The 72,089-nt window shown below is 38.1% G+C and overlaps 1 protein-coding gene across 2 annotated transcripts; it reads right to left on the bottom strand.

Moving 5' to 3' along the window:
* Nucleotides 1-31,455: 31,455 nt before the first annotated feature.
* LOC113317351 (FBD-associated F-box protein At4g10400-like) lies at nt 31,456-33,822 on the bottom strand. 2 transcript variants are annotated; one of them, XM_026565477.1, is made up of 2 exons: nt 33,501-33,822; nt 31,456-33,335 (listed from the first exon to the last, which is right to left on the bottom strand). In XM_026565477.1, the coding sequence occupies exon 2, from the start codon at nt 33,320-33,322 to the stop codon at nt 31,925-31,927; it is 1,398 nt and encodes a 465-aa protein (XP_026421262.1). In that variant the 5' UTR covers nt 33,323-33,335; nt 33,501-33,822; the 3' UTR covers nt 31,456-31,924. The 2 variants fall into 2 exon arrangements, with proteins under 2 accessions (XP_026421262.1, XP_026421261.1); XM_026565476.1 differs by having other exon boundaries at nt 31,456-33,332; nt 33,501-33,821.
* Nucleotides 33,823-72,089: the final 38,267 nt, after the last annotated feature.

Genomic DNA, 72,089 nt, shown 5'->3' with positions numbered 1-72,089 from the left:
CTTAATGAGAAAGTCTTCCTTTTAAGGTTGGGAAGGAAGTGTTTGTGGGATAAAATCGAAACTTCGTCCTACTCAACATTGCTAATAGGTGTAACAAATTGTTTTAGGATGTACCCAAAATCCATGTAAGACAAAATATCTTTCACCTATGGAATATTACACCTCTTAACAAATTGGTAACCCTATTAGAAGCCATGCAAGTAAGTTCCTCGCCGAGATTAGGGTGGGGGAAAGATACTGTTGTTTAGTTTGGGAGACAAGTGACACACAAATGGACTTTTGGTTAATGGTTTATTATTTTTCCAACACGTTGGTTTACACTATTTCATATTCATTATGTGAATCATCATAACTTCATTTGACATACTATCATTATGATTACAAAGAAATTTTGCCGATCATCATATCCAGTTTTTACTTTTCAAGGCCTTTATGTAAGTAATAACCCCTACTAATTCCCAATTAATTTTCAGAAGAAAAAAAATTATCAAAACAACTTTGGTATTAGTCCAATGTAAAATCGAAATTTGTTTTGATTATTTACTTATTATTTGAAAGTGACTGAGATGTTGGAGAAAACTGAGCAACTAATAGTCCTAAAGGGGGCTCGTTTACTACTCAACAGGGCACCGAATAGACGGGTTTTAGATTAGTTCTTATGTAACCGTTGAAGATTAAGATGTATTCTCGTGGGAAAAAAAATATTCGAAACAAAGATATTTTAGTTTTTAGATCTGGCCGGAGTACAACATAGCCTGTAGGTTATAGTGAGTTATGCTACAATTTTTTTTGGCATTTTGATTGCTATGTCATGTTCAACTAATCTAGAGCATCAATGATATACAAGGATACACCAAAAACCAAAAGAAGAAAATTAAACTGTTTGAAGCAAAATATCCAGCCAAACCCCCACCCCACACACACAAACATTCGAAACTTACGGATGGCCAAAGTTGTCCCGCATTAGTTGCCAACCAAAACATATTTCTGAACCGCATTAGAAATTCGTCATGGTTTTTCGTTCTATAGAACATGCAAATGCAATACATGCGCGTTCGAAAAATGTTGCAAGGAATTCAAAAAAAAAATTATGGGTGTATATATTGGTCATTATCAATCCGCCTGATATATCATGAAAAGAAGAGAAATCACGGGGCCATCAAAAATCATAAGAACTAATCTAAAACCCGCCTGTTTCGAGTGATAGATGAGCACTGCACTACAGATGTATCTCAAGGATCGTAATAGTGCTACCATTTCGTTTGCTTCTTGTTCAGATTCACTTAGATGAGCACTGCACTACAAAGTTTGCGTTGCCAGAGTTCAAGAAATATGGTGTTATATTGGGCTATGTATGCTAGCAGGGTAACTGGATGCATATTCTATATCAGTTGAGAGACATAAATCTGAAGAAATCTCACTGTAGGTGTGAACCCAATGGATCCAAAGCATTGCACGAGAGTATTTGTCTCTGGTGCAACTGGCAACACCTACACAGTGACGTTATAATCCAAAACCTCGGTTTGCATAACAGGGTAGGCTGTAGTTTACATGCAAAGACATACCCTTTGGGTTCTTTCGTGCATTCGGGATCTCTCTAAACGATTGTTGTCTCTTTAGGAAACGACTTAAGCCTAGTTCAGCTTAGACTGGTGCTGATACATGAGACAAATTTCGACATACTCATATTTTTTGAGTATCTCTAAACGATTGTTGTCTCTCTGGGAAACCTGTTTTGAGGCATACTCATATTTTTTGAGGCATACTAAATGATGATACCATCTAGGGTATCTTTATAAGAGGTGTCTAAACCATTTCAAAATTACTAGGTTACCCTTTAATTAGATTAGATTACTTAAATATCCTTCCATTTAATTAAAAACTTAAACTAAAACTAATTAGATTACTTAAATACCCTTTGAATAAATTAAAACCTAAACTAAAACTAATAAAAAAAACTACAGTCAACATTCTTTCTTTTCTAATTCTTCTTCTTCCTTCTTCTCCTTTTGAGAAGTGCGAAATCCGAACGTCGACTGCAGTTAGATGTATATTAGAATGTATTTATAACAAATCCAACTTATTTGTCATAGATTCGAGTATGTTTAATCGATTGAATAGGATTTAGAAGATGAAATTAGGGTTACAGATGTAGGTTCGGGCCAAAATTATTGGACGAACCTAGGCTTTAGAAGATCAGTTCGTCTGATTTTGTAAATATAATTTTGGGCCGAGCATTACATCCATATTAGGTTCGGATGATTCGTCTTTGGTGGATTCGACCGAACACACGAGTTGAGTAGCCCCATAAATTTCATGATGTTCGGCCGATTTTAGTACTCCTATATTTTGAGCCGAACATGGCACTGTGTTAGGTTCGTCTGACTCGACTCTGGTGGATTTTTGGCCGAACTCATGAGCTCAAAGTAATCTTGTTTAGCCGAACATTGCTCTGGATGTTCACTAATGCTAATATCCATATTATAATCTGTGTTTGGAGTTGGATCGTCAAACTGTTTTCTTTGCTCATGCAGCCCCACTTTGAGTGCGATCTTTTGATGGGACTTCCGTCAATCCCATGGATTTTTTCTTTCAAACTTGCAACTGTTTCAGTTCTATCAACTTCAATTATATATTTTTTTCCATTTTGATATCATAAGAACAATTTGAATTCTATTAGGATCAATTTCGATAACAAGTTCTTTCTTAATGATGTTAAGATCAATTCTTGTTCCTGCGCCGATAATCGGATAATCTCCCATATCAAGTCCATCGATTAGTTCCAACCCGTATACTGTTAGAATTTGTGTAGATACTTCGATACCCAAGCCTTGCTCGATTCGCCGTTTTATTTCAAGAACAGACTCGCTGAAACCAATCTCCATCGTGAATTCGCTATTTCTTGTGATGATAATGACATTCATGGTGCTTCCCCAAGAAATAAAAACGTCAAATATCTCCAGTGAATTTTCAGTCTGTAACAAGAAACTTCAAAGATTAAATATTTTGCAGAATTACAATAACCAATTCTACGCCTTCTTGTACTTTTTTATTTGGTGAAGATTAGGAATTGTCTCCAAATAGAGATCTGCAAACTCTAGAATAGAACTTAGAATTGGAGACTGTCAAGAGTCGGACTTACAGTATAAGATCTGGTTTGGCTAGATCAAACTTTAGTCATAATTAGAATGCCAATCTGTAGTTGTCAGTTTAGAATCTGATTTGGCATTCTAAAATGCATTTACAGTCACATTATTACTAAATTCACACTATAATCTATCCAAATATGCACTAACATACTCCTGATCAGTACCAAGAAAACATGTAAGGCGAAAAAGAAATTCAAATGATCATGTCAGCCAACCTGCAGAACGTAGGGAGCTAACTTTGAACCATTTGCAGTTCTGCACAATATCCGTAAATCATTCTTACCCCTTGGAAGATACAGTTCTAATACAAGAACAACCAATTCTTTTGGATATTGAAGGAACTGAATTTATAGAATATTTATTAAAATACATAGTACAATTACAAAACCTTCATCAATTTTTGCAATATGAGAAGGTGAAAGTTCTCATCTATAGGAAGAACTACATTTCCTGTCAGCTCACGACTTACAAAATTCATGGTCGGTCTAGAATTTGGAGATATAGATGTCAGTACTGTTCTTTGCATCATTTCACATCCCTTTGTAGGTTTACATAATTCTAACATGCAAACAGAAGCAATCTATATGGTCAGAGTGGCAGTTCTCTAAACTTTCTTTATTATGGTTTGCTAAAAATGTGCCGACACATCAAAATTTACACCTCGAAAGACAATCCAAAGCCAAACCTTAAGCTTTCAGAAGTTCGGCTAATTCGATGGATGTACACTTAGAGCCGAACTTTGGATTTGGGTAGAAATTGAATTTGCACTGTAATGTTCGGCTGACATGATTTGAGCCGAACATTACACTGTAACGCGAAAAAAAAACAACGATAGGTTCGGCTATCAAATGAAAGAGATCGAACAAGGCGAACCGTTCTTCCCTGTTGCAAAGTTCGGCTCTTATATGTCAGCCGAACTCGACACTGAACTTCGAAAAAGTTTGTAAAAATTCAATTTTTTGGAGAATTGAAGCTAAAAAAGGGAGATTAGATGTCGTATACGAGTATACATATGTATTATTAGAAGAAGGTTCTTCATCAATGTATTCGTTCTCTGAATTTGGCTCATAAAAACCATCATCTTGAGTTTTAGGTTGAGGTTGAGTTAAAGTTTGAGCAAAATCATTCTCATAATCCAAAAAGTTGGCCAAATCCAGATCTTTGTTGTAGTTAATGTGTATTATATCGTCTTTACGAGATGAAGATTCTCCCAGATCATCCATTTTGAATCACAAAAATCTCCCAAATCTCAAAAACCCTAGTTTTTTTCCACTTCTTCCTCTCTCAAAAACCCCACTCTCACTCAAAAATTAGATTTTTTCAATTAATATAACACTCACAACTTAACTTAATCAATCATTAATATTATTAATTAATCATAATTATTAATACTAATTAAATATGGATAGTTATGCCATTATCAAAAAGAGTGGATAAGAGGTGATGGTGTTTTTTATTTAGTGACCTATCTTGGCATTACTCAGTATGCCCCAAAAAAATTCAGTATGCCTCAAAACAGGTTTCTTGGAAACGCGTAAATAATTTGTTTCAAGTTTCAACTTACAAAGGTCTATTTCCAACTACAGTAAGGATTATGGGTTTGGGCTTACCTCAAGGACGGCGGCACCCTATTGTCTGTTTGCGGCCCTCTGATTTTTAATTGTCCCACATCTTTTAAAAACTATATACGAGTCTCCTAATAATAATAATAATAACAAAAGTAAAACTAGTAAAGTGAGATTGGTGTAGCGGTTATTCTCATTTGACATCGGAGTGAGGTTTTAATAAAATATATTTAATTTTATAAATATAAAATTAATTGATTGAATCCTACGCTCTGATGCCAATTGATAATTATTGTTATATCAAATTTTTTTTTCCGAGCCAAATAAAAAATTCCGAACTAGTTATAAATAAGAATTTTGCTATCCTTAATGACCTTTTATTCAAGATTATGCCAATTGATAATTACTGTTATATTATATTAAAAAATAAATAGAACCAGTTATAAATAAGAATCTTGCTCCCCTCAATGACTTTTTCTTTCAGCTTATAATTAAAATAAATTTTTTTTATCTCATCATGAAGTTGTGACTGCCTCCCAGTAATGCAAACCAGTTTGAAGATGAACTTGTGGATCAGTTGAAAATAAGAATTTCGCTACCTTCAATTACCTTCTCTTTCAGCTTATAGTTCCCATCAAACAGCCTATTATTTCGTTTAATCCAGATTGCCGCCCCAAATTGTAAAGGGGATAATATCCCAAACGTTCCTCCTGACACTTCGATTAGAACCTTTCTTCCTTCTCAATTCCCAAATAGTTCTCCTTTACTACACCATTTTTTTGCTAGTAGTAACGATTTTTACACGGCGCGAAAAGGAATTGTAACGGCTGAACGCTGTAGCCAAAAGGGGTGTTACAAACTTTTTGTAATGGCCCACTAGCCGGTACGAATGTCAGTTTGCAACGGTCGATGTATCGGCGCTCATTCGTTACTACGTGGCAATTCATAACATGTGTAGAATAAATATCTTTTTTCGTGAGCATGAAGTCAGGAGCAGTTATGTAATGACACTCAAGCTCGTCAACGCTATTAGACTAGTCAAGAGACGTTTAGACGCTAATAATTCGATTAGTTTATATAGATTTCAATTATTAGAAATTAATCTAACAATAATTTAGAAACAAAATTAGTATCGTCAGATAGAGCTCGATAAGTTAGTCGATATGGACTGCTAGAACATGTCATTCAGATACCGGATGAAGAAGATTTATCAATTTGTTTGCGGAGGATAAATCATAATTTCTGACCTTATCCTTGTGTTTGCCCTTATCCGGAGCACTGGGTGTCTCAGTGATTTTTGGTCGACCTTATCCCCAGTGCTCCCGAGAAGAATTCATTTTTCTTCTTTTCTTCTCTTCCTTCTTTTTCTTTCTTCTTTCTCTCTGTTCTAAGCGGCTGGTGGAATCGAGAGTTTGGATAGTGATTTTGAGATCGAATTAGGTTTGAGTAGATCAAAGAATGGCTGGTAGTGGTGGTGTTAATTCATGCGGTTGATTCAGACTTCACAGAAAAGGTAAATCAGTGATTAAATTTAGGGTTTCGATTTGATTGAATTTGCTTTATGAAGTTGATGTAATTGGATAGATTATAGATGGGTTTTTGATTGAATTTGCTTTATGAAGTTGATGTAATTGGATAGATTATAGATGGGTTTGTGTTTGATTGAAGTCTAGATCGTTCTATAGGGTTTAATTTCAGTTTCTCAATTAATGGAATTACACTAGTGGAAAACAGCTGATTTAAAATAGTCACATAGTATCGTTTTAACGAGTTAACGGCACTTTCAGATTGTCGTTGAAAGTGCCGTAGATTTAGTGTCGTTTCTGGAACGACACTTTCGAATTGCCCCTAAATTACCATACTTTTGGAGTGCCGCTAAGCACGACACCTGGACTACGTCGTAGATCTAATTCATTTTAATAAGAAAAAAACAAATCAGATCTAGCTGACTGATTGCATCCATTCTGACTGGGCTGAAATAATTCTTATTCAGAACTCAAATTAAACTTGGATTTATAAACTCAAATTACCATTCCATTGAACATTCATTTGATTCATAAGTTCAGTTCAAAAATGATACAACAAGATTTTAATACTGAATTGACACCAATACAGGACCTAATAAGTTCAAGATTTTCCTTAAAGTTAAGTGCCACAAGTCCTAATAAGTAGAAGGTTTCTTAATGACAAGTGCAAACCAGCAAAACGATAAGATAAGCCCACACTTCCGAACAGCACACCTGCATCGAAAATAGTTTCAACATCAATTAACCAAAATGAACTCCCAAAAATTATGATGGCATGAATACTAGATAATTTCATGACAATCGAAAGCTCTCACCATCTCCTTATCTAATTTCAACATCACAAAAATTGAACCTAACTAGTAAAAAGATGGCCTAGGCTACTAGACAAATTCCAACTTAAGCATACATATAAAGTAACACATAGAACACTCTCACCAAGGATTGGAGAGTAAAGCGCGCTCAATTCATCAACTCTGTCTCCAACCCAAGAAAAGCAAAATTTCTGCAAGCACTGATTGTGAAGGCTGCAAGAAAAGGATAAACAAACAAAAAAAAAACATATCAAACAATTGAAATTATAAATTTCAAACATAAATATGCAGTTGGGACTCTTAGATGATCGAACTGTGTTTGCACCGAAACGCGGACATGAACTTGATACTCTTACATAACTTCGTGTTGGTTTACTAGTAAATTTTTGGCTAAAGTAGATGAGTTGTTAAATGAAAATTTATGAATTGGCTCAAAAGATACCTTAATAGGTTGTTCGATGGCTTGCTGATGGTGTCAGGAGTAACAACATTGCACCAATCATGTGCGCAAATTTCAACTAAAATGGTTGACATAAGGAATGGGGTGGATCAGAATGGTGAAGTACTCTATATATTATTGTCTAACTTCCACTATTTTTCTGTAACACTAACTGAACTCAACATTTGCAATTCGGGAATTACAATTCTTTCTGTTTGTCTTTCTTAAATACAAACAAAGATTACTTCAGTGTATGCATTATCAAAAAAATAATAATAATAATTGAAAAACAAGGATAAAGAAAGTTATAATCCAGTGGAGAACCATTTTAGTCTAAGTATGCATACACAAGAATTTGTATCAGGTTGAGAAAATTGATAACAAGCATGGTAAATGGAGTTAAAACTCAAGAAAGGAATCAATTTAAGCATCAGAGCAGAAATTCGCAAAGAGAAACTTACCAAAACAGCAGATCCATTAAAGATATCATTGCCACTTCCACTACCAAGTTCACAAGGAAAATCAGCATTTCGCAATACTGCCAGTAATAAAGGTACCATCAGAATATCCATCCCTGCCTTTACCACCATGACGACCACCACCACTAACTACGTTGCTCAAAACATTACCTTGACCCACACCTCCCGTGCAACCTGCATTACACATGAAACAAGTACTTATTAATTAGTTAATATTTTGCTGCTCATTTATTAGTTAGAGTTTGACAATACTGATATGAAAGGATAAAGGACAAAAATGGATGTATATTGACGACAAAGAGTATCGGGTGCATCTAAAAATATGACCAAACTGATCATAAAGTTACCCACAATGTTAAAATACATTCTTAAGATACATTCTTGTAAATCTGTAAGTGTTCAGGAGAAGGATAGAGCTTCCGAACCGCTATTTGCAGCGGCACTTGGCGCTGCACAACTACATCTGTCAAAGTCTTGCAGAAGCAGAAAAATACTCTTCCCTATAAAATAACAAAAAAACAAAAATCAATGTTATACCAACCAATAAACTGGATAACAATATAGGGAAATCAGCTTAATGACCTAGAAACCAATTAAATGTAAGCAAGTTAAAGGGGTTTCCATAAAATTAACTCATGGATACGACATGAAATTGTGTGGAATTGGTGGTACACCCTCCATGGGTTAATCTGGAAGAACACAACCAATATATATGTTGCCATATTTGGCATCGAGAATCCTCGCACTGCAAAAAAAAAAAAGACCAGTCACTAATGAGCAAAATAACAATTAACATAGCTTTCACATGGGAGGTTACTCTAGATGTAATACTGAATATACATGGATGAAGCATCCAGGTACTCTAAAGGAGGTACAACAACCTGGAATAGCTAAGTCATTGACACAGTTTGCAATGAGTTTCCACAAGAACACTGAACCTTCATATCTATATTACGAGAGTCAACAACTCATCCTTGAACTTTGCATTGTGAAATGATGAATCACTCTGTCCTTTAGAGGCTAAATCAGTAGAGCCCTGGAAGTCTGCATTTTTCTGCAAGGAGGAGAAAGATACTTAGTTAAGTCATGGAACAATGTGTTGGGAAAATGGATAACATAGTTAAGTCTTTACTGCAATTTTCTATATACAAAGAAATACACTTCTACAGTGCTTCAGATATCCAAATAGAAAGTAGCCTGCATACACAATCCGAGCAATAATAAGAGCTCTTACAACATCTGAAGGTGACGTAATTACCCATGCTTTTTTCCTTCAGCAGTCTGATGTAGTTATAAGCAAGTGGGAGCCGAGTCACAATGCCTGCACACATGTCGAACACATGGTTAGTATTTTAAATTTAAAATACAATATCAGACTTATTAAACACAACATAGAACAAATGAACAAAAAAAGTATGTCATGAGATACAGTTTCACAAACATCAGTTTCACAACCATTAATTGGGCAATCAGAATAGCTTCTATGTAGGCCCTGCTAAGCCTAAGACACCAGACTCATGATTATGTTGGATAGGAATTCCAAGTACCCTTTCTAAGGATACAGAGAGCTCGTAAACTACAATTCGTTTGCTATGTTCAGGTCACTAAGAGGATTCCACATCCTTAAAGACCAATGCACTAGTATTGCAAGAAGAAAAGTGTTTTCCATGCAGGGAGATACTTACCATCACCACCAGCACTCTCTCGAGCTATTCAGATTCCCTCTCCCAGTCACCACCACCAGTTCAGCCCATACAATCTCCACCACCAGCAGCGAGCTAGTTCCCATCGCCACCGTCGCTTTCTTCAAAACACTGATTTACCATCACCAGTGGTTTCTCATTTTCTTTCATCAAATACATCCTATGCACCATATATTATTTATACAAAACAAAACTTATCAAAACAAGACTAAAACTAACAAATCAAACCCAGTATCAGAATTATAACTACCACACAACTCATAGAATTTTGTTTGACAAGAATTACAAATCCAAAATCCAACATCAGAATCATTAAGAACACCCAATTTTGATTGACAAAAATTCTGGATGACTTCCAATTACTTCACTAACACAAGAGTAACACCAAATGACCTCAAATAAATTCATTAACATCAAATCAATTTGAAACAAGTAAAATAGAGGGAGGAGAAGTTATACCTGAAGGCTGAAAATCTTTAAAAAATGCAAGTGAAGATGTTCAATGTTCTTCTAACAATTTCTACAATAAAAAACGAGTGATAATTAAAACCCTGTCAACAAAATCAAACCTTAACTTAAATGACGAAAAGTAGGGAAAAAATAAATTGCAAGCCCTAACTTTTACCTGATAAAATTTGTCGAAATCAAACCCCTAACAGCAAGCACGAAAAGGAAATTGTGAAGAAAAAAGAAAATGGGTTTCTCTCGGACGTGAAATTGATTCAAGAACAATAAAAAAAAAGTTTATTTTGAAGGTAAGGGTTTCAAAGATTTGGTTTTAAAAGAAGAGATTTTAATGGTTGAGTTTTTCTTTCTGGTTTATAACGGCGGTGTTGGCGCAATGATGAAATGTGATGGGTTTATGGAAATGTATTTAGGAAGAGAGGTTGGTTAATTGAAAGGCGAAGCTTATATTAATATGAAAATGAAAATATTACAAGAGGCTTGTGTAGCAACTTTGGCTTACACTAGTTGTTTACAAAGAAGCACTTTGGCTCTTACTCTAAACTCTAGCTCTCACTCTTACTACTTACTCACTCACTTGAGTTGTGGATTTTTTGATGGATACAAAATGAAACCATGGAATGCCTATTTATAGGCCTGGTGAGTGACCGACCAACACAATTCTAGTTTACTCTAGAACTGTCAAAATACACGTGCTACTTTACTAAGTAAGAAAGAAATTACTAGAGAAAGAATTCTCTAGATATTGACTGACTAGTCTAGCTACTTCCTTGTACGGGCTAGCCTAGATAATTCTAGAACTTGTCTAACTGATCAAAAGCCTCACTAGACTGAAGCCTTACTAGATTTTTCTAGACTGGGCCTATACATGGAGACAAGCCCATTGGAGTTTATCATCGTCTCCTGATTGGGTAATCTAAGATTATCACAAATTACCCAGTATCTTTAACACCCCCTCTTAATTTGTGATGTTAAGCTTCTCTCTAAAGTGATTGAATTTTTCTACCGTGACTGCTTTCGTGAAAATATCAGCATTTTGTTCTTGTGTTGGACAGAATTGAAGCTCGATTTCCTTGTTTTCTACCAGCTCTCTGATGAAGTGGTGTCGTAGCTCTATGTGCTTCGTTCGTCCATGGAAGACTGGATTTTTTGTCATTGCGATTGTAGACATATTGTCACAGTAGATAGTTGTCGGCTGATGTTGCCTTTGTTGTAGGTCGGTCATTATTCTTCTCAACCATACTGCTTCACATGCTGCACTTGTTGATGCTATGTACTCTGCTTCGGCTGACGATAGTGCCACCGTACTTTGTTTTTTAGAACTCCAAGAGATAACTTTTGTTCCCATACAGAAAACATAGCCTGATGTGCTCTTTCGGTCTTCAATAGAACCTACCCAATCGCTATCTGTGAAGCCAATTAAATCATTATCTTTTTCTCTTGTATACTTGATGCCAAAATTCTTTGTTCCCTTGATATATCGGAGAATTCTCTTTGCGGCGGCATAGTGTAACTTGCTTGGTTCGCTCATAAACCGAGAAACAATGCTGGTTGCATTGACGATGTCTGGCCTTGTATTTGTTAAGCAGATCAGTGAGCCGACTAGACTTCTGAATAAGGTCGGGTCGACTTTAGTCGCTCCATCATTTTTGGCCAATTTCTCATTGGTACCCATTGGAGTTGCAATTGGTTTGCAATCCATCATGTTGAACCTTTTCAGCAAGTCGTCTGCATATTTTTCTTGGGAAATGAATATTTCTCCTGGAGATTGTTTTACTTGAATCCCAAGAAAATATCGCATAAGTCCTAAGTCTGTCATCTCATATTCTTTCATCATCTCCTTCTTAAATTTTTCTGCCATTTCTTGTTTTGTGCTGGCGTAAATTAAATCATCAACGTAGAGACAGACGATTAGGAAATCCGTACCTTGTTTTCTTATGTAGAGGGATGGCTCACTTGGACTTTTCTCGAATCCATTATCTCGGAAGTACTTGTCGATTTTGTTGTTCCATGCACGCGGTGCTTGCTTCAGACCATAAAGTGCTTTGCGGAGACGATAAACCATTTTTTCGTTTCCTTTTCGGACATATCCTTGAGGTTGTTCGACATAAACCTCTTCTTCAAGTTCTCCTTTTAGGAACGCCGACTTTACGTCCAATTGGTAGACTTTCATTTTTAGTTGAGCTGCCAAAGCTAACACCATCCGGATTGTTTCCATGCGAGCGACTGGGGCGAATGTTTCGTTGTAGTCGATTCCTGGTTGCTGTGAATATCCTTTTGCAACTAGCCTTGCCTTGTGCTTCTGAATCGAACCATCTTTGTTGTATTTTGTCTTGTAGACCCATTTCAGACCAATTATTTCTTTGTCAATTGGCTGATTAACAAGCTCCCATGTCTTATTTTTATCGATTACTCGCATTTCTTCATCCATAGCATATCTCCATTTTTCTTCCTTCGTCGCTTCCTCATATTTTTGAGGCTCTAGTGCTATAAATGCACAATTAGATATATCATATATATCTCTTAGGGAACGCACCTTTCTTGGTGGGGCACTTGCACTTGATTCTGATGAACTTGGACTTTGTCGTGTTGGACTAGGAGATCTCGGGCTTGCTGGTGGAGTACTTTCTTCTCTGGCGTGGCTTATCTGGCATCTTCAATGAGTAGTGGTAACTCGTGGTTGTCTGGTTCATCATTCCAATCCCAAGCTTTGAATTCATCGAAGATAACATCTCTTGAAATCACCAGTTCCTTTGTTTCTGGCTTTAAAAGTCTATAGCTTTAGACTCTTCGCTGTATCCGATGAATATTAACTTTTCTCCTTTTTCATCGAATTTTTCTCTATGGGGATGGAATATGTGAGTATGCTACGCAACCAAAAATTCTGAAAGAAGTTACCTCGGGCTTTTTCTTATGCCAAGATCGTATGGAGTTTTGTGAAACCGCTTTTGTTGGATCGATTAAGGATGTAGACCGCCGTGTTGACTGCTTCCGCCCAGTAGGTGTTGGGTAGCTTCCTTGCTTTTAGCATACTGCGAGCCATTTCCACGATCGTACGATTTTTCCTTTCCGCGACGCCGTTTTGTTGTGGAGTGTATCGGAACGGAGCTCCTTTTAATTCCATTTTCTTTGCAGTAGTTGATAAACTCTTTTGAAGTAAATTCTCCACCACGGTCTGTACGGAAGACTTTCAATTGATGGCCACTTTGCTTCTCTGCCACGCCTTGAATTCTAGGAATTTAGTGAATGCCTCGGACTTTTGCTCGAGAATGTACACCCACATCATCCTGGTATAATCGTCCACGAATAAGAGAAAATATCTTCTGTTGTTGAGTGAAGTTGTTCTTGTCGGACCGCAGATATCAGCGTGCACCAATTCGAGGGGCCTTCTTGCTCTCCACGATGTCTTGGTAAATGGAAGTCTGTGAAACTTCCCAAGAATACAACCTTCACATACTTTATCTCCACCGTCGATATTGGGAAGACCAATTACCATGCTTTTGATTTCAAACCTTTAAGGATCTGTAGTTGAGATGCCCGTATCTCAAATGCCATAGCTTTCCTTCGTCAATATGGTTGGTACTCATTGCACAATTTTCAATTGATGGCATAGATAAGGGAAAGACAAAATTTCCTGACATTTTTACTTTTGCCACCAATTGCTTGTTAATTTTATCATAAATTGTGCATTCTCCGTCTTCGAAATGTAGTGAGTACCCCTTTCTTATAAGTTGTCCAACACTTAATAAATTTTGAGCTAGGCCAGGAACATAAAGAACATCAGATATGTATCGAGTTTTACCTGACCTTGTACGTACGGATATGACTCCTCTTCCTTCAACATTCTGGAACTTTCCATCTCCGAGCTTGACCGGTGGAATCTCTTGCTCCTCCAATTTTACGAAATATTCTTTGTTTCCTGTCATATGGCTGCTGCATCCGCTGTCGACATACCATATACCTTGCCTTCTTGTTGCGAGGTGAGGCAGGAATAAAAACTTGATTTTGAGAATCATTTTTCTCGGAATAGTTGGCTTCATTATTTTTAAGCCAACAATCTTTTTCCATGTGATTTAAGTTATCACATTTGGTGCACTTGTACTTGCAATTTTCAGTTGCATGGCCAAACTTTTTGCAAACACTGCATCGGAGATTTGAGGAGTAATTTTTTCCGTACCTTTGGTTGTTGTTTCTATAACCTCCTTTTCCTCTTCCACGTCCGCGGTAGAAATTTCTGGGTCCTTGAGTTGACGTCGACCCTTTCTCGTACTGCGAGTTGGATGACGATCCCCCTCTGGAGCTTTCTTTTCTGGCTTCTGTATTTTTCTTCTCACTGAAATTTATTTTTGATTGAAATGCCTGCTCCAATGGTTGCTCCGCGAACCTATTTATCCTTTTCTCGTGCGCCTCGAGTGAACCCATTAATTCGTGTACCGAGAGAGTCGATAAATTTTTGGACTCTTCAATGGCAGCGACGATGTGATCGAATTTGAACGGTAAGCTCCTTAAAATCTTTTCTACAACTCTTTTATTTTCTATGGTATCTCCATAACTACTAATTTGATTTACTATACCAGTAACTCTTGAAAAGAAATTTTGGATAGTTTCATTTTCTTTCATAAGTAGATTATCGAAGTCTCGCCATAAGTTTTGTAGTTTAATGGAGATTACCTTTTCTGATCCTTGGAATGCTACTTTGAGAATATTCCAGGCCTCCTTCGAAGTTTTCGCCACCGAAATTCGAGGAAAAATAGTTTTGCTTACCCCTTGTTGTAGAAATAGTAGTGCTTTAGCATCCTTCTTCTTGTTTTCTTTTTACTCCTTTTTCTCTGCATCCGTTCATGACGATAGAGCTTCTGCCGACTCGGGTACCTTATAACCATCTTCTACAAAATCCCATAAGTCTTGTGAAATGAATAATGTTTTCATTTGTAAACTCCAATAATCATAACTCTCACCATCAAAAATTGGAATTAGACTTTGGGCATAATTGAAACCTTGAATACTTTGGTTAATTGCCATGGGTAGAGTTTTAGGATTACTGGGTTAGGTTTGCTCTGATACCAAATTTGTTGGCGCAATGCGGAAATGTGATGGGTTTATGGAAATGTATTTAGGAAGAGAGGTTGGTTAATTGAAAGGTGAGGCTTATATTAATATGAAAAAGAAAATATTACAAGAGGCTTGTGTAGCAACTTTGGCTTACACTAGTTGTTTACAAAGAAGAACTTTGGCTCTTACTCTAAACTCTAGCTCTCACTCTTACTACTTACTCACTCACTTGAGTTGTGGATTTTTTGATGGATACAAAATGAAACCATGGAATGCCTATTTATAGGCCTAGTGAGTGACCGACCAACACAATTCTAGTTTACTCTAGAACTGTCAAAATACACGTGCTACTTTACTAAGTAAGAAAGAAATTACTAGAAAAAAATTCTCTAGATATTGACTGACTAGTCTAGCTACTTCCTTGTACGGGCTAGCCTAGATAATTCTAGAACTTGTCTGACTGATCAAAAGCCTCACTAGACTGAAGCCTTACTAGATTTTTCTAGACTGGGCCTATACATGGAGACAAGCCCATTGGAGTTTATCATCGTCTCCTGATTGGGTAATCTAAGATTATCACAAATTACCCAGTATCTTTAACAGTTTTTAGGTTCAAGGTCGATTCGTTTAGGTAATTAGCAAATGGATCTGGAGAACTGAAGAAGATTACAGGAAAGAAAATGGTTTATTTCTGGTTCTTAATAGAGAGAGAAAAGGAGATATGAAAAAGTTAGGTTCCATCTGGAAGGAGAACGAGAGAAGAAGAAAAAAGAAAATCAGCTACAACCTTCGAGATTTTGATACTGATTTAGCAGTCTAAGAATTAATAACATTATCTTCACTCTGTAAACAAGGTGAGGAAGAAGAAGAGAGACCAGGAGAGTAGTGAACTAGTGATAAAAGGCGAAGATAACCTGTTCTCTCTCTCTTCGATGGATAGATAAGGTTTTGGTTGGTTTTCTAAGAGCAAATCCTAACCATAAGATGGGAATATCTTACAACTGCAATTGTGAAGGTATGGGTAGAACTAAATTGAGTTGAACTAATATTGATGAGAAGAACGCTTGAGTATGAATTGAGCTGAACTGATGGGTATTTGGTTTTGAATTGAGATTAAGATGAGTATATAATGGAGTTGTGGAGTAGTTTAGATTAGTTTTGAATTACAGGGGGGTCACTAGTGAATGCAATGAAGAACTTGTGATGATGAATCGGTGAATGGAAGTAGTAATCAGTGGATAGAATGGGATCCAAAGTATCTCAGTTACAATCTAGTGGAGCTAGATGATTTCAGGGAAGTTATGGAGTTAAGTTCAGTTGGAGATGCATAGGATGAATGGTAGTTACAGGAATAGTATTGATGTCGCTGTTGTGGATGATAAAGAAGATTTCAGCTGTAATGAATTGCAATTGCAGGTGGCTGATAGGATCCGGAGATACCTATATAAATAACCGCAATCGCACGGCGTCCAACTAGTAGACAGCGGCAAGTACGGGTCGTTCCCATAGGGAGCGGTGGAATACTATAATCAATATCTCTAATAAAACTAACAGAAACAATATTTCTGGATTTTTTGAATTGAAAATGAAATAATAAAATTAAAGTAAAGTAATAAAGTGAACTCGCAGAGTGAGAGCAGGTAACCAGGGTTTATAATATCCACCACTATTTATATTCAATTACTGAAATGAAACATAACTCCTGAATATTTGTCTATTGTTTGTTCTATCGACATCACCTATTATAAGTATTAGAGTCGCAAATATCGCTAGGACACCCTAAGCATGGCATATCAAAATACTAAACCAAAGCATACACCATAAAATTGCATTAGCGAGAAAATTATACGAAACTAAATTTAGGTTCACAAATGATCCCTGACTATTCTAAACATACCCCATCAAAAGATTTTAACTCAAGTATGAAATATCAAATAAGTAGACGAACATATTTGTGTTCCTAACAATTATGCACAATGGTTATTGTATACAAAACCGGTGAAGCAACAACACATATCACCAATAAATCAATAAACAATATTCAAGAATTAATCTATTCAATTTATAATAGTCTTTTGCTCAATTTTTATTCAATTCAAAATAGCCTAAAACTCCAAATGGTTTCTACCATAAATCCTAGGTACAAAAATCTAGCAACACATGGCTTTCTCAAAAGCCCTAAATAAATCAAAGAGAATCACTAGCAATCGAAATGGAGTTGGGAAAACGAAAGAACGCAAACCCTTCTCCCTTCCCGGATCTGTGGCCGTCGTCTTCTTTCCCGTCTCTGTTCAGTTCTCCCAGTTTCGGCTCCAGAGGCCGACCTCCTCTTTTCTTTCTCGAATGAAAATATGTATAGTGATGTGAGAATCCAAACCTAGCAAATCTCTACAAGGCCCAGTCCACCAGCGGTCCATTACTAGCTCCAGCACGCAGCACCTACCCCCATCTTCTATCTGGTCACCGCGTATCTGCCTCCGGCTACAGCATCACATTCTCCACCGAGTGCACTCATCTCAGCCAACACCATTTTTAACTTCAGGCCATTACCAAACTTGTTTCTGAAATCAATTATTTTCCCAGCATGGCCGCAGCTCTATTTCTTCATAGTTACAGCTCTCACAAATTAGCTGCTCCAACGAATTCCAACCAATGCTATCCATCTCAACGTCTCAGCTTCCCATCTCTCGAAAACAAAGACCTGATTTTACTCGAAATGAGCCCAACTTCGGTCCATGCAAGAACCTCCAAATTCTGTTATTTCCAACCAACATCACCAGCAACGATTTCAACCAATAAAACCCTTGATATACCTCGCTTTGCCGCTGCAAATTACTTCCCATCGTCAACAGTTCATGCTACAAACCAACCATCCATATCCATCAACATAAACCAGTTCCGCAAGCATTCGTTTAAAAATCGTTGTTGACGTCGTCATTTCTCAGTTGATAAAAATCATTCGAATCCAATTAAGCTTCAGACGAAAACCCCCAAATTTAGTGTTGTTGTTGCCGGTGTAGAGACCCAGAACGACCAATATTATTGCCTGCAACTTCTTCTCTCTGTCCGTTTAAGTCTCAGTCACCAACTCTCATCGACTGCAACCATTTCATACAAAACTCGACGACAACCAACACCATCTTCTTTGCAGCTGCAGCCTTATTCAGTACACTGAACTCCAACAGCTCATCTTTCTCCCTGGCACCAGCAGTCATCCATATTCCACCATCTGCATCTCCCATTAAGTATCGGTTGCAACCATCTTTCATTCGTTTGCTTCTCTTCTCTTCTCGGCTAAGTCTCAGATCTCTTTTCTTTGGTAACAAAGTCACCTGGTAAAGAAGAAAGGTGATGTTTGATATTCATTACAGTTCACAAACCACTACAGAAATGTGGATGGAAAATGGGCACGTCCACACATCCATAGCCCACTAGTGCTGCTGACGTGCTTAAACAAAGAGAATCATTTCTTTGTTTCACTTGATCAATATTTCTGGCCGTGAGTTGGTTAAGAGGCCTGACAAAATGAAATAGGCAACCAAGTTTGCTGGCCATGATAAAATAAGCTTGGTCCCTGATGCCGTGAACAGTAGTGGGTGCTTTTGTGTGGCAAACACCATTATAGCTCTTGATTTAGCCGTGATTCTTTCCGGGTGATTGGATTCACTTGTACTTTCTACAAAAGCACTAAAATAATGTCGTTAGCCAAAATATCGAGTCCTAGCTAATATAATATGGGTGTTACCAAGAAATGATGTTGTGTACTTTCTACAAGTAGTGTTACCAATATGGGTGATTGTATCAAAGCTCCTCGCAGCTTCCCTCGTCTCAATTCAACTTACTTAAACTCGGATTGATTCCAAAGAGGTTTGCTCAGATTGTAACGAATTCCTTTTCGAAAGATTAGAAGCTGGTCTAGAAACAATCTAAGTGGAGCCATCATGCTTGTTGTTTGCTAGATTTTATAGGTTTGATTTGGTCGAGTCAGCCTTGTTTGTGATTGTGTAGAATTTCCTTGCGGTTAGGATGTCGAACTGGTATTATAATAGCCAATACAATGAGTATCCGACTGAGCAGCTTGGACATTATCCTTTTTATGACCATAGTGTGAATAGTGATTGGGAACGCGAAACTTTTGAAGGTTATGGTCCATACCATTGTGAGCCCAATTACTATCCATATACCCACAGGTCATACGAGCAAAACAATCCTTTAATTTCTCTAGAAGAGTCTCTCAAGAGTTTCAATGAGTCAACACGGAAGTTATTTATGAAAGAGACTTATAATATTCTTCTCCCAGAAGAGTCCGTAGAGCGGTCAACTAAGATATCTCTAGAAGAGACCCTCAAGCAATTTACTGAGAGTACAAATAGGATTGTGGAAAAACTTGCTTAGGATAGTCTTAATTTCCAGTGTAGTTTTCCCGATACCACCCTCGAAAATAAGGATAGTTTTTATTCACATAATCAAGATGACGAGGTTAGAATTGGTAACACTACTTGTTTTGATGAGGTTCGAACTTTTTCATGTTATTATAATGAGGACTGTGATGAGGATAGTATTGATGAAGAATCTGAAATATATAGGCATAGTGATGAGGAATCTGTTACTCCCAATGAGCTCTTTAATGATAATATTATTTCAAATAATTTTAATAATTATTCACCTATTCAAAAGGACGAGGATTTGACTAGAGATAACCCCATTTTAGACGATGTAGTATTTCCTGTTTACAAAGCCGATAATGATTTAGAGGAAAGAGTTTACCCTGAGAATACTGTTTTAGAATTTAGCGATTTAGAAACACTAGTCTTAGAAGAAGATAAACTCGTAGAGATGATTGAGGATGAACCAGACTTAGAAGAAGCAATTGACCATTTTCAGGAATCTGATGACCTAGAAATTAGGGAAGTTGTGACTAGTCTTTCTAGAGACACAGAAAACTCTAAGTTTGGGGGTGATTATCATTCTCCGTGTGCTTTAACTCTTAGAAAGTACCTTCCTGTAGGACTTGACATTTTTGCCTCAACCATCTTACAAGATTATCTTCATACACGTTTTCCCGAACCTAACGATGTCCAGAAAGAAGCTCAGTTGTTAGAAACCCATCCTCTGGTTGATGTGGTTAACCCAGGCTATGATACCAAGATTGACTTTGTTTTCCCACCAAAAAATTTTCTTCCAATTGTGGGAACTTTTGATTTTCAAATGTGTCGAATATTTAGTTGTGAGACTAAACCTAAATGCTTTAGGAAATTAGAATCAACAAATTTTCTTAAGAATTACTACTACCCTCACTGTGGTCAATTTTGTAAGTCAAACCTGATTGACTTAGAGGATCCTCAATTATTTAGGTTATTATTATGTGCTTCTAAATTTTTATTTGAGTTTTTAAAGACTCTAAGACCTAATAATTCGGATCTCACTTTTGAGGACTTGCAGCCTAAAGAAATATATTTAGACCCTTTTATAGAACCTGAACCTGAACCACAATTAGATGTAGTTGTCTTAATCAGGAAACTAGGTAAGGGCATGCTATTCTTGTTCATTTTCTTGGTTTAATATAATTTCCTTTGGTCAACTCTATTTTTTTTAAGACCCGCAGTTATTCCGGCTACTGTTATACGGTTCGAGTTGACTAATCCTTTCCTAAGTCTGGCTGAAGACTTCAAACTTAGCACTTCTTGGGAGGTAACCCATGCTCATGCAACATGGTAATATCTTTCCTTAACTCTTTTTCTTCAAGTGGTAACAGTTTCTCCTTGTTCATGCTTTTAATTTTATCTTTAGAACATCGAGGACAATGTTAGATTTAAGTTTGGGGGTGGGGAAGAACTTTTTAGTTGCACTTTTGAAACTTCTAGCGTCACATGGTACCCGGTTAGATTAGTTTACATACTGTTTCTCACCGAAAAGATAGAAATTGGAATGCTAGGGATAACAACCTTTTGAGACATTAGAGAAAAAGACATTGAGATCCTTGAAATTCAGGAGAGAACTTGTTCCTTTTAGAGGGTAACCGTGATGGACCTAACCATACATGATGGAAAGGAAAGTAGGTCAGGAAATGCCAGAAAGATAAAGCAACCTCACAATGTAATCATAGTTACTGGATTACGACTCTCTCTCAGTAGAAACTTATCATCATCAACAGACAGAGCGACATCAAAATTTATGAAGAAAGTTGAAGATGTTTAAGGTTTAGAAGCAACAATAGAAAAGAATAATTCAAAAATCAAAGTTGAAGACTTAGTTACAAGAAGTTGTAAGAGCAAATGATATAAGTTGTTAGAATTCATAACACCAAGACATCACAAGTTGCGAAGATCCAAGCTTTGAAAGTCCTTCTCTCATGGTCATGTAAATTGTTGTCTTGTAATTTTTGTTTCCAAAAAAAAAAAAAATGAAATAAATGAAAAATGAAAGAAAAAAAAAACAAATGAAAAAAATGGAAAATGAAAAAAATCATCGTTACGTTTTGTTCAATAAGGCCAAAGGGAAGTAGAAATTTTTAAGTCAAGGAAGAAATCGAAGAGAAGAGTTAATTGTCAAGGTTCTATGAGGTTCGATAGTTTATCATCAACAGTTGAAGACCGAAGAAGACGTTGTTTCTACTGAGCACTATGAGAGAGTTGAAGAAATATACATTTGATTGCTTTGTTAATCCGCTTTCAATCTAGCACAAGATCTTTCTAGCACTGGTTTAACTCATCACACGTAATTAGTCCAGCTGTGTAGCAGATGTGCCTCTCAAATTTATCTCTCTCCTAATCTTATCCAACTGTAAAGCAGCGGAAGCATCTTACAATGTTTATCTAGCTGCGCAACGGATATCTCTTTATCTAGCAGTGTTGCGGATGTGTCTCCCCTTTTCTTCAGTCAGCTTTAGAGCTGACACCTTTAATTTCTCTGGCATTCTAGTTACTTGGAGATAGGTTGAGAATATGTATGTCCTCATAGCTCTTTGGATACTTGTGTCCAATTAGAAGTAATGGTTTTGTGGGTACACTTCTGGTAAACCCTCCCGAGATTAACTCGATTTCATTTGTTATTAGTTTTGCTCGAGGACTAGCAAATAATAAGTTTGGGGGTATTTGATAGACACATTTTTGTGTCTAATTTGTCCTCAATGTTCTGTATTGTTAGACTCGATTAAATACTTATTGTGTTATTTAATGTTTTTGTAGATGTTTTTGGAAAAATAAGCTCTTGCGGCGAAATTGGCTCGAAAAGTGGTGTTTTACACCCTAGGATAGAGTACTAAAGACATCCCAGAAATGCACCAGAGGAACCCAGAAAAAGTGTTGGAAACACCCCAGAAAAATTACTAAAGGCACCCCAAGGGACATGTGTTATTCGGACTCCAGCAATGGATAAGGGGGCGACCACTGGATAATGGGTAACCTTCTTCACAAATTCAAAAAAATATTTTGGCGGGAAAATATTTGCTCTTCACTGGCAGATTTTCTCGATTGCATTTGGACGTGATTTTGTGCGATTCAATCGCTGAAACTTTGTGGAAAGATGTAATATATCATAACAGAGCTGGTAACACCCATATTATGATGATGAAACTTTGTGCGATTTTCACTACTTGTACTTTCTACAACATCATATTACAATCACCCATATCAGTGGTGGTCTCTGTTGTGTATGAGAACAAGAATATGTGGTGTTGCGGTACATTGCTGAGTTGTTGTTGAAGCTAACAGAACTGGTGTTGGTAAAAGTGTTGAACTTAGATGAATTGAGGCTGATGGGAAGATGACTGAAGTGTTATGAAGTAGTGGTGTTGCTGAGGAGAGTGTGGTTGAGATGTAGAGTTTATTTCTGAAAGTGAGGTGATAGGATTGATAATGTTAATCTGAGGTCAGTTGAAGTGGTCTATATCTTGGCCGCAACTGATGGATTATGTTTGTAGGAGGGGCATCTTGTGTAATGATTAAATGAATGGAATGAGGTCGATAGAGTTTATGTGTTTCCTTTTATGTTTTGATTGTGCCTTGTGTCTTGTGTTTGTCCATTAGTTTGAGGCATGAGCTTATGGCTCAGGCCTTGTGTGTTTTGCCTGTTAGTCATCCCAGTCAGTCTAGTTGACCAGACCTGACTCAGTGGATCTTAACCGAGTTAACCCTTTGATTTGACCTTTGACTCCTTTGACTGCTGACTCTGACCAGTTGACCTGACCTTGGACGTTGACTGTTAGTTGACCTGTTTGACTGTTAGTATCCGTTAGTTGACTCAGATGGACTGAACCTTAGCTTAACGGGTCGGGTTGTTGGGCTTGGACTTAGAACCAGTTTTCCATTGAACATGATTTTGACCCTTTATGGTCCGAGTTAACCTTTGGTTCCTTTTACAGAGTTGTAGATCTTCTTAAGACTTGTCTAATGGACTATAGAATCAATCTAATCAGATTAGTAAACTCTTAGTTATGCTAAGGATAGAGAATGAGTTATATTAAATGAGTTTAGAACCATTAGATAGACTTGTTATGAACCTTGTTTGAGCCTTTTGGCTAAACTCTTGGAGTGCTTGTGTGAATTACAGTTAGTCTTTATTAACAACGTTCGTGCAAAGGATGAACCAGTGGATTGAGGATCTCGAGGTAGGAATGGCTTATCATCAATTCAGGTGGGAACTCTGTAACCTTCTTATAATCATTGAGCTTTGTTTCTATCTGCGAGCATGATTTGATTTTAATATCAGTATGTACAATGTGTGCAGTGTATGTAAATATGTGCGTAATATGTGTTGTGTGAATCCCCCGCAAGTCGTGACCGTGTTTCCCCACGGCTTCTTGATATGTTCTATGTAGGCCGGGGAAAGCCGATTGAATATTACGCACTTTACTTTTATATATTAGTAGACCTGGGAAAGACGGTTAAATATTACGCACTTTACTTTTATATATTAGTTGACCGGGGAAAGACGGTTAAATATTACACACATTACTTTTATTATGATAGTAGGTCGGGGTAATCCGGTTGAATATTACATAGTAGGTCGGGTTAAGCCGGTTAAATATTATATATATCATTTTATTTCGGGGAAGTCACTCTTGTGCATATTATACTTGTCGAATGTTTATTCTCTTCTTGTTCCTTAATTGTTATTCTTTGGAACTGTGAGCCTGTTAATGATTACCTGAGAGTTATTTGTTTCCATTGGGCATCCCATTGGGATGATGTGCTCACTCGTTTCCACTTCAGTTTCAGTTTTCAGAAGAGATGGCGCGCATGAAGATATTCGTTTCGTTGTTCGAAACTTTAGCAGATTAAGAACGTTTATGTACGTATCTTTTATATATATGTATTCTTTGTTTATCTGTAAAACAACACATTAATATATTCATATCATTTGAGAGTTTTCATCTATTAAGTAACAGAGTGTTTGGGAATTAGTTTTGTTTTACTTTATGAGATTAGGTTCCTTAAGTTCGAAGATCTAGATTATGTTACCTCAGGTTTAGGTTATATTATTATTAGCTAAGCAGGTTTAGTATTTGGGTGTGACAAGTTACTAATTATTTATAATAGGGACGTCGTAACAGCCATGAGCACTTACGAACTTTTTTATAGCAACAAAAAAAATTACTGCCGATCAACATTGACCTGGTCCAAATTGGTCAACAATAAACAATTTAACTGGGTGTTGAATTTGTGTTTGAAAAGATTTATAGAAAATTGAATTTGTGTTGAAAAGATATAGAGAAGATTGAATTTGAGTTGAAATCATGTAGAGAAGAAAAGAAGTTGTTGTGAGTGGAGACTAGAGAAGATTGAAGTTGACTTGAACTTATGGGGTGTGCAAATGTTACCGTTGTTGATCCAGTTGGAGCCTAGTCTCGATGTAATTAGAGTTGAGTCTCGGTTCAGTTGAAGCCGAGGCCCGAGTCAGTTTTTTTTTTTGAACAAAGGGGATATTCATTGATGTAAGCTCCCTAGAGCAATCACAGACCCCAACTTCGACATACATGATAATGACACCGTACTAATGACCAACAAACCGACAAATCTTCAGTAAGTTACAATTGGAAATCCCCAGGGCATACCATATGAGGACAACTGAAACTCACATGGAAAATCCGGTACAAAGGACCAACCGATACATCAAACACCAGTAACAACAGAAAGTATCACATCTAAAGTCCAACTGTCACAAACACACGTACAAAGCCCAGGTCCAACACACTAAGAAACCCAGACCCGAAAAGACCCGACCCGATCCAGAAACCAACGAAACCCTGTATCATCTTCCTCACCTGAGAAAAGCAGCAACAAGGCAGCACCACCATCACCAAGCTTCAAGCAAGTTGCCATCAATAGATTCGTCACAACCTTAAGCAACTAGCAATTAAATCACTCATCCAAGGGAAAGGATAAATGTTCAACACAAGTTGCAAGGAAGCTGTACCACCAGTTCTACCACCACCATCATCACCACTGATATTATAGCCACCATCAAAAACCACTTTCAAACAAACCCAAAACGCAGCGTCGGCGCCAAAGGAGAATCACAACTATGAATCGATATTTCCTATTGAAACACAGAGAGGAAACACCCAAACCAACATCACCGTCGACCAATTCTGAAAATCAAACCTAAATTCAAACCAAAAACCATCAATCCTCCACAAACTAAACCACCATATCAACCACCAACCAATTTAGGAATAGAAATCTAAATCGGAAGAAATAGCAGATGTTGGAACTAAAACAAACAAACAAAGAAAATACAGAAAACAAATATCTACAGTATGAACATGATAATCCCTCACCTGATTTGAGCCAGAAAGACCCAAATCAAGCAAGGAATTACCAGATCTGGAAAAGAAAAGAGGCGGTAAGGATAAGAACGATTTTTCTTTTTTCGCAAGAGAGAGAAAAGAAACAGGCGACAGTTTGGTTATTTGACTCAGTCTGAATCAGTTTACACCATCCAACCCCAACTGTAACAGTCATATTTGTTTGTCTCGCGAAGGGGCCCCTCTCCACTGCACTGAAATTAACTTTGACCATCCACCTGATTTGGTATGTACCATTGGAATTGCTCTTAGAGTAGTGCTGTCCCGCGCAGCTTCGCGGAACTGCTTAATAAGCAAGCAGCTTATTAAGCGTTAGATCATTTCATCAACGGTGGGATTAATATGATTAAGTTATATCAGTATTATACACAGCTGGCCTACTTTTGTTATTAGGACTAGGTCCTTTTTAGTTTTTTTTTGCATTATACTAGTCCTTCTTCTTTATTAATCTTTTCTGTGTATCAAACTTTCAATCTCGATCTTTTCAATTCCATGGATTCCGATAGTCCGACACAAAATCCAAGTACCAAAGGAACTGACGGAGTTCGGAATAAGACCTCTAGTAGCGGTGAGGAATTAAATATAGTGATGACGTATTTAATTTGATGGATTTTGATTTAGATAATCTGATTTGGTTTCATTTGAGATTTTTTATATAAAAGTGAATAATGGGTAAAAAGGAATGTCGTTTCTTTTGTCAAAGAGATAGAAGATATCCATAGGTATGATAATAAACAAAGCAACGGTAGCTGGTTACCGGAAAGCAACATGAAAAGATCAGGGGATTTACAGAGGGAAAAGGGTGTCTTATCGGTACGAAGAAGACTCCAGTTTTCTATACATGTAGAGCACCTTCACCTAAAGGAGATAAAAGTAATTGGGTCATGCATGAATTCAGATTGGATGGAAAGTTATCTTACTACAATCTTCCTAAACCTGCAAAGGTACTTTTTATTTATCATTCTTCTTCTTCTTCTTTCAGTTATTTTATGTCTTGCTTGAGATTTTGTACTGGCCCTCCCTCTCTTCTTCCGATATCTGATCACTTGGAAAATTTGTACACTTGGTTTTGCAGGACGAATGAGAAATTAGAAAAACTTGGTGTTTTTGAACGAGGATTAGTGCGAAGCTCAACAGCAACACGGTTCGCAGTTGTTGAATTTGAACTCGGCTTTTCTTGAAAGAGAATTTTGGAAATTCCACAGCTACTGATTTAGTTGCAATCCACGAGTCATTTGAACTATCAGAGTTGAAATTTACATCCATTACACCATCAGGACTTCTTGGGACAGGCTCATACTTGTGTTTGCGATACACCACACTGTAATATAATGGTCATGGTATTCCTTCGCATTATAAGGTTCAATATGGATGGTTGATTACATGCAGCATTATTGCACCAGGTAATACCGATCGAAGATAACATACAAATCTTGAATTTGAAATTATGGAGAGGAGGAGAAGTTACATCTCTGCATAAATTCCTAACGGACAATACACTGCAAACCAAGCCTTCTCATAAATGATTAAAAGATGAAAGTGCAGTTACACGGTTCGTCTTCCAATCATTCATATATGCTACCATTTGATTCTTTTGTCGAGTTCGAACTTCAAAGAGACAAAGAAACTGAGAAAGGGACATAATATAAAATGAAAAAAAACTGAAAAGGACCTACTTCTAATAACAAAAGTATGCTAACTGTATTATACTGAGAAAACTTCATCATACTATTCCCACGGTTGCTGAAATGATCTAACGCTTAATAAGTTGCTTGCTTATTAAACAGTCCCGCACAGCTGCGGGAGACAGCACTGCTCTTGCTCTTACACTTAAGCCTATCTTGGTTTATGATTTCTATTCTTTGTGGGAGATATCAGGTGGATTTATAATGATACGGACCCCTCAGGTGGAGATAATTTTTAATTCACTTTTCGCATTCACCGGAAAGTTTTGACTTAGAACATGATATTTGGTAGAATAACTTCCACACTTAAGCAGTGGAGATTGATGATTTATTTATACTCAAAGATATTCAAAGATTGTTACAGATTTGTTTCAGAGTTTAACAAACTTAAAAGACTTATCATGCCGTAAACATAGGCTAGAAACTTTGGCTAATAACTAGGTCAGACGACTGACTCTGTTGAGAGTCTTTGGGACCGATATCTTTGGTATTCTTAACATTCCCCCTCAAGTTGTACTGGAGCTGGCGAATGTGCAACTTGCTTCTAATGTACTGGAAACGTGGTGAAGATAGCCCTTTTGTATGAGAAAATTGGTGTTCCTCTTCAAATTCATAGTGTGAGATAGTCAAAATACCTCTTCAAATGGTAGTGTGAGATAGTCGAAATACCTCTTCAATTGGTAGTATTGATCTTTGTTGGTTAACAGATATAATTGGTAATGGTAATGTTTTGTTTAGAACTGGAAGTTGAAAGATATTGAAATTTGTTTAGAACTGGTTCTTATGAATGTTTTTAGTACCAGATCTAAAGTGTTGATACATCAAACAAAAGACTCTGTCCAGTTGCCTTGCTAGTAGCAGAGACATTCAAACAAGCTTTCTTAGCAGCAAATGATGTTAATGGTGGTGGTGAATGGTTATGATCTGGTGATAGAAATTTGTGTTGTAGGTAAAATGGATGGATGATGTGAGTAAAGTAGGGGATGGAACTGGAGATATGGGTGAAAACAAACACCTATATTTGTTAACACAGCGGAAGAGTGAGGGATTGAACCCTCCTGATACCAACTTAGAACATGATATTTGGTAGAATAACTTCCACACTTAAGCAGTGGAGATTGATGATTTATTTATACTCAAAGATATTCAAAGATTGTTACAGATTTTTTTCAGAGTTTAACAAACTTAAAAGACTTATCATGCCGTAAACATAGGCTAGAAACTTTGGCTAATAACTAGGTCAGACGACTGACTCTGTTGAGAGTCTTTGGGACCGATATCTTTGGTATTCTTAACATTTTGGATGGTACAAGTCCCTACACATTAATTCAAATGGATGGTGCAAGTCCCTGTACATTGATTGAAACATCGAAATAAACAAGTTTGTATGTTCTATGGTTCGAAAAAGCAAGGTGCGTTTCTAAGAGCAATTCCTATGGCAATGGTCAAACTAGAAAATTTGTTCACCCAGGTGGATGGCGAATCTGGATTTGCCACTATGGGAAAGCGTAGGGCGTCATTAGAATAGACGCGCGACAGAATCACAGACACGGGCGTTTGGACCAACGACACCGGCGTTTGAAAGCATGACGCACGTCAGCAGGCATGACGCGGGCGCTTTTTGTGGTGACGCGGGCGTTAGGAACAATGACACCAACGGTCGACTCCCTAACGCCCATATTCCCAACGGTCGGAATTTCAAACCCTATAAATTCCGACCAATTCTTTCATTTTCAGTCACCCCACTTCCATTTCTTTCTTCTAAAACTCTTCTAAAATCAAAATTTTTGAATACAATATGAACATAATGAGAAGAGCGATCAATAGTATAAAGAAGAACATGCACGTGTATGGGTTTGATTTCCCAGGGTTATCAAATATGTCCCATAATCCAAATATCGTTCCTAGCCAACCACCTCCAGAAGAGCCAAGCGTTGTGACTTATCCCACGACGGGTGCAAGTTCTTCATCATCCTCGTCAAATATGCCCGAAATTCGTTGGGAGCTGCAAAGTATTACTTCACAAGGTGAGCCAACCACGATCCCCATTGTTTCCCAAGGTCTTACTACAATATCACTGCAAGTGAGGATGAGTTGCGAAATCAACTCAACGATATGCATTGGCTTATTCGGCAATCAGGGACGACGCACTTGGAACAAGTACGAAAATGACATATAGACATAATGTTTGGAATGACTCCAACTGTAAGTCTAGATGATGGTGGGCGGCTGTCGCAGTCACATTCTTCCGGTTCCACCAGTAGCAACAGATCATGGCACGAAAGTGAAGAAACAGTGGTGGGAGACACACAACACAATGTGGTGCAAGAAACACATCACAATACTACTTCACCACAAATTGTGTCAGTATCTCTACCTCAGGCACTTCGGCTTGAACCTAGGCGCATTTCATCATCATTCTCGCCCTACAACCCAAATGAATGCTACACACCAACACCACCACAACAACAAACCTCTTATATGTTTGGAGGACCGAATACACAGAGTGCTTACCAATCACCTAATTTTGTTCATCCCGGTCAGCCAGGTCTATCCCCACTTGGAAATTTACAAACTATGTTGGCTTTGGGTGATTACCCAAATTTATCCCCAAGTCTTTCTGAATTTTTGGCTCCAGAAAAGAACAACGGGGGAGCTAGAGACGAGCGATGTTAGAGAGATTATTATAATTTTTAATTCTGCTTTGTTTTAGTTTTAGTTTTAAATGTACGACAGTCTTTAATTAAATAAAATTACATACGTTTAAAAGTAAGAGTTTTAGTTCAAAACATTTTTCGAAAGAAATAGCCACATTTTTCCATCTTCGCAAATAAGATTCATCTTCTTCTTTAGCGTGGAACTCGTCGAACTAATCGGGGCAGAGACATGTTCAATCAAGAATTGAGAGTGAAATGAGGAGTATTTATAGAATTCAAAAAATGATAGCCGTTGGATCAACAGATTTTTCAGCCGTTCAGATGGAGTCGTTGGCGCCTTTGGATAGACGCTGGCGTTTCTAGTGATGACACTGGCGCTTTAAGTAAAAGCGCGCGTCAGTGCAGAGAACGCGGGCGTCATTGTTGTTGACGCCAGCGTTAGCAGGGATGACGCGCGTCTCTTGTTACGACTCGATGTTCAAATGAACAGATCTGTTCATTTGAACATCCATTTTCTTAATTTGTTCATTCCATAGTGGGAGCAAAATGCATCCCATAGGATAAATCAAGGATAAAGAGGTGGTTGGTTTGCAGCAGTACAGAATTGGTAAACAAATCCTTTCAGGCTAGATGAGAACTGTTAAGGTTGAAGTCAAATTCCGTAATGATAAATCAAGGATTTGTATGGAATGTCTCATCCAAGAATGAACCTCTACTAGAATCTTTTATTTTGAGGGAGATTGTGAAAAATGAAAATCATCAACCTATGATGGCCCGAACAGCAACAAAATAAGTACTAGTATTAGCCGTGAATGCAAGTCTATTTTGGAGTCTGTGTTTATTTGTTCTATTTACTGTGATTCAGTTAACTCCATGCAACGTTTTTGTGCTGCTAGAGTTTAATCAGGTAGCTAGCAAGAGATTTAACTGGCCAGAAATGAGTTACAACAACAAATACAGGCTGTTGGAAGTGAGACCATGACAGCCTTAAAAGCGCAGACCTACTTTTGGGCAAGAAGTTTCTGTTGATCTCTTACACTCCTGATAATAATTGAACGTTCTATGGAATTTGATATCAGAAAAAAATTCAATGTCTTCAAATAGACAACAGAGCACTGCAAAATATGGAATTTGATATTAACATGTAAACAAAACATTCTTTACATACACTCGAGCTGATTCTGCCATGCAGTCCCTGGAAATCCAAATAAACTCAAGCATACTGTCTGGCAATCCTAGGCAATTCAAAGGACGCCGTAGTTTTCAACTTCAGGAACAAAAAGACATACTGCAACGCTGATAAGCCCCAAAAAATGTTTACAGTCCTAAAAGATACTAAAAGTAAGCAAAAATAACTATTATACATAGAAGTGCATACATAACAACGTCAATAAAGCATTTGCGATCACTGTAGAAACAAAATGCAGAGACTGGTTTTTCTTTCAGAGCTATTTTTTGGCTTCCATTGCTCTTCAAAAGAACCCATCTGAACTTAGGGAATCCAATTCAGTAACGTAAGTAAGAGATATTTGAGTTTCTGACTCCATAACACTAAGAGCTTCAAAAAACTAATTCCATAGATGTTCTACGAGATATGGAGAATGCATTCAGCTGAGCCTCTAGGAAACAATGCTATTTCATCTACAACTTCTTTCTTGAAATTTGAATTCTTTGATAAAGATGACTTACCTGAAATTGTAATTCTTGCCCTTTGTAAAACTTTCGCATTCTTCAGGAACAATCTTACCAAATCCTTCTCAATTTGCTTCCCAAAAAACCCACGAAATTCGATTGACTTGAGGTGCAGCAACAAGCACTGAGGAATCAAATCCATCAACCAACCATCATAGTTGTTAGACTTACAATTGGAAAAGCCCTCATCAAAGATCAGCGACTCAAGATTAGGTGAGACCTGGAGAAAGTCAAACAGTACTTTAACAATCCAACATTGTACATTATCTTCAAAGTACCCATCACGTCTGAAGTGAAAACTTGCCCTCGATACTTCCAAATGATTCAAATTATAATACAAAGGCAATTTCGTCTGGAAATCATCTTGGTAGGAAAGAAGCTTTAAGGTATATTCAGATATTTTCAGACGCTTTACATTAGAAAGGCTAGCAAAAATCTTAGCTGCAAGACAACCAAGTTCGTCCCTTTCCCCCCTATCTGCTACACATGAAAGGACAACTTCTGCATCCAGCAATGTTAAGAAATTCTGCAACACGAAATCTTTTGCAAGAACTTCAGAGTATTTGAATGACTGCAAACTTGGTGCACTTATCTGGATATCGAATTTCCGATACAATAAACCATTCATGAACAGCCGCTTCAACTTAGGAGAGAAAATACTTAGATGTTGTATATTCCAATTACGCATTTCCAAACTCAACTCTTCAAGAACGGGTGAGTTCGAAAGCAACTTTTGAATCAAGTGGTCATTCGTCAACATGATACTCAATCCAAGGATCTTGAGATTTGGAAAATTCACTGATTCTGGAAGTTCTAGGAAACCCTTATCTATCTCCAATACAGTTAGCGACTCACAAGTAAAAAGGCTTGGAGGAAACATTATACCTTTCCGATCTACAAGAGCAAGCTCTTCAACTTTATGTCGTAACACGGTAGAAATCCATCCATTAACCCGAGATGTATCAAAATAAGTATCGAAAGAGAGAACGAATTTCTTTATAGACGGTGAACGAACATCCTGGCGATTAGATAACACCCTATCCACAAATCTCATAAATCTACTAACCTCGTCTCGACAATTACCCAAAGAAGCATTCACAGACCGCCATTCTCGAAGATCAATAATGGAAATGGATGTCCATATATACCTCCATTTTGTAGATAAAATGCTCGTAGAAACAACAGATTTGATAGGAAGAAATGAGAAAATGTAATGAATGAGCGATTCAGGTAACTCACTGATCCTATCCATTCCCATCTCTCTTTTGGTATCGCTTCTCAAAATCACCATTTTTAAGGATCTGCTACAAAAAATTGATCAGAGGTTTCGATTTTGTCATGATAAACAAACGGGTAACCATAATTTCTTAAATTTTGCAAATAAACCCTAGAAAAATTCTAATTGGAAATTTGAAGCGAAGGAATTGAACAAATCAAAAAGTAAAACAACAAATGAATCAGTTGATTACCTCAATTTATCAGCTAGGTTGCAGAAGTAAACCCTAAACCCCTCTTTCGTCGTCGTGCATACTCTGATTTTACTCTGCTCAGGGTGGATTGATCGCAATTGACTTGGAATTGAACTTGAGGCGGTGGTTGGTGTTCGGCTTGGGCAGGTTTGGATTTTGGGGAGTTGAGCTGATTTTGGGTTATAATGTAGTCTTCCGACACAAATCTTGATTTTCGAGTCACTAAGCAGGTTTTAAGGTGTAAGCTTAAACTTGGGCTGCGAGATAAGTTTTCGTGTCGTAGTATTTTTTCGCCAACAAAATTAGTTCTTTTGGCCAACTTTTTGGATTGATCACGATATAATTCTAAGCAAGACCAAAACAAGCTGCAACACATTTATGAAGTTTTGTTTTCTTTTTGATTCTTTTTATTCCGCTGAATTTGTGATTTCGCTTATTGTCCCACATCGTTTAATTTGTTATAATTCTTTTTACTAATAAGAAGAAGGTAAAACTTTATGGTTGATGTTGGTATACCGGCTGTTGTTATATGATGTTGGAGCGAGGCTTTACGATACGCGTTGAATTCTACGCTCTGATACCATTTAATTATTGTTGCTATATTGATTTTTTTTTTTTAATTATGCTTATTTTTGTTATGCCTGGTATTATTTGTTGTTGCTATATTAATTTTTTGTTTTTATTTTAGTTATGCCTGATCTTTATTTTTTTTCTTGATTTTTTTTTCATGCCTGGTATTGTTTTTTTTAATTTTTTGTGATGCCTGATTATTTTTTTATTTTGATTTTTTGTTATGCTTGATTATACTTTTTATTTTGATTTTTTGTTATGCCTGATCTTTTTTATGCTTTAAGAAGGAGTATATAAAAGAATTTGTATCAAATATCTTACTTTTAAACCAATTCCACGACACTTTCTTTTTCTAACTACTAGAACGTCGAGCGATGCGTATTTAAGAAAAATTACGGGTAAAGATGAAATTACAAATACCGATGATATACTGTCTGCAAACGTTATCAAATTAGGACTTTAAATATGACAATGTCCCAAGTTCTTATGTGCCTAAGTAAGTTTTTTGATCTCTTTTGATGTATATATACAAATAGGGGAAAAATAAGAAAGGTAATTCTGAATTTTGCTAATTTCTGTTATACCTCTTAATAATTTTTACAATCTTGATTTTATTATTGTATAAAGGAAAGGGAGACGCTCGAATAAAAAAATCAGCTTCAACTAAGAGGTTTTTTTTTTTTTTTTTTTGAGTGATTTTTCAGGAAAAGGAATCCTTTTTTTCTTCTCATGAGTGAAAATCTGCTCAGGTTTCAAGTAGATCTTAAATATATAAACGATTAAAACTTCAATTCGTTGAGGTTTCATCATCATATTTTTGCTATTTTGAGTCGAAAATAAAAAGAAAAAATTATTATTATTATACTATATTATCAGAGGTAAGGTTGTCAATGGATGCTAACGTAACGGATAAAGGCTCTGTCGCTGCCGTTGCCATTAAAAGTTAGCGGATATTCGTTATCCGTTAATTTCCGGCGGAAATAGGAAATTCAAAAACGTTACCCTTACGTTGGAGTTACCGAATAACGGATATTTTTTCGTTACCATTCGGTATGTCACAAGACAAACACAAAACAAGCTAAAAACACAGAACAAATACACACAACAACTATTAAATCCAACAAAACAGGTTCTAAATCCATGCCACACCAAAAAAAAAAAAGACATACAGATGTTCATGCCACACAAGAAAACAAGTTCAGAATCTTCAGATGTTCTAGCAAAAGAAAAACCATGTTTTTTGCAAAAAAAAAAAAAAGACATCACCATCTCCATTTGTTGTCTCCATTTGCTGCAACAACTGCAAATGCATTCCTCCTCCATCTCCAGATTCTCCACTGCCAAGTTCCAACTGCATCTGCAAATACACTCCACCTTACTCTTTAGTCCTAAACTTCTGCATTTTGAAAGGAAAATCAAAGGTGTTAGACATTTTAAGCTGGCAAGTGACAATGTCATTGTCAGTAAAATAAGCATCTAAATTGCAAATAAAAGATTAAGATGTAAGGAAACTTACCAGTAACACAACTATCACTGTCACTGAGAGTGAGATCTGGTAGCCACTCACCCAAACAAAGCAATGCTTCAACAAGTTCTGGAGCTAATGAACTCATGTGAGATGTCGAACCATGCCACCAATACTAAACATAGATTCTGAAGCTACACTTGTCACTGGAAGTGCCAAAACATCTCTTGCAATCCTTGAGAGAGTTGGGTACTTTGGAGCATGATTCTTCCACCAACTTAAGATATCAAACCTCATTTCTTCAATGGTCGTGCCTTTAGGAAGAACTGGTTCTGCTAAGTAAGTCTCCAATTCTGACTTCTGAACCTCAAAGACATTGTTTTCCATAATAAAATCATCATAACCAAATTCATATGAAGTTGTAGTTGCAGAGATCTCCATTCCAGCTGAACTCATTCCACTATCATAATAATCTAGAACTGTGGTGTTTGTTCCATAAGCACAGTAAAGAGCATTGAGTACAAGCTCAAATTTGTTATAGTGACTTTGATAGTGATTGACACCATATACTCTCTTCATAACAAACTCCACCAATCTAGCATTATATGTAGGATCTAAAAAAAACTCCAATTCCCATCAAAGTGTTACTTTCTTTCCAGTAGCTATCAAATTTCATCCTCATATTCTTGGCCATGTCTCTGATATACTCATGATCACTTGATTCCAGATCTTAATGCATCTATTAACTTCTTGCACCCCATTATAATACAAATTTGTTGTGGGATACTTAATCCCAGCAAATTTGGTTGAAATGACATCAAACAATTCCAAACATTCACATATATGTATTCCTTGTTGCCACTCCTTAGAAGATGGTAGTATCTTGAAGTCATTATCCAATTCAGCTAGCCTAACAAAATCTTGTCTCAAAAAACTTTCATCCTTTAGCATCTTAAAGGTGGAGTTCCACCTGGTATCCACATCTAAACCCACAGACCTTGAAGCAGGAAGCTTAGCTTGGGCCATTGCACATTCAAATCTCTCTTTCTAGCCTGACTTGACTTCCCTAACTGTATCCCCATCTATAAATGGAGCAACTACTCTCATTCCCTACCCAACAATCAAGTGCAATACATGATTACTACACCTCATTTGGAACATATCCCCATTATGAACTAAAGAGTCTTTGCTATCAAGACATTTCTTCAGATTTTCCATCATAACATTGTTGGAGCTCGCATTGTCAGCAGCTACAGCAAAAAGCTTATTGTCTATGTTCCAATCTAGACACACTGATTTCACTACAGATGCTAGAACTTCTCCAGAGTGTGGTGATGGCACTAAAGTATATGCTAGTCTTTTCTTAATCAGTTTCCACTCCTCATCTATGTAATGCAGTGTCACAAAACAATAACCATCCTTTGTATGCTTACATGACCACATATCTGTTGTTAAACTACATTTAGATGTAATATTTTCAAATTGTTCTTGTAATTGCAGTTTGAACTCAGTTGTTAGTCTCATGATGTCTTCCCTAACTGTATTTCTAGTGTAAAGCTTAGCAGTAGGATTCAAAGACTTAACAAACTCTCTAAAATAAGGATGCTCAACTATAGTGATTGGATAACCATGTTTAGCAATCATTTTGGCAACTAGTGTCCTAGTAACAACATCATACTTCCAATTGGCTAACTTGGTTTGAGCATTACCTGTTCTGACAGAAGTAATCTTCCTTTGTCCTTTCTTATTCTCATGCTTTTATATGCAGATTCTAGTATGGTAATGCAAGCGGCTGGTTCCTTGGTTACTGGGAGAAGGTATCTTCTTGTGACAATGTTTGCATTCATCTATAAGTATCCCAACCTCCTTCCCTTTTACAACCTTCTTTCTACTTTTCCTGTCAAAATCAACCCATACATCAGACCTTACTGAGCGCAGTTTTTTTCTTCTCTTCAGCTATAACTGGGTCTTCATATACTTATACATCTTGATCTTCTTCTTCTCTAGGACGAATTGCAGGTGTAACAGAAGCAGGTATTGAATTAATTCCAGAACCTTGAACTTGGTTGGATGCAACAACAGCAGGTAAATGTGATGCAACTGAAAATGAGAGATTTTGTGAAGACCCAGCATGGTTTGATGCTCCTCTTTCGCTTTGGGACATGATTAATTTCACAAATCTGAAATTGTGAACCCTAATTTCAGAAACCCTAAATTGAATATTGAGTTTTGAAGATTGAAATTAAACTCAAAGAAAATTGAAGAAGAAAACCCTAGTTTCTAATCAGTAACCACACATGATTTCTATAGAGAAGGCGATGATTTTTAAGGCAGAGAAGACAATGATTTTAGGTTTTCTCTCTTTTTCTCTCTGTTGTGCCGATAAAACTGAATTGAAAAATGAACTGAATGAGATTCATTCGACCAATACACCCTATGTGTAAGAGTTTACACGTCCAGTACGCACGTTTCCGGATAACGGAACTAAACCTAACGGAAATACACGGTTCCACTACCATTACATTAAGAAGGGATTATTCGTCAACTTATCGGTACCGGATATCCGTTTACCGCTATGTCGATTGGTAGCAGTAACGGCTAACGGATTATCGGTATCGGATTTCGGATAATTGGTATCCATTGACAGCCCTAATCAGAAGAAAACAAACCGAATATATAAAAAAGCCCTATGATCAAATTCGCATAGGTCCCTTTTAGACTCAGATTCGGCTCTATTCTCTAGATTAGAAGGGGAGAAAATATGTCAACAATAATATTCGCCACCAATATCTTTACCGACATTAAGAATTTGGGAAAAACTAATCCTCTTTCAGAGGAACTCAACTTTTCCTAGAAAACAAACTTTCAAAATGATAGACTAAGATATTGTCAATCTTTAACAAATGGAGAGAGAAGGAGCGAGAAAACCGCTCTACATTGAGAGAAAAATTATCACAGTTTCAATGGGATCTCAAGGAATGAAGCTGGATGAAAGGAAGAGACGGGGATTCAGTGCTTGGATCCAATGTTCAAACGGTATCACGAGATTGTTTTATGAATTTCTGGAAGAAACAAGAAGTTCTTCATGTGAGAAAATAAGATGGCCAAGGCGAGAAGGGGAATCCTCTTATCTTTGCGAGGTGATGAGTAATGAAGAAGAAACATACTTAAGGTTTTCAAGGGTTCGAAGGGGTGATGGAGAAAAATCATATGCCTTCTGTATACCTTGTCGGGAGGGATGTTACTACTGGTCAATTTTATGCAAAGAGATTGAGAGACTTCTGAAGGAGAATAACTTGCACAAGACAATTCGACAACCTTTACCAAAAAGTTCTGACTTTCAGTCCTCGGTGCTAACGGACTCAGCTCAGAAGAGAACCTTTTTAGGTTATATTAGGGTTGAAGGAAATGTCAACTGGCAGAGGGTTTCCAGGGATATTCGTACTCAGATGCAATGGGATTCATTCTTAGATTTGGAGATTATTGATGAGCACTCTGCAAAGATATAGGTGGAGAAAGAGTATTGGCTCGATTTGTGGAGGCCCAGGAAATTGTTGTTGGATAACTCAGGAATTCATATGTCACAATTTCGTGATAAGCCTGCGGATGTGAAGACTGCAATAGCCAAAAAAAAGTTCGTCCAAGGAGAATGTTATACCAATCCAAGCTATAGCAAAGTTGGGAAAGTGGCTGAAGATCCATGGGATTCCTCACAGGTTTTGGTCCTATAATCTATTCAGATCCATTGGAGAATCATTGGGAGGGCTCATGGATTTTGATACCAGCACTCTACGGGTAGAAAATACCAGTTTTTTCAGAATCTCAGTCAAACGAGATTTTTCTATGATACCTTCAATTCTCATGGTTGAAGACGAAGACCAGAGATGGGAAATTTCAGTTGAATGGGACAATAAATTTATTCCTAAATTTAAGCCATCATTGGACGAGTTTAGTGGACTGGTAACTGAGTTTGATAAGATTATTTCAAATTCAAACTCTATTATTCTCGCTTTGTTAGGGGTTAGATCGGTGCTGGTATCAGATTTGGTCTCTCACGGGTCAGATCAGGATTTTTGTGTTTCGGATAATAGGTTGGCACAAAAGCCAGCCATTTCTGAGAATAACTCGAGTCCTCAAGATGGGTTTTTTTCCAGGAAGAGATAACCAGGAGGTTGGTCAGCCTCTTTATGATACTCAGGGTTTGATTGTTGGAAGGAATAATCGAACTTCTGAGAATAAGGTGAATAATTCTGTGTTTCAAAATAATGGAGGAGTGTTTTGTTCACAAAGCAGGATTGTTCCCTCAACTGTTAATAAATTTCACTTGCTGGATATTGGCGGATGTGGGTTATTCCCACCATCTATAGATTGGAATCAATTGACAGTGTCCTGGCCGTTGAAGTGACTGGATCACAGCATATGGTTGGATGTGGTGATGAGCAGCTGTTTATCCAATCAAATTCAGTTAGCCACGATATTGCTTCTCCTGGAAGTGTTAGACCCGGTGGAGGCGAGGATGGAATTTCTAGCGTTAAGAATATCATTTTGGATATGTGTGACAATCAAGGTTTTAAATCTTCGGTTTTATCTGACGACCTAAAGATTGTTCTGCACGAAGGAGTGGTAGAAGATAGCTTTCATCTTGTGAAGTATGTGACGGAGCCTTTACCTATTCAGATGCCTCGGTATGGTAGTTTGTTTAATGTTGTGGAGGACCAAATCGTTATCAGGTTAGGAGACATCCAAGGTACGATAATAGACTGAAACGAAGTAATTTTTTCTAATTCTAAGATGGTTGTTGAGCTGTGCTGCAGACTGGGTGGCATTGCTTCGAAGGATGAAAAGCAATCTAAGTAGTTTATTGATGAAATTCTATTGAAGTATAAGGACAAAGATAAAGCTATTGTTGATGGTAAACTGGTATAGGACAGTTGTGATTCTCACGCTTCAATTAACTCCAAGGATACATAAGGGGAGATGGAGGAAGTTAATTCCAGAGAGAATATAGTACCTGACGGGTTCTAAAATCATTAACTGGAATATCAGGGGACTAAATGCTTATGAAAAACAAGTTGACGTGAAAGATTTGATTGCAACGCATAGATGTTTAATTTGTACAATCCAAGAAACTAAAATTCCATCTTTTTCTTCTTGGTTCATTAGGCAGCTATGGTTTGATTCTGATTTTGGCTATGAATTTGTTCCTTCTCAAGGAAATGTAAGAAACAACGGTGGCTTACTATCTATTTGGGATAACTCAAGGTTAGAATTCTTAGATAAGTGAATGTGGCTAAATTCTATTTCATGTCTTTTCAGGTTTAGATGTACTGGTTTTAAGTTCATTATGAGCAAGGCATACTATCTGTGTGATTACAACATGAGAGAATTATTCTGGAATGATTTATTTGAAGTGAGAAATTGGTCTATAGAGTATTGGTGTTTTGCTGGGGATCTAAACTCAGTAAGAAGTGATGCGAAGAGAAACATGGGGGGTGGTGATACACTGAATATGTCTTTTCTTAATGATTTTATCACTGACCAAGAGTTGGTTGATTTGACACTAAATGGTGGTGCTTATACTTAGAGCAACAAACATGATGATCCGTAGCTATGTAGGCTGGACAAGTTTCTTCTGTATACGTCCTTCGAGACAAAATTCAGTAATGCAACCCAAACTGCACTAGTAAGAACAATTTTGGATCATAATGCCTTACTTCTGGAGTTGACTACTAGCGTTAGAAGGAATTCTAGTTTTCGAATTGAGAATCACTGGCTAAACCATCCAGATTTTGTGAAGCTTGTGGGTACTTGGTGGGAGGCAATGGATTTTATGGGTACTCCTGGATATGTTCTTTTCAGAAAGATGCAAAAATTGAAATACTTTATAAAAATTTGGAGGAGATCAACTTTTCGCAATGTTAAAAGGGAGGAGGAAGATCTGACAGAGAAAGTTCAGGCTTTAAACTTAGCTGAGGAGAAGGATGCTCTTCCTACATCTCTGCTGGAAGAGAGAGCAGATTTGTTGACTAGGTTGAATGGAGTTAAGGTCACAAGAGCTAGAATGACATTCCAAAGGGGGAAGGTGAATGGGTTTAGAGAGGGTAATAAAAATACGTAGTATTGTCATAAGATTGCGAAGGAAAAAAGAAAACGAAACAACATCACTAAGTTGGAGATTGGAGGGGTGGATGTTTTTGATCAGGATTTTATTAAAAAGGAGATACAACGATATTAATCTTGGCTCTTTACAGCATATAATTATGTATCTCCATCTTTTGATAATATGTAGTTCAATAAAATAAACGAAACCCATAAATGTTAGTTGGAGAGACCTTTTGAGAGGAGGAGGAAGTGGTTAGTTCTATGAAGAGGTGTGGTGCAAATAAAGCACCAAGACCCTATGGCTACAATTTGGAGTTTTACAAGGCGTGGAGCATATTGAAGAATGATGTGATGGCGGCTATTAATGAGTTTTACTGTAAAGGAAAGCTCGACTGGAGACTGAACATGAATTTCTTAAAACTCATTTCTAAAAAAGAAGACTCAGCTACGGTAAAGGATTTTAGACCTCTAAGTCTAATAAGCAGCTTCTATAAGATACTTTCAAAAGTTCTTACGGAGAGACTAAAATTGGTTATGCCTGGTCTGATCTCAAATGCACAAGGTGCATTCATTCACAACAAGCATATTTGGACGGTATCCTAATCGCCAGTGAGTGCATTGACATTAAGTTAAGTAAAAGGAAGCCGGGAATTCATTGTAAGGTGGATATGGAAAAAGCCTTCGATAAAGTGAGTTTGTCGGTACTTTTCTCAATTTTGAACAAAAAAGGTTTCGGTGAGAAGTGGATTCAATGGATTAGGTGGTGTGTAACAGAGGGTCAATTATTTATCTTGGTTAATGTAGAAGCTATAGAAAGAGTAAAGCCAACAAAAGGTATTCGGCAAGGTGATCCACTGTCACCTTTTCTTTTTCTTCTGGTGGTTGAAGTATTATCCATTCTGATTAATCAGGAAGTTTAGCATAACCGAATAGAGGGTTTCCAAGTAGCGGAGGGTTGATCGAGAGTTTCCCATCTACAGTTTGCAGATGATACCATAATATTCTTAAATGCTACAAAGGAGGAGGTAAGAAGGTTACTTATTGTTTTGCTAATGTTTCAAGTGCTCACAGGTCTTAAACTAAACTTGGAGAAAAGCTCCATGACCATAATAGGTGCAGACGATCTTATTCAGGACTTGGCATTAGAGTTGGGACGAAGGACTGAGACACTTCCTATTACGTATTTAGGCATGCCAATTGGGGCTGGCAGAAGAAACACTGTTATATGGGCGATTGTGATTCAAATATGCAGAAGAAGTTGGCGCCTTGAAAGAGAAAACACTTGATTAAAGTAGGGAGGGTTGTGTTGATTAGAAGTACCTTGGAAAGTCTTGAGGTTTACTTTATGTCTTTGTATCATATGCCGGTTTCTGTTGAGAAGCGATTGAATACGATCATGAGGAAGTTTTTATGGGGAGAAGATGACAATACTAGGAAGATGAGCTGGATCTCTTGGAAGAGAGTGTGTAAGGCGAAAAGAAAGTTTGACTGGGTATTCGAAATTTAAGACTGGTGGTAAACATATCTTTGTTGGCGAAATGGCATGGTAGGTATTGTAAGGAAACAACAGCTTGGTGGAGGAAGCTGATGTGCAGAAAATCGAAGGCTGCTGAGTCTGGATTGCTTCCTTTACAAGTTAATGAGTAAATTGGGAGAAGCATGTGGTATGATAATTTGAAAGATAATGAAGACTTTTTTGATGAGGTGAATAATGGAAGTTCTGTAAGATTTTGGTAAGACTAGTGGCCCGAGAAAAAGGAGTTAAAAGATAAATACCCAAGGTTATTTAGAATTAGCAGACAAAAGAATTTAATGGTGGCAAGTATGAAAGAAGGTATATGGAATTTTAGGTTTACAAGGGACCTAAATCCAGCTGATAGGATCGATTTATTGGAGATTAAGCACGACTTAAGAGTTGTTTCTTTGGTCCCAGATGTAGAGGATGGTATCAACGATGACTGCACGACAAAATCTATCTATACAAAGCTTGCAGACTTCGATCCAGATTGAGAGTGTTATTCTATTGCTTCAAGCAAGTTAGCTCTGCCAAAGGTGTTGTTTATATTTTGTGCTTCACTCCATTACGCTATTCCAATAAGAAGTGTGCTACAAGATAGAAGAGTGGTCATACAATCAAACTTGTGTTTATTCTGCAACTCTTCGATGGAGATGATTGATCACTTATTTTTGCAGTGTAGTTGGGCAAGATTTTTATGAGATTTATTTATATATTTTATGCGGATGAACTGGGCTACGCCAAACGATTTCAGAACACTAATGTTAAGTTGGAAGACGTTTTTCAGTTTGAAGAGGAAGAAAATAGTTTGGCATTTGATGCCTTTTGCAATTTGCTAGGAGTTGTGGCTAGATAGAAACAAAAGAGTGCATGGAGGTAGATCTAGAGATAAGGAAGAATTGACGCATGTTGTGAAGATAGATATTCATCTGTGGGGCTCAAACACAGATATTTTCAAGGATTTTTCTATGAGACAAGTGATCCATCATTGGGAGAAAGTTATTAATGTAGTTACCAAAGTATAAGCCGACATGTGGCCATATGAAGGCGCGGGAATCTGGTGAAAAGATCTTACTTCAAGCCCCGAGATTCGTCGTCAGGGACTTGTCAAATCAAGTCATAATTACCTTATATGCACGGCGGAGAAGTAAAATTTGGGACGAGGTAACTCGCCAAAGGGGATGAAAAGCGCGAAAGGAATCAGATGTCCATTACGAAATGACCACGAAATAATGTGACTTGGTTTGGAAGAAAATCTACCCCCACGAAGTAGATGAATTATCGGGCAAGAAATAGGACAGGAGTCCGGACAAGACCACGTGAAGTCAGCGAAAGGTGGGGAAAAACTTTATGAAATATTCTCCAGGCGAAGTATAAAGTAACCTCAGCGAGATAATGATGTAATTTTCTAGTGGTAAGTAAAGTGCTCGTTTCTCGGACTTGTTGAGATTCGATTTTAGACTTAATATAATATGTACAAGGAAAGCTGTCACAGTATCGAGAGGTACTGAGATTCAGGATTCCACCAAATTCCATTCATGTGACTCAATTAATAACTCCAATCAATTATAGCTCAAATATTAAAAATATGGACTCTTATTCTTTGCCAAAAATAGATTTTTAAAACTTTAGATGTAAATCACAAGCATGGTGTATCAAAAGCTCTTACGTCTAAGCATACACCATCAAACGAAATCACAACTAATTAGTGAAAATCATGAATCAATTAAAATAAGTGCAAAAAGTCATAAAGAATTATTAAAATTACCACATGCGTGAAATAGGGTTTCCTCCGTCATCCCAGTGTTGGGGTTTAGCTCCTCATATTAATCATGATCTCAAAATACATGTATAAAGCTCAAAAGTTGATTAGAAGGGAGTAAAACAATTGAACAGAAAAATCGCAACAGAAATAACTGTTGCAAAGGCGTTGTTCACTGTTACAAGAAGAACGATATATATGAAGTGTTGTTGAGACTGCAGCTGCGACCCCCAAACCTTTGTCGTAAACACTGTTGAAGAACAACCGCCTTCGGACGTCCGTTCTTCGTGTTCTTCAGCAGCAGCAGAAACAGAGTTTGATCGAACTCTGATTTCTTCTTCCCTGGCCCTCCTCAGGTTCCCAAACTCTCGACACCCCTTCTATATGACCCAACCAATCTATTTATATCAAAAGGCCGATTAAATCTCTCCAAAATCTTCCAAAATCTCTTCCTTTCTCTTCACGGCAAAGTTATGCCAATTTCTTGTTTTAGAATTTATACGCGTTTCTGAGCTTTCCTTTTGATCCTAAACTCTTCCTTAGATAGATACAAATCTTTGGGAAGGTTTATAGCACTTTAATCTCTCTAAAATTCCCCAAAAATGGTCACACACGCGACTTTCCATATTTTATTGTTGTGATAAAAATCCGTCGATTTAGCCCAATATAATCGATTTCAACACCCGTATTAGATTCCTAGACCCATAAGGAGTCTATCCTATGAAATTCAGAGGTTTAATCGACCTCAAACTCCTCCAAATCACGATTGCCAAAACTGCCAAGAGAGTTTCTATTTTCCCGCCCAAATTATGAATTTGAACGTGAAGGGGAAAGGTTACCCCTTATCCAGTGGTCGCCCCTTATCCGCTTATGGAGTCCGTATAACACTTGTCCCTTGGGTGCGTTTAGTAATTTTTCTGGGATGTTTTCAACACTTTTCTCGGGGTTCCTCCGGGGTATTTCTGGGATGTTACTGGTACGTCTGCTACGGAGGTTCAAATGGCATGTTTTGAGCCAATTTCTCCGCAAAAGCTTATTTCTCCAAAAACACCTACAAAGAGATAAAATACCAAAAATAAATACAAGAATGAGAACTATCAATATATAGAATCGAGACAAATTAGACACAAAAATGTGTCTATCAAATACCCCCAAACTTATTATTTTCTAGTCCTCGAGCAAAACTAAAATAGAAAACAAAATCCTAACTCATTGTCGCAGGCATCGTCGATTGCATTTAGCGTATGCAATAAGCCTTTAAACCCCTAGGTGTCCCTAGTGGTGGAGTGTTTTCTCCGGAGGGCTTACAAGAGATATACCCACAAAACCTTTACTCCAGACCCTAGCTATCTATGCAGAACCTTGGAAGGCACTAAAGAATGTCCTTGGTTGGCATACTTATTGACTACAGGAGGAAGTACCCTGATGCGAAATTCCAATTGTTGTACACGAGTTTGCACTCAAGCATACTAAAATTCATATATAAGTCACAGAGCTCTACTCAGATAGTTGCACTATGGACATCATATTCGGAGTCAAAATAATCACATGGATAGACCAAGAAGATGGATATAGAGAAAAACATAGATGGTTTTGATGTTTACTAGGTGAACGGTGTTTCTCATATCTGTCTGAAGGCCTCCGCCAAAATGAACCTATCCTAATGGACTGAGATACTAGTCTGACTATATCAACACACTGCATATACAAGGGAACCAGTGGTCGATAATCCTAACTCTATGTCAACTCAGCTGGCATATACAAGGGTACCAGTGGTCGACTTTATTGAATTTATTCCGGTTGGTCTGGTGGTATGGTCTCAATTTTTTTATTTTTTTTGTTTTTTTCTTCTTCAACTTTTTTTTTTTTTGGTATCTCAATCACTCTAATTCACCCTAGCATTGGTAACAACTTGAATCGTGAGCCCACCTAATCACTTAGAGAAACATAGTTTAAAAACAAAATAAAATAAAAATAGAAGTGAAAAGGACTCAACGAGATATAGTGAAACTATCATGTTATTTCTAACACCTGAGCTCTGTGCTTTTATGAATAGACTCTTTAGATGTTGCCATCTAATCAGATTGGTTCCTCAAATCCTACAACCAACATGCTTCCATCCACTTAGATTAGTTAGTGCCACCCTTAGTAAACATAAATTTCTAGGTTCTGGAGTTTATTTATACTGCAACTAAAAAGTTTCTCCCATACCCCCAAACTTAAATCTAACATTGTCCTCAATGTTCTAAAGATAAAATTAAAAGCATGAACAAGGAGAAACTGTTACCATTTGAAGCAAAAGAGTTAAGGAAAAATATTACTATGTTGGATGAAATTGGGTTACCTCCCAAGAAGTGCTAAGTTTAAAGTCCTCAGCCAGACATTGGAAGATTTAGTCACCTCATAAAATCATAAAGTAATATCCGAAATTTTTGTGGGTCATCAAAACCAAATAGAGCTATCACAAATAAAAGGAATCTGCAACATGCCAAGAAAATCAAATAAAGCACACCCTTGTCTAGTTTCTTGTTTAAGACAACTACATCTAGTTGTGGTTCAGGTTCAGGTTCTATAACTGGGTCTAGATAAAATATTTTCATGGTTGGTTTCCTCAAAGTTAGATCCTGTTCAATTAAGAGTCTGGAAAAACTCAACTAAAAACTTAAGCACACAATAATAACCTGAATAATTGAGGATCCTTAAGTCAATAGTTTTGACTCACACAATCGACCACAATGAAACTGGCGGTCAATCTTAAGCAAATGTAGACCCTATTTCCTAAAGTATTAGGTTTAGTCTCAAAACTTAATATTGACACATTGAAATATACGTTCCCACAATTGGTGAAAAATATTTGGTGGGAAAACAAAGTCAATCTGGTATCATAGCCTGGTTAACCACATCAACCAGAGGATGGGTTTCTAACAACTGAACTTCTTATGGACATCACTAGGTTCAGGAAAACGTGTATGAAGATAATCTTGTAAAATGGTTGAGGCACATATGTCAAGTCCGAAGTGAGGGACCTTTCTAAGAGTTAAATCACATGGAGAATGATAATCACCCCCAAACTTAGAGTTTTGGGTGTCTCTAGATAGACTAGCTACAATTTCCTAATTTCTAGATAATCAATTGAAAATGGTCAATTGCTTCTTCTAGGTTATACTCAGTGATGCATCCTCACTCATTTAATGCTGTACGAGTTCATTTCTTCGTCTAAGACATTGTTTCTAAATCGCTAGACTCTAAAATTATTCTCAGAATAAACTCGTTCCTCTAAACCATTATCGCTTCGTAATCAAAAGGAAATACTACATCGTCTAAAAAAGGGTATCTCTATCAAATCCTCGTCCTTTTGAATAGGTGAATAATATTAAAATTATGGATTGAACAGAAAAAATATATTATAAAGCTCAATTGGAGTAACAAATTCCTGATCATATGCCTAATATTTCAAATTCTTCTTCAACACTATCCTCATCATAATCATCATTATAATCATGAAAATGGTTGAACCTCATAACAAGTAGTGTTACCAATTTTATCCTCGTCATCTTGATTATGAAAAACTATCCTCAGTTTCAAGGGTATATTGGAAACACTATATTGGAAATTAAGATTATTTCGAGCAATTTCGTTCGTCTCAGCTATCAGCTTGAAGGATTCCTCTATAGAAAGTTCTCTTTCGTCATAAACTAAGTTATTCATCTCAGCTAACTTACGTGTCGACTCCTCTAATTTCCTGAGGGACTCTTCTAAAGGAGAAATATAAGAATTTTGCTCGTATGACCGGTGCGTGTGTGGATAGTAATTGGGCTCATCAAGGTATGAGCCATAACCTTGAAAAGGCTGATGTTCCCAACCACTATTCACACTATGGTCAAAGTAGTAACGTCCATTTTGAAACTCAGTCGGATATTCGTTGTATTGGCTATTGTAATACCAGTTCGACATTCTATTGCAGGGGTGTGAGTTGTCACACAAAATAAAACCCACTGACAGGGGATTCGTGGGTGGATAGAGTCTTACCTCCCGTACCAGACGGGCGATGAACCGTTGAAGTCGACTCAGGCCACCGACTCCGATGTCAGTGTACGAACCCGAGGGGCCGAGACAGTATCGTAACTGTCGTCCTTCCCTGCAAACAGTTTATATTTAATCTTAACCCTTCCGTAGGGTTTTAAAAAAAATAATGTCCAGTCCAAAAATAAAGTCCAAAAAGTGTCCAAAAATAAAAAGAAAAATTACAAAAACTAAAACCCTATTTACAGTTTCTAAAAATAAAAAAAATAACTATATACAAAATATTCTTCTTCACTCCTTTTGGATTCCTCTTTTCTTTCCTTCTTTGGCGATGCTTCCTTTTATAGCACTTTTTCTTTCCTTGTAGCTTCGATCGAAATCTGAAAAGAATCAAAAAATACCAAAGGCATAAAAAAGAACAAAAATTCTAAAAGAAAAAAAATAAATCTAAAACCTAAAACCTAATACAAATCCGCGTCGGCGGCGCCAAAAATTGATGTAATTTTGTAGTGGTAAGTAAAGTGTTCGTTTCTCGGACTTGTTGAGATTCGATTTTAGACTTAATATAATATGTACAAGGAAAGCTGTCACAGTATCGAGAGGTACTGAGATTCAGGATTCCACCAACTTCCATTCATGTGACTCAATTAATAACTCCAATTAATTATAGCTCAAATATTAAAAATATGGACTCTTATTCTTTGCCAAAAATAGATTTTTAAAACTTTAGATGTGAATCACAATCATGGTGTATCAAAAGCTCTTACGTCTAAGCATACACCATCAAACGAAATCACAACTAATTAGTGAAAATCATGAATCAATTAAAATAAGTGCAAAAAGTCATAAAGAATTATTAAAATTACCACATGCGTGAAATAGGGTTTCCTCCGTCATCCCAGTGTTGGGGTTTAGCTCCTCATATTAATCATGATCTCAAAATACATGTATAAAGCTCAAAAGTTGATTAGAAGGGAGTAAAACAATTGAACAGAAAAATCGCAACAGAAATAACTGTTGCAAAGGCGTTGTTCACTGTTACAAGAAGAACAATATATATGAAGTGCTGTTGAGACTGCAGCTGCGACCCCCAAACCTTTTTCGTAAACAATGTTGAAGAACGACCGGCTTCGGACGTCCGTTCTTCGTGTTCTTCAGCAGCAACAGCAGCAGAAACAGAGTTTGATCGAACTGTGATTTCTTCTTCTCTGTCCCTCCTCAGGTTCCCAAACTCTCGACACCCCTTCTATATGACCCAACCAATCTATTTATATCAAAAAGGCCGATTAAATCTCTCCAAAATCTTCCAAAATCTCTTCCTTTCTCTTCACGGCAAAGTTGCGGCAATTTCTTGTTTTAGAATTTATACGCGTTTCTGAGCTTTCCTTTTAATCCTAAACTCTTCCTTAGATAGATACAAATCTTTGGGAAGGTTTATAGCACTTTAATCTCTCTAAAATTCCCCAAAAAAGGTCACACACGCGACTTTTCATATTTTTTTGTTGTGATAAAAATCCGTCGATTTAGCCCAGTATAATCGATTTCAACACCCGTATTAGATTCCTAGACCCATAAGGAGTCTATCCTATGAAATTCATAGGTTTAATCGACCTCAAAATCCTCCAAATCACGATTGCCAAAACTGTCAGGATGGTTTCTATTTTCCCTCCCAAATTCAGAATTTGAACGTGAAGGGGAAAGGTTACCCCTTATCCAGTGGTCGCCCCTTATCCGCTTTTGGAGTCCGTATAACACTTGTCCCTTGGGTGCGTTTAGTAATTTTCTGGGATTTTTTCAACACTTTTCTTGGGGTTCCTCCGGGGTATTTCTGGGATGTCAATGGTACGTCTGCTACGGAGGTTCAAATGCCACGTTTTGAGCCAATTTCGCCGCAAAAGCTTATTTCTCCAAAAACACCTACAATGAGATAAAATACCAAAATAAATACAAGAATGAGAACTATCAATATATAGAATCGAGACACATTAGACACAAAAATGTGTCTATCAGATAATGTGGGATGTATACCATTAGGGTTGTTGGAGGCTATAAATAGAGACCTTGGGGCAATGTAAAGGGAGAGGTCTGGTGGAGAGGGAAAGGTCTAGAATAGGAGAGAGAGAATTAATGTTTCCTTGTAATTCATCGGATTGGAGAAGGGATTAGGGTTTCCTAGTAACTCACGAGTGTAACTGTTATTTCGCTTGAGATTAATAAATAAACTTAAGTTCTTGTGTTTATCATGTCGTAGATCTTACTTACTTTCCATTTGGGTGTGTTGCTGAATTTCCAGTAATCACATTTTGGCGCTAGAAACAGGGATCTTAGATTGGGGATCTATCCTCGTCTAAAGAGTAGGGAGAGAAGCTGAGGTTGCACAAAAGAGGCGGAAACCAAAGAACCGATAAGGCTGGTTCGAGATCTGAGGATTAAGCGGAAAAGACTAGCAAAGAGGTGGATAAAAGGACGGATTTCGGAACGAGGTAAACGATGAACGGAAAGGTGAGGAAAACGAAATCACAAACGGTGTTGAGAAGGAGTAAACGATTGGAGGCTTGGGATCAGGAGGTAAAGGACGATATATTGATAAAGGATGAAAGACGAAGGACCATGATGCAAGGGAAACGCGGATCGAAAATGAAAGCCGGGACTGTGGAGAAACCTAGTCAGATTGTGAATGTCGGGACTAATGCGGAGAAGGAAATAAACCGAGAAAAGGCGGAGACAAACGATGACGAGGAGGATGAGGTATTGGAAGAACTGGATGAAACCCCTAATCAGGAGGAAGATGACCGGATGATGCATGAGGAACGTGAACGAGAAATGACTGATGAGGTCATGTGGGAAGGAAACAATGAAGCGGAGGAGATCACAGCGACATCTCAAAGGCATATCCAGTGCGAAAGAAATCAGGAGATATATGAACAAGGGATGATGGAGTTGTTATAAGGGTACCATAGAGAAAGAGACTTAAGGAGGTTGTTAGAGAGGCGAGACTGGAAAATCGCAAGCTAAGGTATGAGGAAGAGAGGAAACGTGAGGAAAAAAGCAAACGCGTCAAGACATAAGTGAACATTGATGAAATAAGAAGGAGAACCATATACCTTGAGATCTTATGCGAGCTACGAAGCTTAAGGATGCAGGTGAGAAGTTCACAAAAAGGCGACGAGGAGAAGGGAGGATCCAGGCGAAAGGATCCACGAGGAGACGGAGGAGAGAGACATAAGATGAAAAACAAAGGGCAGATCGGACAAGAGTCGATGGCCTGGACGAAGTTAAAAATTCCAGAACTTAACACAACTATGAAGAAGGTATGGGACAAGGTGATATTAACCGAGGAGATACCGGCACCACCAAATCTGGGGAGAGAACCAGTCCCGGGAAGCAAGAGTCATGAATTTTGCAGGTATCATCGTTTTCACGGGCACCATACTAACAGCTGTACAAGTGTTAGGAAGATCATACACCGGCTTATCGTACAAGGGAAACTTGCGCACTACATTGACCAAAAGGAGGCACCGATGATTACTTGTCACAACAAGCAGGAAAAAGTAAGCCGAGAAAGGAGACGATTAAGCTGTAATTTCATAGCACATTCCAGGGGAAGTTTCTAAGATTTTGAAGATAACGTACTCTCAAGAGTGTACAAGGTGGATTGCGAACGTAATGAGATAATGAATTCCCCGAAGGAAGAACCATTTGAAGGCTGGCAAAGGAGAGAAATATCCTTTTCGGAGAAGGACGCACCAGAAGGAGAAATTCAGCATATGAATTCACTAGTCATTAGCCTATCTATGGCCATGACCGCATCCCCGGAAGGGGGCCAGCAAATTAAAGAGATGACTTGGGCGGTGGACAAAGTCTTGATAGACATGGGTAGCTCAGTAGACGTACTCTTCTACCATACCTTTAGTGCTCTGGGGTACGAGGATTCTGACTTGTTACCTTCTACGTATACGCTGTATGGATTCAACGGAGTGACGACAAGGCCAGAAGGCGAGATATGCTTGAAAATATTTGCAGGAGAGTTGGAAACAAAGGTTACTCTATGTGTGGTAGGTGTGGAGTCGCCATATAACGCTCTTATAGGTAGACCATGGGTGCATGGAATAAAAGGAGTTGCGTCCACTTATCACCAAATGATACGTTTCCCTATGCCAAGTGGAATCGGCGAAATACGAGAAAGCAGCGAAGAAGCCGAAATCTGCAACGAGAAAGGTATCAATATTTACAAGAATAAAGTGAAAAGGAAGAAGGAACGGAAGAGGAAGGTACTGGAGCTGAAGAAGAATGACGAATTACGGGTATACCTGGCAAAGGCTGAAGAAGGGTGGGAAATACCTAGCGAGGTACCAGAAAAGGAGGGAGATCCCGCGAAGCCCATAGAAGAACCAACCCCATTGGGGGAGCCAATCTTGAATTTCGCCACAGTCGAACCGACGAAAGATGTAAATATAGGAACGGAAGACGAACCAAAGATCATAAAAATTGGGACGAAGATGGAGGTGGAAGAAGAAAGGAGGTTGGGTGGAACTATTAACAAAATATGGAGACATATTTGCGTGGATCATGGATGAAATGCCAGGCATTGATCCGCGTGTTGCGTGCCATTGGTTGAAATTAGACCCAACAATCAAGCCAGTAAGACAACGGATAAGGAAGATAGCGACGACCTATCATGAGAAAATTGACAAGGAACTTCAGAAGATGATGAAGGAAGGCATCATAAAGCCGGCGAAATATCCAGATTGGGTTGCGAATATGGTAATTGAACCAAAGAAGAACAATGGCATATGAATCTGTATTGATTTCAGTGATCTAAATACTGCTTGTCCCAATGATAGTTTCCCTTTACCAAATATCCCTCAGATGGTGGAAGCAACATCCGGGTACAAAAGGTTATCATCCATGGATGGATATTGTGGATACAATCAAATACCTTTGGCCGAAGAAGACCAGGAGCACACGACTTTCCTCGCTCCTAGAGGGTTGTACTTCTATACAAGAATGCCATTTGGATTGAAAAATGTAGGGTCCACATACCAGCGAATGGTGGAAAAAGTATTCACAAAATGGGTACACACAACGTTGGAAGTTTATATAGGGGCCACATACCAAAGACTCCGGAGATCATGTGGAAGACCTAAAAGAGATCTTCGATCAGATGAGGAGATACAAGATGAAAGTCAATCCATTGAAGTGCATTTTCGGGGTAGAATCAGCGAAGTTCTTAGGCCATATAGTTTCTCGAAAAGGTATAGAGGTGGATCCTACAAAAGTACAGGAGATACTAGAAATGCCATCACCAGCTACTGTAAAAGATGTGCAAAAATTAAATGGGCATCTCGCGGCACTGGGAAGGTTCATCTCGCGGTCATCTGATAAATGTAAACACTTCTTTTACATTTTAAAGAAGGGAGCGAAATTCGCATGGACACAAGAGTGTGAGGAAGCTTTGAAGGGCATAAAAGAACACCTAATCAAGTTATAAATCCTGCAAAAGACGGAACCAGGAGAGGAGCTGTTACTCTATCTCGCGTCCACACCAAATGCTATTAGTGCAGTCTTACTCAGGAACGACGGAGGAGTAGAAAAACCCATATTCTACGTGAGTAAAACCTTGAACTCCGCAGAAACAAATTACCCTAAGATCGAAAAATTGATATTGGCATTATTTTATGCATCACTAAAATTACGGACTTATATCCAAACCCACAAGATCAAATTCCTCACAAGGGTACCCATAGAGTCAGTCTTGAAGCATTCCCAAAGAGTTGGGAGAGTAGAGAGGTGGAACACTCACATCAACCATTTCGGGCTGAAGTACGAAGTACAGACTTCAATGAAGTGGCAAATAATAACAGAGTTTCTCGCTAAATTTCCTTCGGAAGAAGATGGGAGTGCGGAAGACATGATGGAGATAGACGAAAGCCGACCGGACCCAAGAGATCTGTTAAGCAAAGTCACAGGAGATGGGAAATCTTCGTTGATGGGGCATCTAATAGCTGTGGAGGGGGTGTAGGAATAGTATCCACTTCGCCTGCAGGTGAGCGAATAATATTTTGTTTTCGGCTGGAATACAAAGCCACGAATAATGAAACTGAGTATGAGGCAGTAATACACTGCTCTGAGAATTGCAATAACAATGGAATTGGACGAAATACGAATTACTAGTGACTCACAACTGGTATTTCGTCAGATTGAAGGAGTGTATAATGCAGTCGATTCAGTGATGAAGAAATATCAGCAGCTCGTGCAAGACTATTCGGCGAAAATACGAAGTATCATATGGAGAAACATAAATAGAGATAACAATCGACATGCAAATGCATTATCCTTCATAGCTTCCATGATTGAGAATCCGAAAAATCGGGCATATTGTGATTCAGCGGTTGATGCAGCCATCAGTAAGCAGAGAAGAAAGAGAACTTCAGGTAATGACGGTAGAAGAAAGGAACTCATTAATGAGCAAAGAGGACTGGAGAACACCAATCTACAGCTACTTGACGAAAGGAGACTTTCCACGAGATAGACAAGAGGCAAACAAAATCAAAAGTAAATCCACGAATTACGAGGTGCGAGAAGGGATCCTTTATTGGCGATCATTTTTGGGCCCATTGGTGAGGTGCTTATCGCAGGAGGAAGGGATTGAAATTATGAAGTCAATTCATTATGGAGACGCTGGAAACCACAGCGGAACCAGATCACTAGCTTACAAGACCCGATAATAGGGTTACTTTTGGCCCTACATGCATAAAGATGCGAAAGACATTTTTATAAGGTGTGAGGCGTGTCAAAGGTTCGGCAAAAGAATACATGCACCAGCCACAAGCTTGAACTCAGTATTGAGCGTCTGGCCATTCGCCATGTGGGGGATAGATATCGTGGGACCCTTTTTCACGGGGACGAAGCAAAGAAGGTACTTGATTGTAGCAACAGACTACTTCACGAAGTGGGTAGAGGCAAAGATTGTGCAGCATACAAAAGATGGGGATATATACGATTTTATCCTTGAGCACATCATTTGCAGATTTGGCATACCAGTCCTGATTGTTTCAGACAATGGAAAGCAGTTTGAAGGGGAGAATGTGAAGATGCTGTCCAACGCCTTTAAGATTCAATCCGGGAAATCTACTCCATTATATCCCAGACTAATGGGCAGGCAAAGGCTACAAATAAAACGGTGGCCTCCACGTTGAAAAAGAAGCTGGAAGGGAATCATAAAGGATGGTTTGAGCAGATCCCGAATGTGCTATGGTCATATAAAACCACAAGGCGAGAAGCAATAGGAGTATCACCGTTCTGTTTAACGCACGGAGCAGAGGAAGTGCTACCAAAAGAAGCTATCCTGCCCACAACGAGGAGAGAAGCATGGTAAAAGGGGTTAAACACGGACTTAATTCTTGCAAGATTGGACGATCTCGAGAAAAATAGAGAAATTGCGTTACAACATATGACGAACTACCACCAGAGGCTGTCGAGAGAATCTAATAAAAGTCTAAAACCAAGAAGCTTCGTCCCGGGAGAGCTGGTGCTACGAGAAATACCACCTTATCAGCGAGGACTAGAAGGAAAGCTAGAACCCACTTGGGAGGGTCCATACATCGTAAAGAGGGTTGTTGGGAACGGCGCATATGAATTAGCAGACTGCGAAGGGAAGAATACCGACGAAGAAGGGAAGATAATTTACGGCGAAGTAGAACGATAAGATAGAAGGCTAGATCATCCTTGGAATCCTATTTACATTAAGAAATATTATCCCTAAATGTAAGAAGCGAACAAAACTTATCAATAAAATACTTTTACAATTTTACATGAATGGATCCGTTTACACGGGCAGATAAGACCTCACATTAGGAGGAAAATAATGACGACGAAATAAACAGTTTCTAGGGAAACTTAAAACCTTCGCCTAGGAAGGATGGGAACCCACGGCATGCACCCTATTTCGCATGAAAATACAAGAGGCAAAGACCTAACGCATGTCGTGGACAATTCTCAAGCAGAAATCTAGGGGAAATGATAAGACCTATCCGCTGAGGGTCCCTTTTATGATGGCCTTCGGTAAGGGGTGCAGAAATAGACCAAGGCGCCGACGTATTCGGTTGAGCTGCGGGTGCCTGGGACGTCTGGAGCGTTACCGGCCATGTCCGTATGGAAAGTCTTGGCTACGATGCACTCGATCCCAAAGAAACCTCACTTAGGGTGTGACCTCGTAACCCTGAGCCTCATCGGCGAATGGGATAAGAAGTCACGAAAACAACTGAATGTCGTAATAACCGGATAATAGGAAACCAACATGCATGTTAGGGTTAACCTCCTTGAAGGGGCACTCAGGGGGAATATAAAGGGATGGCACCCTCTAGATTAGGGAGCTGTGTGACCAAAAAAAACGACAATGTCATGAGGCTACTACTCATGGGAATATTTAGGCCTGTCATATTGTCGCAAGAAAAAACTTGATCAGGATGTTAAGGCGAGGTTGATGGATTGTTATTCGCAAGGGTAACAAGTGCTTGAGACTTCGCCGAAGAAATACCCTTCATAATAGGGTGAGCCGCAATAAGACCTTCACTAGGAGGCGCATTAAGACCTCATAAATAAGAAAACAAAAGGTTAACAAAAAATAGACGTACACAATGGAATAGCGTAGTTATGAAGAGCGTAATCAGGGCAATCTCGTCTTGATCGGACAAAGTTCAATAAGAACAAGAGGCAAGTATATACTTTTTATATTTTTTGTTATTTTTTAGCATTCTCCTTTCAAGACTACGAAGTGCTTAAGGCATAATTTAAAGCTACGAGACAAGACATCAGAGAAAGGAGCACGAAGGAAAAGAGCAAAGTCGAAGGCATATTTTTACAACCAGGGCACAAGTATATACTTGGTGTGAAAACACTGAAGACGGAAACAGCAGTTCTAATTGACAAAATAACAAGATCATAATATACATATAGGATTGAAGTTTATATACATAGGCGAAGAGTACAAGGGTAAAGGACCGTGTTCTCTAATCATAATCTCCACCAGCTTCATCATCTTCATTAGACTTTGTGCCTTCGTCGGAAGAAAGAATTGATTCGTGGATAGTAGGCTCTGGTTCGGGTTCATCATCTGAAAACACCTCAAGCTCCAGGGGAACACGAGGAATATTCTCTGAGTCGCATAATTCATCAAAGAGCCTGACCTTTTCATCTTGGGCATTTCGGCGAAGCTTCTTTGCAATTAAAACTGCGTCCATCGCCATCTTGTCGAGATCCTCGTTTAAGACGCGGACATCTTCTCGGAGATAAGAGACTTGGTCCTTAAGCTTTTGTTCAGACCCTTAGATAAAGAAAGATGAGTAAGTAGGCTATCTGGAAATCTAAGGAAAATCTAAGGCAAAACCAAATGGCTAAGAAAGACAAACTTACGACGAAGAACAGACGAGATGTTTTTCTCCTCAGTGAGTTGCGATTCTAATTGAGCGATACGAGCATTCTTGCGGAAAATAAGGTCCCGACTTTCGTGAGTTCCACGAGATGGGACATGCTGTGATTATGTTCCTGAGAAGGCGAATAAGAAAGAAATGAGAAAGGTAATGCTATTAAGGTCTCATAAAAATAAAATCAGTTGTCACACTTACGAAACACAGCAGGGCAGGATTTTGTTGAGTGGAGAGATTCAAAGAAGCATTTTGGATAAACCCTTGATCGGCGTCTAGAAAGGAATCATAGTTCAAGGAGGTCAGAGATTCAGCATCCGCAGATCTCAAGGAAGGGTTCGAACGGGTTGTCATGAAGATATCCCGAAGAAAATTCATATCATGAAGATATTTTGGGTCTTTAGAATCATCAACCTGAGGGCAAGAGGAGCTAGAAGGACGGGTCAGTCCCGAAGGACGAACTTGAGACAGCCCTCCTACATCCAATGTACGAGGGCGATGTTGAGGAGGCTCCCGAGCACGAGGAATGGTTGAAGAGTCATCCTAAAATCCACAAAGTTAGTAGGTGAATCAAAGGGAGAAAGGCAAGCCGCGAGATAGGGACGAACCTGATTGGAGGAGGAGGAAACCTTTGAGCGGACACGCTTTCTTGTGTTCGCAGCAGGGCCAACTACAGCTTGAGATTCCCCCCTCTTCGAAGTAAAAGATTAGAAGCTGGAATAAGAAATTGAGAAGATATGATTCACGAGATATAAAACTGAGCTGGAGGTGGCTTCTTGGAGCGGTCCTTTATCATGACAAGAGGAGGGAAGGAATACTAAGGAAAAAAAACAAGGGTGTTAGAGGGGTGTACGGTCAATAGAGGGAAAATTGAATGAAAAGTCAAACTTACCCCATGGGGCATCTTGGGCCAATTAAACCGACACGGTTCGTATTCGGCGAGATGGGCATGCTCTGGAAGAAGACCGGAACAAGGCACACCATTCTCGTCTAAGTCCCACACGAAGGGACCTTCGATCACCAGAGGATACATCATCCAATTTTCGTCGTTGGATAAGCGAAGATACTTGTTCCTCTTTTCTCCAGTAGGATCGACATCCAAAAGCAATGCCTTGGATGGGTCATCCAAGATCTTACGGGTTAGCTTTACACCCCACTCTTGGTACGATCTTGTGGACAAGTACTGGACTAAGTAATTTTCCAGAAAAGATTCGACGTTATAATCAGCAGAAGGAAAGTCCGACCCTAATTCAGGAATCTGGTAAGGAAGGCCATTTGATCTTCGAACAAATTCGTTAGCCAAGCGAATAGCGTTCCCACTTAGCTGATAAACACCAGGGTGAAGATGAGCTAAAATCTCAAGGAACAGAGGATTTTTGGGATCATATAGGGGAAAAGAAAGCCCTGCTCTTAACTGTCCAATGGTGATGATCATCCTCGATGAAGTCCAGGTTTCAGCTTGGATCCACTGGTAGTTTAATTCCATCGAATCAGTAGCAGTGATGGGAGGAGTAACAGAGGAATCGATTGCGGGAGATAAGGTGATTCCTACCTTATCAAGATCGGCCGTAAACTCTTCATAGGTCCAGGATGTGGTTGGAGGGGGAACCTTTCTGGGATCCATTAAAAAATAGAAGAACAGAGCTTACTGGAGATAAAAGGGGAAAACGAGGGGAAGGTTAAAGTCTTAAATAGATGAGAAGAAGGAGTATTTATACTAGATGACTGGTCAAAACAACCCACGACTGAAGAATATGAACCGGTAATCGACGGTTATGAGGAAAATAAAACCATGTGGAAGACGAAGAAAGGGAGGAAAGGCGGTTATCAAATTTCAGACGGTTCTTATTCTCCTCCCTTTATGATCTAGCAGAATAAAAAAAGGCAAAATGTAGTTACCAAAGTATAAGCCGACACGTGGCCATAGGAAGGCACGAGAATCTGGTGAAAAAATATTACTTCAAGCCCCGAGATTCGTCGTCAGGGACTTGTCAAATCAAGTCAAAATTATCCTTATCTGCACGACAGCAAAGTAAAGTTTGGGACGAGGTAACTCGCCAAAGGGGATGGAAAGCGGGAAAGGAATCAGATGTCCATTACGAAATGACCACGAAATAATGTGACTTGTCTTGGAAGAAAAGCTACCCCCACGAAGTAGATGAATTATCGGGCAAGAACTAGGACAGGTGTCCCGACAAGACCACGTAAAGTCAGCGAAAGGTGGGGGAAAACTTTATGGAATATACTCTAGGCGAAGTATAAAGTAACCTCAGCGAGATAATGTGGGATGTATACCATTAGGGTTGCTGGAGGCTATAAATAGAGACCTTGGGGCAATGTAAAGGGAGAGGTATGGTGGAGAGGGAAAGGTCTAGAATAAGAGAGAGAGAATTAGGGTTTCCTTGTAATTCATAGGCTTGGAGAAGGGATTAGGGTTTCCTAGTAACTCACGAGTGTCACTTGTATTTCGCTTGAGATTAATAAAAAAAACTTAAGTTCTTGTGTCTATCATGTCGTAGATCTTACTTACTTTCCATTTGGGTGTGTTGCTGGATTTCCAGTAATCACAGTGAACATATGATTTTAACTTTTGTGATTTCATGGTTGCTTTACATACCTCTGGTCTTTGTACATAACTTTGTAATTACCCTTTTCTTTTCGATACAACCTTCCTTTCTCAAAAATAAAATAAAAATGATAGACTAAGATCCCAAGGATGTCCTTATCTTCCTCTGTGTAATTTGATTTCTTTTTTAATAAAATTAAAAATATAAAAAAAAAATGTTAATAGTGATAGATGTGACAATTTTAAGTGTGCTTCAACATTACGCCCTGGCACAACCACTACAACTCGAGTTTGTAACAAAGTCCAACCGACTCACGGACCTTATTCATTAAAGAATAAAACATCATTTGGAGCTAAAACCAATTTTTTGGAGGGAAAATCAAACACGAAAGATAACTAAACCGAAATTGTGGCTCAAACTTCGGATTTTTTTGTATTTCTACATCTAGAGAACCCTGTAGGTACACGAAATAAGATTGTCACGTGTCATACCAAGTAAGGTAAGGAAATCCTAGTCAAAGATCCGTGTCAGTGACCTGTCAAATTAGTCAACATCAGAAGGCGAAATACAAATCCCAAGCGCGAGATAACTCTCCACCCCGAATAAAGTAGAAGGACCACCAAGATACTAAGGCGAAGTCACGAAAAGATTACTTGGCGAAGTCATGAAAAGATTACTTGGCGAAGAAGATAAGCCACGAAGTAGGAGCAGTAGAGCGCAAGAAAAAGGACAGGTGTCCCGACAAAACCACGTGAAGACAGCGAAAGGTGGGGAAAAACTTTATGAAATATGCTCCGGGCGAAGCATAAAGTAACCTCGGCGAGATGATATGAGCTGTACGCCACTAAGGTTGCTTAGGCCTATAAAAAGAGACCTTTCGACAATGTAAAGGGAGAGATCCTTTGGAGGGGGAAAGGTCTAGCATAGGAGAGAGAGAGAGAGAGAGAGAGAGAGAGAGTTAGGGTTTCCTTGTAATTCATAGGCTGGGAGAAGGGATTAGGGTTTTTCTTGTAACCCACGAGTGTAACTTGTATTTCGCTTGAGATTAATAAATAAGTTTAAGTTATAGTGTTTATTATGTGTTAGATCTTGCATATTCTCCATTTGGGTGTGTTGCTGGATTTCGAGTAATCACATTTTGGCGTCCAGAAACAGGGAACTTAAATTGGGGATTTATCCTCATCTAAGAGTTAGAAAAGGAAGGAAGTTATCTTAGAGATTGTAGAGATTATAGATCAAGCGAGTTGTTTGAAGTTAGGGTTGTAAATATTGAGTTTTTACATTCGTAGACAAGGTTAGGGACATAGAATAAGAAGAGATCTTGGAATTTAGCGTGGAGAGCAGAGAAAGATCGTGGAAGTTGAAGATTGTTAGATGGCCAGGACACCAGATCGATCAAAGAATGTGATAGAAACAAGAAGAAGCAAACGTATAGAGACGAGGAGAGGAATGATGGAACGGGCCGGAACATCAGCTGTGGGAGGCAGACGGGAAGAGAACCATCGGCAGGCGGAGGAAGATGGCCTCAAGGACGGTTCGGTGCACACATCCGATATAAACACCGTTGTCGAGGAGGAGATGACTCGCGAGGAGATGTAAGAGAATATGGGAGAAGAAAACATGACGTTGGACCAGCTAAGGGAGACGCTCCATCGTGAACGGGACCGAGACTTGGCGGAACAACAGGTGCAGTTGGAAAGGCATAATGCTAGATTGAGGCAACAAAACCGGCGAATTAACGAACACGTGGATATGAATGCCATATATTCGGAAGGAGACACTGTATCTTCGGAAGAAAATGAACTACGGCGAAGGATATATGACCACGAGGAAGATGAAGGAGGACGAGGAAGAAGACAACGAATGAATGAAGACGAAGAAAGAGACTTGAGAAGAGCACTGGAGATCCCACAATGGGAAGATCATAGGTGGAGACATGAGGAGGAACAGATGCAAGAGGACGAGCTGAAACGTCGGGCGAACCTTATCCGAGACGAGGAGGAAAGGCAACGACCAGAAGAAGAGAGGCTTAGCATGATGAGGGGCCATCACCATGAGGAGGATGGAGGAAACTTGAACCAAGAAGTCCTGAACGAGTTGAGAGACATGAGAGCTTTAATTAATAACTCACGAAGAGGTGGAAGAGTACAATTAGCAGAAACAATAGAAAAAGCAGATAAATTGCCATTCACCTATGAGATCATGCATGCGGACATCCCGGAAAAATGCGTATTACCAACGCTTGCAATCATACTCAGTGTATCAGAAAGTGCAGTGCAACACTTGAAGTAATATACCCTTTCGCTAATGCAATGGGGACGAAATGACGCAGTACTTTGTCGATATTTCCCCGCGAGCTTAACAGGGGAGGCATTAGCCTGGTTTGATGGACTCCCGGAAAAGTCAATATCATCATTCAAAGATTTGCAGAGGATATTCTTGACGACGTACAGAAGCAACAACTTGTTGAGACCAGGGATAGAAACACTGTTCAACTTGAGGAGAAGGCCAACAGAATGCTTGCGGGGGTTGGTCACGAGATGGAGAACAGTGTGCAGCGAGTAAGCCGGGAGAGTTGATGAACGAAACTTCATCTTAGCCTTCATGAATGCTTTGATCCCAACAGACCTGCTGTACACACAGATATTCATTATTCGAAACTCGATAACGATGAATGCGCTGAGGGAGTACCAGGAGGAATACATAGCGTTGGAGGAAAAGCAGAGGCAGGTCAGCGAAATGACGTTGGGCCTAGAGAAATAGGGGAATTCTAGGCTATTATAAAGGACGGTGCACGCAGTAGAGGATAAACTCTGGCGAGTAAAGGGAGAGCCAGCAGTTCCCGTCCCAACGAAGCTTGTGGCCGTCTCGAGTGGAGATCAGGAGTGGATTGATCAACAGAGGTATGAGGAGTCAAAACGAAGAAATCATGAGCCACGAAGCTACAATACAGGATACCAACCTAGGAATAATCAGGGACCCAGATACGGGGAAAGGAGGCCCAATGGACCAATCTTTGAAGATGTGAAACTCCCACAACTTAATACAACTGCGGAAAAAGTGTGGGAGGCAATAGTGCTGACGGAGGAAATCCCGCCCCCACCAAATTTCGGAAGAGAGCCCCCACCAGGGTCTCGAAGTCATGAATTTTGTAAGTATCATCACTTACATGGACACCAAACAGGTGATTGCAGGAACGTTAGGCGAATTATACTTCACTTGATAGACCAAGGGAAACTCGCGCATTTCCTAGAGGGTTATGTGCCACCCCCGCCACCTCGTGAGAATCGGCCAATATACCGGATCGAGATAGACCGAGGAAAGAAACAATTAAACTGTAATTCGATAATTCACGTGGCAAGAAGTCTCCAAGACTTTCATGACAATGTGCTTAAAAGAGTACGCAAGAGGGATTTCGAGGGAAACGAAATATTCAGCGTCATGACGAAAGAGCCTCTGGAGGAATGGCAGAAGAGGCAGATAACCTTCTCGGCGAAGGATGCACCTAATGGGTACATTTCGCACACAAATCCTCTGGTCGTGACCTTGGGATTCAGAAAATATTCCAGATGGGAGGAAGAGCAAGCTGAGGAAAGGAGAATTTGGGAAATAGACAGAATCTTAGTTGATACTGGGAGTTCAGTCGATATCCTATTTTACCATACCTTTAGGACTATGGGATACAAGGACTTGGATCTTATACCTTCTAATATAACATATATGGGTTCAATGGGGTAGCGTCTAAGCCGAAGGGGGAACTGACCGTGAAGATTCTCGCTGGCGAACTAGAGACGAAGGTCACAGTCTGTGTCGTAGATGTTGATTCTCCCTACAATGCTCTCATAGGGCGGCCTTGGATACATGGAATAAAGTGAGTTGCGTCGACATATCACCAGGAAATCCGGTTCCCAATGCCAAGTGGAATCTGCGAGATAAGAGGAGATCTGAGAGACGCAAAAGAATGTATAACAAAAGACGTGCATAACTACGAGGAGAAGTTAAGAAAGAAGATGGAACAAAGGAAGAAAGTCAGCGAAGAAAGAAAAGCCGAATAGCTGATGGTATTTACGATAGAGTCTAGCAAAGAACTGAGCGGAACGCATGAGGATGAGGAGGAAACCAATAAAGGGAAAATTCGTATCGGGGAAGATAATAATGCAATTCCAGCGTAAGGAGGCCAGGTCAATTAAAACAAGGTGGAAAGGCCAAGAAGGGGAAGGTTGCTGAAGGAAATGAAATGACAAAGAATAAAAAGGAAACTACCACGACAAAGGAAAAGCAGATTCCACGAGAAGGAGGGAAGATGAACTGGTCAAGAGGCAAAAAGGCACATGGACAAGAGGCTGAGGAAAGCGTTGAAATACAAAATTCACAGAATAAATTGAAAGAAAGTCGCGAAGACGAGGAGATGTCCCGGTTAAAGGAAGAACTTTACCAAGAGAGGCGAAGGAAAAAGGATCTGGTCAGGGAACGGATAAGGTTAGAAGGGAAAAATGAGAAGTTGATCATCAGAAATAATCATTTAAAAAGGAAGTAGGCAGAAAGTAATATGCAGGAGGAGAGATATTCTATGGGAGAAGAACGAACTAAAGAAAGATGTTACACGCGAAAACGAGAAGGCCTGGGACGAGGTGAGCAAAGGGAGCGAGAATACTTGAAGAAGGGCATAGAAAGCAACAGAAAAGAATTCAGGGAAAGGGAGTGTCGAATGCAACAATCAATAGCAGTTACTCGAGGAAGAAACAATATCCCCAAGGAAAGGAGAGAAAGTGATTTGCAAATGGTAAACAAATGCTCAAGGAATGAACTGTGCAAGCCAGAAATAGCGGCGCTTTTCTCGTTAAGGAAAAAGGAGCATGAGATCTTGCGAAGTCTCGTCGCACACTACAAAAAAACTGAGCATTGGCAACCAAACTAGTTTAGTTGCCTAAGATGACTTTTTAGTTGCAAAAAAGAAAGGCAACTAATGGTAGTTGCGGAGCTTAAGTTGCCGTATGGGTTGTTTCCAAATGTAAAGGTAACTACTAAAAAAGCCTAGTTGCTATGTGTAACTTTGGCAACTTAAGTTTTAGTAGCCAAATACGTTATTTTATAAATGCTATAGTTTAGGCCCACTAGTTTTTGTAATTGTTAGTTACTTGCCAAACATTATAACAACTAAATTTTTGTAGTTGTCAGCTACTTTCCAAACATTATGGCAACTAAATTTATATCCTTTTGCGAACATTTTTGGCAATTAATTCGTAGTATCCAAATATCCATATTTCATAATTGCAATAGATTAAAGCAAGTAAGTTGTAGTTGGCAGATGCTTACCAAATTGTTCAGCAACTAAGATTTGTAGTTAGTAGTTAATTCCCAAATCATTTAACAACTAATAAGATCGGCAGCAACATATTTTTGGTTGCCTTCAAATTGAAAGTTAATATCACGTGTAGCTGCCAAACATTATATCCGGTTTCCCTACATATCCGCAATTAACTTTTTGTAGTTGCCAGACACTTCCTAAAATTTCAGCAATAATTGCTTCTATTTCCAAGTGTTGGATTAATTATTTTGGGCACCGTAAAAAGGTGCTTTTTCCAAGGTGCAAGATTAATTACTTTGGGCACTACAAAAGTTTGACCAATGAACACTGTCCAAGGTGCATGATTAATTACGTTTGACAAATAAATGTTCAGTGGTCAAACGTCTAGACCAACGCAAATTTAATTAATATTAAATAAATGTCACAGATAATGATGTTCATTCGGTCAAAAGTTTAAACCAATGCAAATTTTATAGGTTGCGGTGCCCGGAGTCTTTGGACCATAAACCAAACATTAATGCCACCAATAAAGATGAATACAAAAATGAATTAAGAAAATAATCTTTTATTCATTAATTATTTCAGTTACAACAAAGACACAAGAGAAAAAATACAACACATTACAATATGATGGTACAATGACCCTCCTTGGTCAGCTGGAACAAATGGTCATTTCTAAGAGATGCACTGCAACACAAAAGCCACATAAAAAAGAGGATCAGATGAAATGGTAGTATCCAATGAATACTTTCAAAGATTAAATTAGATTATGGTTATTGAATAAATTTTACCAAAGGTGATTACGAGACAAATTTAAATGCTAAAGGTTATCAAGTTTCGGAGCTAGAAATTTAGTGTAGGAGGGGATTTTAGGATTAACCTTTGGTAGACGCATGACTTAAGCCTATAATTTAGGCTTGTTGTATCGCCTCATCACTAAATAGGTAATGGAAAAAAGGGAACTTTGGGCTTTTAGGGGTGGCTTAAGCCAGGTCTAGCCTGGCTGTAGCTCTGCCCCCAAAAAATGGGGCAAAATGTAAAATGAACATCATAGAGCATTCAAAAATAATAATAATTCTCACTGATGTCATTATTGATAGCTACCAATAAAAGAAATCCTTCATATCAGAGTTCCAACTTACTAATTATCACAGGCTTAGCATGGATAGCACACAGCTGAGAAGCTTCAAACTGGTTCACCAGAAAAACGGCAGTTACCTACAATTGCACAAACGCACAGACTAGTTAGAGGGTTCATATAATATAACGTCGGTTTACAACATATTCTAGGTCAAAGACTCATGTCTAGTTAAAACAACAGGATAGACCTTTAGTAATAGGTCAACAAAGAACTACTAGTTTGAACCATTTTACAAGTAAACAATCAGAAGGACAACGAGCCAATTTTTTTATACATCAACACACAACTATGTGTATGACAGAATAGCACATTCGAATTTACATGACAACAAGTTCTCTATGCAGCAAGATACAAAACACAGGATAAGATACAAGCCTACAAGAAAAAGAATAGTTCAACTATATTTTAGTCAAAAACCAACAAGTGAAATTGAACGCCTTCACCTTAAAAACACTCTGGTTAGATTATTGAAGGCATGAACACCTCAACTTAAGAACATACTTAAAATGAACTTCATGAAAAATGCATGGAAGTATTACAATTAAACTTGTTCATTGCTCATTTAACTTCCTGTCAACTCAAATTTGAAAACAAGAATTAAGGCTACCAAAATCATGCAAGAACCATTTCAATTATCAAAAATCTAAACGAACCGAGGAAAAAAAACCATGAGAAAACCGACAGACACAGAATATGCGGTCCCCTGCTTACTTCAGGGGGTGGGGCCCAATGGGACCCGCAAGTGATGGAAAACTGTGAGAGGCGGGTTTTTTTCCGTTGTTTTTCCCTCGGTCAGTTAAGAATCACTCTTCAATTATTGCGAGGCTAATATGATGAATAAAAAAGCACATGAGTCTATAAAGCTTATTATGAAACTAATAATGGTGATTAAAAGAGATACTACTAGTATATGGAAACCAACACCAGCTGATACTAGTTTAAAGCAAAACGTGGAAAACACCAGCTGATACTAGTTTAAAGTAAAACGTAGAAAAATTTCAAACAAAACCTAAATGATACACACAAATAATAACAATCAAGAACAACATGAACTAAAAACAACATGAACTAAAACAATACCAAATAGTGTATTACGGGGAGGGATATTATTGGTTTCTACACATGAATAGTAATCAACACTTAAATGATATACCTAAGAAAATCAACATACACAAACTAAAGATTTTTAATAAATTTAAGATTCAATGACTAACTAGCATTACTTGGGAGTGAATAGACAAGATTCAATTTCATTTACAATAACACTATCATAATTTTGAGCTAACGGAACAAAAGAAAGTAAGCGAACAAAATTTGGAATCTACAAACAAGCTATCAGATCATACAAAGTACATATAAGTTTTTTAAAATTCACATAAATCTAATTAGAGTAAATCTTCAAAACCGTAACTCATGAAAAAATAAGGATCCTAAACATACACAGTGAAGAGATGCAAGATTTACAGGGAATCCACAACTTTACCAATTGATTCAGAGCGCTTTACCTCAGGATTCATTTTGTTATCTACATATCAAGAAATTCCAACCAAATTAAATAAGTTAGTGACACTATTTAATCAATTAGAATCAATCAAATGACAACCAGTAAATGGGACTTAACCCATCAAAATCAATCAAAAGACAACCAGTATACGGGACTTAGCTTTGGTGGAGGTGTACTATCTTGTACATCCTTAAACTCCTTCCAATTTTGTGGATTTAGGTTTTTGAAAACAAAACGAAATTGCTCCAATAATTTCAGTTTTTCGGAACAACAGGCCCTTAAATCTCCTTCGTTTTCTTCACTTGAACTAGTACCCTCAACGAATCTCAAGAGAGAGGAGTAGCAAAAATACGAAGAGAAGAGAAGAGAAGATGAAGAAGGTGAGAAAGTGGCGCAGAAATGGGATAGATAGCGAAGAAATTAGGGTTATTGGGTGATTATATATCTAAGGGGGTCATACGGTGTAGGACGTTGGATGATTACACATGCTCCGACGCCTATTTGATTGGTCGAGGAAAATTCAACGGTTATTTTACAACCACGTGTAAAACATCAAAGGATTTTTGGTATACGGTATACCTTTCCTCGCTTGGACAATTGAGGATTTTTTTCCCTTCTATTTAAAAGGTGCAGCTTTCGATGTCACAGTGGCTCACCCGTGAAATTATTGGGTAATGGTACAATAATAAATCATCCATGTTAGACCGAAAATCTCAATTGTAACCTACGATCCCATAATTGAGAATGAATTTTGGAAAAAAAAAATGAACTCGAAAATTGTTACCGATCTTCGACTCGTCGAAATTCTGAATAATGTATGGGAATGAAAATGAATTCGATGAAAAAGGAATAAAAATAAAAGAGTATCGAGACTGAATAATATAATGGTGGGTTTGGATGTAGAATTTAAAGGTGGAATTTATGGGTCCAGGAGATTTGGTGGAATTACGTTTTCCTCGGTACATTTGGTTGCTCGAATCCTTGGAATCACATTTCTTACGGGAATCAGTTTTCCAGCAATTCCTCCATATGGAGTCCGACCCCTCCCCCTAAGATTTGCTGGGAAACTTATCAAGGTATTTGTGGACACACTATTTTTTTAACTCTAAAACCCATATATATGCAATTTTAAGATTTGAGGGGTAATACCAAACGGTACAAAGACTTTAAAACAATAAAACTCTATAAATCTTTAGAATTATAACCGGGTAACCAAACACACAAGGGATTTATATGTATCCCAGAATTTGTAATCCCATGAGATTATAAATTCCAGGAAACGTGAATTCTGCAAACAAACCCACCATAAATGACTTAATTCTTATCGAGATTCATATGGAGATCCTGAAAATATCGATCTCCATCAAGTGCATCCAGTATTTTTCGACATTATTCAATTTCACCTGTTAGCTACATCCACCTATTGTATTTGCGTGTTAGCTAAATTAATAAATATATCCTATGAGATCGAACGAATTCTGGAGTTAAGTAAATATTTATACAGATTATGGAGTGAGGTAAATATCCGGATCTTATCGGTTTCACCGATTATCTATCAGACTTATACAACGTTGGTCGAGCTCACTCATTTCCACACGGATTTCAATAGTGATAGTCAACATTGAGCGAACTCACTCAGGGGGATACATATGTGAGTGCACTTTAGTGGTCTAAGCCATACACTGAATCCATTTTCTTGTCTTTCTTAGTGGTCTAAGTTTCGTTATTAGTTTGATGAGTTTAGACAGGGAAAAAAATAATGTTGAGTTATGCCCTTATTTCTCATTTTTAGATTTTCTGAGTGAGGTTAAGGGAGAACATATACCAGGATGAGAGGATAATAGAACAACATAAAGAAAGATAGTTTTTCTCTTTCTTTTCATATTGTATGATAGATATTTTAAATAATAAAGTTGTGTAAATATTTCTATGCACATATAGTGAGATTGAACAGATTATAGAGTCGTATAATCTTGTCTTGGAATTGATTTATATACATTCTAATCATATCCAATGAGATTAAAGGAATTCTTGAGTTGGCTGAATATTTCAACGAATTATAGAGACGCCTAACTAAATTACACTCTCATTTCATTGGTTTCTCCGGATATCCACCTATTTCACCGAGTGTCTATCGGCCACACTCATTTTACTTGTTATCCACCAAGCTTACGCAATATCTCTTGATATTACTCGTTTGATAATCCATCCATTTCCTCGACTAATTTCAACTCGGTTAATCGCTACGCGGTTTCCAAGCAATTCCACATATATCTCTCGACTTCAGATTCTCACCCGATATTATTCGTTGAAAAATTAATATCTTAAAATTATATTGTCAATGTTGCGTTACAAGTTAACACTTCCAACTCGTTTTTTGAATGGAACGATTGTTAATTTCTTATTGAGACTAGAAATTGATGATCACCTCGGATAAACCAGACGAGTTTCATTAATTTTTTGATATTAGGAATTGCTAAGTAATTTAAAGGACATAATCAATCACGGTCACACAAAGTTGTAACAAAAATGTAATATCTTTCTTGGAATCAATTGATGCAAATATCTAAATATATTTTCAAATTATGATATTGGACGAATCCGAGCATGTTAAATAAGATGGAACAAATTATGAAATTGGACGAATCTTTGTTGTAATCGCCCATGTTTTGTATTAGTTTCCAAATTTCCGCTTCCCCAAATTTCCAGTTAATCCCTTTTTTTTTGTCAATTTTCATTTTCTTCACTACATTTTCCATGGTGTGACACAAAATTCGTCTAGTGATCCAAAATTTGCATCATAAACCATAAAATCTGCAATTATGAATAAAAATCTACCATCTGCCAGACTTTTTATTGAGCTCGGAATCTCATTCGTGAGCCAAAATTTTCCATTGGTCCCGAATTGACTCTGGTATCAGTGAGATGAAACAAATATTAGAGTCGGATAATTTTTATTCTTTTTTGGAATTATCTTATTTAAATATCGAAGCATGTCCGATGAGATCGAACAATTTACGAATACAAATGAATTTGCAGAAATCAGATTAACCAATACATGCTTCAGTAATTACACGCCATAAACAACCCTTAACGGAGAAACCTTACATATCAGGAATTTAGGTAACGCTGCAAAAAAAATTTGTAAAAATGATCATAATGCATTTGGACTGAGCAATCATCATTTTGCAAAACTTTGTAATTAG

Source organism: Papaver somniferum, chromosome 10 (assembly GCF_003573695.1).
Source record: "Papaver somniferum cultivar HN1 chromosome 10, ASM357369v1, whole genome shotgun sequence".
Lineage (NCBI taxonomy): Eukaryota > Viridiplantae > Streptophyta > Magnoliopsida > Ranunculales > Papaveraceae > Papaver > Papaver somniferum.
This window is presented reverse-complemented; position numbering and strand designations above follow the sequence as displayed.

Bases quoted from the DNA above. Each gene is read 5' to 3' on its own strand.
- LOC113317351 (XM_026565477.1), bottom strand. From the start codon at position 33,322: ATGGTGATTTTGAGAAGCGATACCAAAAGAGAGATGGGAATGGATAGG.